This window comes from Bubalus bubalis, chromosome 16 (assembly GCF_019923935.1).
Source record: "Bubalus bubalis isolate 160015118507 breed Murrah chromosome 16, NDDB_SH_1, whole genome shotgun sequence".
In the NCBI taxonomy this organism is placed as follows: domain Eukaryota; kingdom Metazoa; phylum Chordata; class Mammalia; order Artiodactyla; family Bovidae; genus Bubalus; species Bubalus bubalis.
Window position 1 is genome coordinate 5,433,403 of NC_059172.1, and position 56,105 is coordinate 5,489,507.

The window sequence follows — 56,105 nt, forward strand, 5'->3', positions numbered from 1 at the left end:
TTTCCACTTGATATTTAAAATGTCTCTTTGAACCCCCCTCTTTTTTTTTTTTTTCTTTTGAAGTTCTAATTTACCCAAGGCTGAGAAGGAAATGGCAACCCACTCCAGTACTCTTTCCTGGCAAATCCCATGGACAGAGGAGCCTGGTAGGCTACAGTCTATGGGGTCGCTAAGAGTTGGATATGACTGAGCAACTTCACTTTCAATTTTCACTTCCATGCATTGGAGAAGGAAATGGCAACCCACCCCAGTGCTCTTGCCTGGAGAATCCCAGGGACGGGGAGCCTGGTGGGCTGCCACCTATGGTGTCGCACAGAGTCAGACACAACAGAAGTGACTTAGCAGCAGTAGCAGAGGTCTCAGGCAAAGTGGGCTGTGTATTTCATGGACATGGAATAGGTTAACTTCAAGCTTTCCCTTAGGCAGGCTTTTTAAAAAACTAGTTGTTTTTAATTGCATATGCAAAATGAACTGGTTTTGAAGCATAGAGGAGAGTTTTTGATCCCTAAGGCTTTTGAATATAGAAGAAAGACCTGGACCAAAGGGAACCTCAGAATCCTTTCCTAGAGATCATATGTATATGACAGATTGAGCTGGGGTAGTCTAGGTAATCTGATGGAGAGAGACAGAGGGCAAAAGGAGATAGGGAGGTTAACAGAAAGACACATGCGGCATGAGTCCATCAAAGCTGGGGATTCTGACTGAGGGTCATGAAGGACTGAATGGAAGGAAATTCTGAGTCCTTTCCCTGCTTTTGGCAAAAGCTAGCCTTTGACTGTGTGGATCACAATAAACTGGAAAATTCTGAAAGAAATGGGAATACCAGACCACCTGACCTGCCTCTTGAGAAACCTATATGCAGGTCAGGAAGCAGCAATTAGAACTGGACATGGAACAACAGACTGGTTCCAAATAGGAAAAGGAGTACCTCAAGGCTGTATATTGTCACCCTGCTTATTTAACTTCTGTGCAGAGTACATCGTGAGAAACGCTGGGCTGGAAGAAGCACAAGCTGGAATCAAGATTGCCGGGAGAAATATCAATAACCTCAGATATGCAGATGACACCACCCTTATGGCAGAAAGTGAAGAGGAACTAAAAGCCTCTTGATGAAAGTGAAAAAGGAGAGTGAAAAAGTTGGCTTAAAGCTCATCATTCAAAAACTAAGATCATGGCATCCAGTCCGGTCACTTCATGGCAAATAGATGGGGAAACAGTGTCAGACTTTATTTTTCTGGCCTCCAAAATCATTGCAGATGGTGATTGCAGCCATGAAATTAAAAGACGCTTACTCCTTGGAAGGAAAGTTACAACCAACTTAGATAGCATATTGAAAAGCAGAGATATCACCTTGCCAACAAAGTTCTGTCTAGTCAAGGCTATGGCTTTTCCAGTGGTCATATATGAATGTGAGAGTTGGACTGTGAAGAAAGCTGAGCACTGAAGAATTGATGCTTTTGAACTGTGGTGTTGGAGAAGACTCTTGAGAATCCCTTGGAATGCAAGGAGAGCCAACCAGTCCATCCTAAAGGAGATCAATCCTGGGTGTTCATGGTAAGGACTGATGATGAGGCTGAAACTCCAATACTTTGGCCACCTCATGAGAATAGTTGACTCATTGGAAGACCCTGATGCTGGGAAGGATTGGGGGCAGGAGGAGAAGGGGACGACAGAAGATCAGATGGCTGGATGGCATCACCCACTCAATGGACATGAGTTTGGGTGAACTCCGGGAGTTGGTGATGGACAGGGAGGCCTGGCGTTCTGCAATTCATGGGGTTGCAAAGATTTGAGTCGACTGAGCGACTGAACTGAACTGAATGTACCATTCAGAGGCCTTTTTTTTTTTTTTGGTCCCCCAGTTTGTACTGGGCCCAGGCCTTTTGCAGGGTCAAAATTTTCCAGTTTCTGAGAATATAGCCAAGGGGTGAGTCAGAGAGAGGCTCCTGGAACATACCAGAACACACTCTTAGCCTATGTACCGTGGAATGCGGGTACTGAGCGTCACCGGCTGACAAAAAGGCATTCCATTTGTCCCAGTGATCTCTGTGTGAGACTAATGGCACAAAAATGGCCAACCACACCAACAGTCGTGTCCACAGAGGTGACCCCTGAGAATGGTTGCAGCTAAGGCACTATGTGACCTGGGCAGAGAAAGACAGAGATTCCCAGGAGCAACCAGATGACTCACCGTTTGGCGATTTCCTGAAACTAGAAGGCACTCTTGGGATGGTTCAGAGGCTCCACCTGGGCTCCTGTAAATCAATCTCAACCAAAAGGGAAATAAGTGAAAGTGACAGGGAAGAAGGATGAAGAATCAGCCTTACAATCCTATTGGGAAGGTGGTGCCAGGGGACAATTATCTGTTTTGCTTCAACCACTATGTACCTGACATGGTGCATGGAAGCTGTCTTGGCTGGGGGTGGATGCCCTTGTGGCCTGATGGGTTCTGTGTCCCCCTCATCCTCGCACAGGCGTCTTCATGTGGCAGGCACCCTAATGGCTTTTAAGTGCCTGACCCATGCACACAATATTGGTTGGCCTAGTCCTCAATTGGAGAGAAGAAAAAGGAGAGACACTCACTCATTCAGGGGGCAGCTACCAGGGCTCTGTGAGCAGTGGGGCCTTTGGAACACACCAGAGGGAAACCATGGCCAGAGTTCCTCAGTTGCTTTCACAACACTCGCTTGCTCTCAGAGGGTCCCTATGAGAAAGGAGAACCGAGGAGGGGAAAAAGACCTAAAGTCCCCGTATGGGCCACAAAAACTGTCATGGTGTGGGTGCGAGTTGGAAAATAATTTCCAGACAGTAGACAGAGTGAGAGGGAAATAAAGTTTATTAGAGTGGGAGACGCTGTTAGAACAGCAGGCCAGTTCAAGGGAGAACCAACGCTGAACACGGGTCCTTAATCCACCTTTATTCCCAGGGTACAAGCAGCGGGATATGGGACTTGTGGATCATTTGCTGATTGGAATAGGCAGGTATACTGAGCGGGGGGAAGAGTAAGGCAAATGCCTTCTCCTCTCCTATGGGGTAGGAAGGGAGACAGGTTATTCTGCTAAGGAGGACCTGAAATCCATTAATAGTTACAACATGCGGGAGGAAAGGACGATAAGGGTCTGGTTTTTCTGTTTCTGCATTCCAGGACCCGCCTTGGTTTTATCTGCTCTTTCATCCTTGGTTCACCACAATGCAGTGTTTGATGAATATTTCTGGAGGAAAATTGGTCATGGAGTATCACTCAATGCATAATGCATGAAATTATGGGTTTTAGGAAAGGAAAGTATAATATTGGTCATAGTATATTGTGAAATTTTAGTTATAAAATGCAGATGGATACTAAATATACAGTATGATAAAAAGTATGCAAATCTGCTGCTGCTGCTGCTGCTAAGTTGCTTCAGTCCTGTCTGACTCTATGTGAGCCCATAGATGGAAGCCCACCAGGCTCCCCCATCCCTGGGATTCTCCAGGCAAGAATACTGGAGTGGGTTGCCATTTCCTTTTCCAAATCTAGAGGCACCCAAATAAGCATTTATGAACCAGAAAAATTGAGAAATCTTTATCAAATATTACAAGAGGTTGATTATTTTCATCTCATTTCTGAATTTTATTATATTCTCATTTTGTATCTTTATTTTTCCTGATATGTTTTAGCATGCAACAGTTATTTTAGAAAAATCAGTTGTTATCATAAATTATACATATGCAAAAAAGAACACAAGGACATTTTTGGAGATTTTTAGATAGGTTTAGAGCTTTGATTGTGGTGATGGCATCATGGATATATACAGAAGTCAAAACTTATTAATATGTACTAGTAAATGAGTGCCAATCTTTATGTTTCAATTATATTTCAATAAAACTTAAAAAAAATAGTTTTTACCTTGCCTAGAATTCCCTTCACATTTTCAGATTTCATTTTGTTTCTAATAAACATAATACCTCCTATAACAGTGTTACACATTTAAATATAAAAGTTTCATTGTGGAAAATGCATCATTTTGTCCCTAATGGTTCCAGTCATAAAGTAATCAAGCATATTTTTAGAAATAGCTTCTCTATCACCACATGCACAAATCTAGAGCATCACAAAGGAAGATTAAACCATCATGCTCTTAACTGTCTGACTCCTAAGGGAAAAGATAACTAGCTTTTGAAAACCTTAGCATAGCTACACTTAGTTTAAGAAATCTTGTCCTTGGAGACATACAAAATAATATTGCTTGAAACTAGTCCACAGGGATGATGAAATTTTGCATTAACATCAATCCCCAGTATGTGAGGTACCTTGAAATTATTAATATAAGAGGCAAGGCATACTCTGCTCTGTTTACTTACATGGTAGAGCCCTGATGTTCTTTTTAGACACAAATTCCAGACCAAATTTGCACATGATCAGCAGCTGAACAGAATTTTATGTTGATTAACTTTTCTCTCAGAATTAAAAAAGAAAAAAAAAAGTATGCACTAAGAAGTCAAAAGAACTTATCTCAAAGAAAACAAATATTATATTACAGAAATTTTTGGCTGAAAAGATCTTCATATTTCATTTGTGAGCAAAATTTGAGGTTGACATACATCTAGATAGATAATATTAGAAGAAAATGATTTTTCACTAACTTTGCCTCCTGGTAAATACTATTCTCAAAATTAGAAGACTTTTGTTAGGTTCAAATATAATAAGGAATTATCAGAAGTCTCTGCATACAGGTACCATTTTTTAAATGAAATCTGTATCATTTCTTACAGATACCATTTAAATTATTTCTATATCATTTCTTTTGAATGATTACTCTATCACTTCTTCTTACCCTAAGAAGTCCCAGGACTTATGGACCCCAAAATATAAAACTGATGTAATCAAGTTGTTCAAGGTAATTTTTAATTTTAGAAGAAATTTGATTTTGAATAGTCAAATTAGGAAAATGCATATTTTGGAAATTAATATGAATATGCAGCTATAATTTTAATACTCTTTACAACTAAAAAGTCAGGAGGTTGATATTTATTTTTCATTAGTATTAAAGAATATTTGAATACAGGGAACAGTATATGATAACATTAAAACAATTCTACCACTGTTCCTTTTATATCTAGCATTTATTTTCAGGTTTACTGAAATTAATTATAAATAGGGATAGAGTATCATGAGCATACTCTCTGGGATCAATCTATATTGGTAGAATTACAGAGAAAACATGAAATAGCCCTGACTGAAAAAATTACCTAAATTCTCTGTGCACTTTTTATCACCTAAAATATGTGAGGAATAGTAATACCTATAATGAAATCTTCTAATGAGAATTAAATATTTTAACAAAGGGAAATGGTGTTAGGGATATCCCAATTGTTTTTGGTATATTAGCATTTATTATATTATATTAAAATGTCAGTTTATACCTGTTTCTACATTTATATATTTGGCAATCAAATTAAGATGTTTCTCTTCACACTCTGTACACAATTATCACATCCTAGAAACTCTAAACTAACTTAAATCTGTCATGTCATTAATGAAAATGCAAACTTTTTGAAGAAATATTTCCTGAGTATCAACTTTGATCTCAACAGTTTGGAGCATTTGAACACTATGGGCAGAAGGAATATCACACAGGTGTCTGACTTCATCCTCATGGGACTGACAGACTCTGAAGAGATTCGGCTGGTCCTCTTCACCCTCTTTCTCCTGATATACCTGATCACTGTGCTGGGGAATGTGGGGATGATCCTGACAATCTCCTTGGATTCCCAGCTTCACACACCCATGTATTTTTTCCTCAGTCACTTGTCATTTCTTGACCTCAGTTACTCAAGTGTCATCACCCCTAAAACCTTAGACAATTTACTGACTTCCAACAAGTATGTTTCATACCTGAACTGCTTCATCCAGATGAATTGCTTTGTTTTCTTGGCCGTCACTGAATGTTTCCTTCTCTCCTCCATGGCCTATGATCGCTATGTAGCTGTCTGCAACCCTCTGCGTTACCTGGTTGTTATGTCCACCAGACACTGCTGCTCCCTACTTTTTGGATCTTATTTGATTGGTTTTATGGACTCCTTTGTCAATGTGCTTTGCATGAGCAGATTGCATTTCTGTGGCTCCAATGTAAGCTATCACTTTTTCTGCGAAGCACCCCCAATTTTAGCCCTGTCATGCACTGACATACATGACATTGAAATCATTATATCCATTTTTGCTGGCTCCACTCTACTGGTGTCTCTTATCATGGTGTCTGCATCCTATGTGGCCATCTTGTCTACAATCCTGAAAATTACTTCCACTTCAGGGAAGCAAAAAGCATTCTCTACTTGTGCCTCCCATCTCTTGGCGGTCACCATCTTTTATGGTACTACAATTTTTACTTATGTAAAACCAAGTAAGTCCTACTCTTTGGGGAAGGACCACGTGGCTTCTGTGTTTTATACTATTGTCATCCCCATGCTGAATCCACTCATATATAGTCTTCGAAACAAAGAAGTGAAAAACGCTCTCAAAAGAGTCATGCAGAAGAGAAAAGGCCCCAAACAATTAAAATAACAGTGATGATAAATTTTAAAGCTCATTTTTTCCCATCCCTATAGTGTATTTCCTTGATTTCTATACAAAAACAAATAGAATTATTTATATTTATTATTTACGTATTTATGTTGTTGAACCATCCTGCTTACTAAATATAATGCCAAATATTTCTAAGAATATGCCTTTAGAAATCTACACTGTAATTGGAAATCATGAACCATGTTAAATCATGGTCTATATATATTCATTTTTAAAGGCAACTTGTTTGCAAAATGAAAGATTATAGTTTTCATCTTTTAAATTATATCATACAAGTTCACATGCATAATACAAGTTCACATGCATAGTCCAACTTCCCAGAACTTTATGATGGAAAATAGCTCAGTTTTGGGAATAATAAATTATTTTTGAAATTATTTCCTTTGCCTTGTGGAGAATCAACATAGCAGACTGATTATGAGCACTTGCCCAGACCCAACCAACCATTCCAGAATTTAGATTCTAGATCTGCTTCACTTTTACTTATATAATCCTTTAAAGCATTGCTGAACATTTAAGTTTCAAGTTTCCTCAAGGAAAATAGTAATTTATCTTGCTCAATAATAATTCCAGGTCCATAAATATTCTGTAAAGATTAACTCAGATAATGATGGCATTTAAGGACATACTAATAAATGCTGGCCATTATTGTTTGAACACTCACAATCCTGCACTATTTTATATGTACAACAGCTTTTTCTTATTGAATATTCACTTTTTTATGAATTACTTTTGACTAATTTGGTTATTTTCTGAATTACAATGAACTGAATCAATTAGATATACACACATCCCCTCCCTCTTGGATTGAACCTCCCCCCAAAGAAAACATTTTAAAAGGCTTACTTCTGTGACATATTAATAAGCTGCAGTACACTGCTTCTTCATTGAAATTCTATATATTTTAAGACCTCATTGCTTTTCTGCTGATTTCTGTAGGTTTGGCATGATTATTAATTTTTTTTTACTTAAATGCTTGTCTAATTTGTATTAATATTTTTACCAAATACAAGTTGTAAAGCTACTAAATTACAATGAAATCAGACGTTGCAGCAACCTATTAGCTTAATCAGATAGAATGCTAAAATTTCCTTTATTTAAAAATTTTGTACATTACCTTTAATTTTTCTACATAAAGCATAAGAATATATTTTAAATTTTCCAAATATTTCATAATTTTCTATACTTTTGTAATTAAATAGATCATTGTATTCAAATAATAATGATTATAAACATTTTTTTAATTTATATTGGTTTCTATCTAAAATGGTGTTTTTTAATTTTTTTACAAAGTACTATTTAAATGTTAAAATTCAAACTCTCTTTTAGGAAAAGAAAGTTTAAATTATTTTTGCTAATTCAAAACTCTAGACAAATTTATTTGTCTTGCATTATTTTCCCCTACTTTATTTTAAAAATTCCCTTTCATATTTGATTACCATGAAATTATTGACTTATTTTTGTTCTGATATTCATGTTTTCTAGACTTTATATTTACAGCTATTGTTATTTGCTTTCACTTCCATTTGTTTAAGAATAACTTTTTGGCTCTTCTCTCCTCTTTCAAAGCATATTACCTCGTTTTATTTTTATGGACATTTTTTATTTTTCTAGTCTATTTGACAAACTATGACTTTACTTTGATATCAAGGTAAAGGGATGCATTTTTGCAGGGGTTGTTGTTCAGTTGCCAATTTGTGTCCAACTCTTTGAGACCTTATAGACTGCAGCACATCAGGCTCCTGTGGCCCTCACCATCTCCCAGAGTTTGTCCAAGTTATGCAGTGAGGTATAGCATAAAACAGCAAAATTTAATTTTTTAATCACTATAATGTGTCTCTCTAAGTTCAAAGAATTGATAACTTTTAAAGATTAGAAATAACCAGGGAGCATTTCATGCAAAATGGGCACAATAGACAGAAACAGCAAGGACCTAACAAAAGCAAAAGAGAGCAAGAAAAGGTGGTACACAGAAGAACTGTGCAAAAAAGGTCTTAAAGACCCAGATAACCACAATGGCATAGCTATTCACCTAGAGCCAGATATCCTGGAATGTGAAGTCAAGTGGGCCTTCAGAAGCATCACTATGAACAAAGCTATTAGAGGTGATGGAATTCCACCTGAGCCATTTAAAATCCTAAAAGATGATGCTGTTAAAGGGTTGCACTCAATATGTCAGCAAATTGGAAAACTCAGCAGTGGCCACAGGACTGGAAAAGGTCAGTTTTCATTTCAATGCCAAAGAAGGGCAATGCCAAAGAAAGTTCAAGCTACAGCACAGTTGCTCTCATTTCACATGCTAGCAAGGTAATACTCAGAATCCTTCGAGATAGGCTTCAACAACATGCGAGCTGAGAACTTCCAAATGTACCAGCTGGATTTAGAAAAGGCAAAGGAACTGGAGATCAAATTGCCTGTATCCATTGTATCAGAGAAAAAGCAAGAGAATTCCAAGGAAAAAATCTACTACTGCTTCATTGACTATGCTAAAAATTTTGTGTGGATCACAACAAACTGGAAAATTCTGAAAGAGATGGGAATACCAGACCACCTTACCTAGCTCCTGAAAAACCTGTATGCAGGTCAAGAAGCAACGGTTAGAACCAGTCATGGAACGACGGATTGCTTCAAACCTGGGAAAGGAGTATGTCAAGGTTTTATATTTTCACCCTGCTTATTAACATTTATGAAGAGGACATCATGTGAAATGCACAGCTGGATGAAGCACAAGCTGGAATCAAGATTGCCGGGAGAAGTATCAACAACTTCAGGTGTGCAGATGCTACTACCTTAAAAATAGAAAGTGAAAAATAACTTAAGACCCTCTTGATGAAGTTGAAAGAAGAGAGTGAAAAGCCTGGATTAAAACTCAACATTCAAAAAACTAAGATCATGGCATCTGGTCCCATCACTTCATGGCAAATAGATGGGGGGAAATTTAAACAGTAACAGATTTTATTCTCTTGGGCTCCAAAATCACTGTGGATGGTGACTGCAGCCATGAAATTAAAAGACACTTGCTCCATGGAAGAAAAGTTATGACATGGAAGAAAATCTATGACAAACATAGTCAGCATATTAGAAGGTGAAAGATTTATATGAACTGAAGGAAAACAAGAGTATAGACATCATATTAAAAAGCAGAGACATCACTTTGTGGACACAGGTTCATATAGTCAAATCTATGGCTTTTCCAGTAGTCATGCATGGATGTGAGAGTTGAACCATAAAGAATGATGAGCATTGAAGAAATTATGTTTTCAAACTGTGGTGCTGGAGAAAACTCTTGAGAGTCCCCTGGGCAGCAAGGAGATCAAACCAGTCACTCCTAAAGGAAACCAACTCTGAATATTTGTTGGAAGGACTGATGCTGAAGCTGAAGCTCCAACACTTTGGCCACCTGATGTGAAGAACCAACTTGTTAGAAAAGACCCTTATGCTGGGAAAGATGGAAGATGAGAAGGGGATGATAGAGGATGAGATGGTTGGATGGCACCACCAACTCAGTGGACTTGAGATAGTGAAGACAGGGAAGCTGCTTTATTACCATCCACACAGTCACAAAGCGTCAGACACGACTTAGCAACTGAACAACAACAACGATATGCATGTTTGTGTGTATGTGTATAATCATGAAGTACTAGGCATAAAATATCACTGCGACATTTGTGAAGTATATTTAGAGACTCATTTCTCCAGATTGGGCATAAAAATTTCATTAAATCTATAGTATTAAAAAGAGAAACTGGGTTTTCCTTTTATTTTTCCTTGACAAGAGACTTGAACATAAACTTTGTTTAATGTACTCTCCCCAGCATTGATACAAAATGGCCCCTGGAAAAGATGAAATCCTCAGTACTGCCTTCACTGTGCATGAATCACTGAGAAGTAATGAAAGTTGAGTAATCTTATTTTCTAATATAAATTTATTTATTTTAATTGGAGGTTAATTACTTTACAATAGTGTATTGGTTTTGCCATACATCGACATGAATCCACCACAGGTATACATGTGTTCCCCCTATTTAAATGTTTATTGAAAAGAACTGAAGATAATCCATAAAGTACTTTTAGGAGAAAATATGTCTGCTTATATTTCTATCTCTCAGACAAGATTCTAAGTTTTTGATAGAAGAGTCTATTTAGTCATAGTTTGACTATTGCTCTCCACAGCATGGAACAAACACATATATAATATTTATGATATTTACAATAAGTAAATGTTTCTTTTTTCTTTTTAAAATTATTTTTATTACTTTATTATTTTTTTACTTTACAATATTGTATTGGTTTTGCCATATATCAACATGCATCTGCCATGGGTGTACATGTGTTCCCCATCCTGAACCCCCCTCCCACTTCCCTCCCCATCCCATCCCTCTGGGTCATCCCAGGGCACCAGCCCCAAGCTTCCTGTATCCTGCATCCAACCTGGACTGGCGATTCGTTTCTTATATGATACTATACATGTTTTAATGTCATTCTACCAAATCATGCCCCCCTCCCTCTCCCACAGAGCCCAAAAGACTGTTATATACATCTGTGTCTCTTTACCTGTCTCGCATACAGGGTTGTCATTACCATCTTTCTAAATGCCACATATATATATATATATATATATATGTGTGTGTGTGTGTGTGTGTGTGTGTGTGTTAGTATACTGTATTGGTGTTTTTCTTTCTGGCTTACTTCACTCTGTATAATAGGCTCCAGTTTCATCCACTTTATTAGAACTGATTCAAATGTATTCTTTTTAATGGCTGAGTAATACTCCATTGTGTATATGTACCACAGCTTTCTTATCCATTCATCTGCTGATGGACATCTAGGTTGCTTCCATGTCCTGGCTATTATAAACAGTGCTGCGATGAACATTGGGGCACACGTGTCTCTTTCAATTCTGGTTTCCTCAGTGTGTATGCCCAGCAGTGGGATTTCTGGGTCATATGGCAGTTCTATTTCCAGTTTTTTAAGGAATCTCCACACTGTTCTCCATAGTGGCTGTACTAGTTTGCATTCCCACCAACAGTGTAAGAGGATTCCCTTTCTCCACATCCTCTCCAGCATTTATTGCTCATAGACTTTTGGATCACAGCCATTCTGACTGGCATGAAATGGTACTCATTGTGGTTTTAATTTGCATTTCTCTGATAATGAGTGATGTTGAGCATCTTTTCATGTGTTTGTGAGCCATCTGTATGTCTTCTTTGGAGAAATGTCTGTTTAGATCTTTGGCCCATTTTTTGATTGGGTCGTTTATTTTTCTGGAATTGAGCTATAGGAGTTGCTTGTATATTTTTGAGATTAGTTGTTTGTCAGTTGCTTCATTTGCTATTATTTTCTCCCATTCTGAAGGCTGTCTTTTCACCTTGCTTATAGTTTCTTTTGTTGTTCAGAAGCTTTTAATTTTAATTAGATCCCATTTGTTTATTTTTGCTTTTATTTCCAATATTCTGGGAGGTGGGTCATAGAGGATCCTGCTGTGATGTATGTCGGAGAGTGTTTTGCATATGTTCTCCTTTAAGAGTTTACAGTTTCTAGTCTTATGTTTAGATCTTTAATCCACTTTGAGTGTATTTTTGTGTATGGTGTTAGAAAGTGTTCTAGTTTCATTCTTTTACAAGTGGTTGACCAGTTTCCCCAGCACCACTTATTAAAGAGATGGTCTTTTCTCCATTGTATATTCTTGCCTCCTTTGTCAAAGATAAGGTGTCTATAGGTACCTGGGTTTATCTCTGGGCTTTCTATTTTGTTCCAATGATCTACATTTCTCTCTTTGTGCCAGTACCATACTGTCTTGATAACTGTGGCTTTGTAATAGAGCCTGAAGTCAGGCAGGTTGATGCCTCCAGTTCCATTCTTCTTTCTCAAGATTGCTTTGGCTATTCGAGGTTTTTTGTATTTCCATACAAATTGTGAAATTATTTGTTCTAGCTCTGTGAAAAATACGGTTGGTGGCTTGATAGGGATTGCATTGAATCTATAGATTGCTTTGGGTAGTATACTCATTTTCACTATATTGATTATTCCAATCCATGAACATGATATATTTCTCCATCTATTAGTGTCCTCTTTGATTTCTTTCACCAGTGTTTTATAGTTTTCTATATATAGGTCTTTAGTTTCTTTAGGTAGATATATTCCTAAGTATTTTATTCTTTTTCTTGCAATGTTGAACAGAATTGTTTCCTTAATTTCTCTTTCTATTTTCTCATTATTAGTGTATAGGAATGCAAGGGATTTCTGTGTGCTGATTTTATATCCTACAACTTTACTATAATCATTGATTAGTTCTAGTAATTTTCTGGTGGAGTCTTTAGGGTTTTCTATGTAGAGGATCATGTCATCTGCAAACAGTGAGAGTTTTACTTCTTCTTTTCCAATTTGGATTCCTTTTATTTCTTTTTCTGCTCTGATTGCTGTGGCCAAAACTTCCAAAGCTATGTTCAATAGTAGTGGTGAGAGTGGGCCCCTTGTCTTGTTCCTGACTTTAAGGGAAATGCTTTCAATTTTTCACCATTGAGGATAATGTTTGCTGTGAGTTTGTCATATATAGCTTTTATTATGTTGAGGTATGTTCCTTCTATTCCTGCTTTCTGGAGAGTTTTTATCATAAATGGATGTTGAATTTTGTCAAAGGCTTTCTCTGCATCTATTGAGATAATCATATGGCTTTTATTTTTCTATTTGTTAATGTGGTGTATTACACTGATTGATTCGTGGATATTGAAGAATTCTTGCATCCCTGGGGTAAAGCCCACTTGGTCATAGTGTATGATCTTTTTAATGTGTTGTTGGATTCTGATTGCTAGAATTTTATTAAGGATTTTGCATCTATGTTCATCAGTGATATTGGCCTGTATTCTTTTTTTTTGTGGCATCTTTGTCAGGTTTTGGTATTAGGGTGATGATGTCCTCATAGAATGAGTATGGAAGTTTATCTTCCTCTGCAACTTTCTGGAAGAGTTTGAGTAGGATAGGCATCAGCTCTTCTTTAAACATTTGGGAGAATTCAGATGTGAAGCCATCTGGACCTGGGCTTTTATTTGCTGGAAGATTTCTGATTACAGTTTCAGTTTCTGTGCTTGAGATGGGTCTGTTAAGATTTTCTATTTCTTCCTGGTTCAGTTTTGGAAAGTTGTACTTTTCTAAGAATTTGTCCATTTCTTCCACGTTGTCCATTTTATTGGCATATAATTGTTGATAGTAGTCTTTTATGATCCTTTGTATTTCTGTGTTGTCTGTTGTGATCTCTCCATTTTCATTTATAAAATTATTGATTTGATTTTTCTCCCTTTGTTTCTTGATGAGTCTGGCTAATGGTTTGTCAATTATATTTATCCTTTCAAAGAACCAGCTTTTGGCTTTGTTGATTTTTGCTATGGTCTCCTTTGTTTCTTTTGCATTTATTTCTGCCCTAATTTTTAAGATTTCTTTCCTTCTACTAACCCTGAGGTTCTTCATTTCTTCCTTGTCTAGTTGCTTTAGGTGTAGAGTCAGATAATTTATTTGACTTTTTTCTTGTTTCTTGAGGTATTCCTGTATTGCTATGAACTTTCCCCTTATTACTGCTTTTACAGTGTCCCATAGGTTTTGGGTTGTTGTGTTTTCATTTACATTCATTTCTATGCATATTTTGATTTCTTTTTTTTTTATTTCTTCTGTGATTTGTTGGTTATTCAGCAGCGTGTTGTTCAGCCTCCATATGTTGGAATTTTTAATAGCTTTTCTCCTGTAATTGAGATCTAATTTTACTGCATTGTGGTCAGAAAAGATGCTTGGAAAGATTTCAATTTTTTTGAATTTACCAAGGCTAGCTTTATGGCCCAGGATGTGATCTATCCTGGAGAAGGTTCCATGTGCCCTTGAGAAAAAAGGTGAAATTCATTGTTTTGGGGTGAAATGTCCTATAGATATCAATTAGGTCTAACTGGTCTATTGTATCATTTAAAGTTTGTGTGTCCTTGTTAATTTTCTGTTTAGTTGATCTAGCCATAGGTGTGAGTACGGTATTAAAGTCTCCCACTATTATTGTGTTATTGTTAATTTCTCCTTTCATACTTGTTAGCATTTTTCTTACATATTGTGGTGCTCCTATGTTGGGTGCATATATATTTATAATTGTTATATCTTCTTCTTGGATTGATCCTTTGATCATTATGTAGTGTCCTTCTTTGTCTCTTTTTACAGCCTTTGTTTTAAAGTCTATTTTATCTGATATGAGTATTGCTACTCCTGCTTTCTTTTGATCTCTATTTGCATGGAATATATTTTTCCAGCCCTTCACTTTCAGTCTGTATGTGTCCCCTGTTTTCAGGTGGGTCTCTTGTAGACAATATATATAGGGGCTTTGTTTTTGTATCCATTCAGCCAGTCTTTGTCTTTTGGTTGGGGCATTCAACCCATCTACGTTTAAGGTAATTATTGATAAGTATGACCCATTGCCGTTTAATTTATTGTTTTGGATTCGAGTTTATACACCATGTTTGTGTCTCCTGTCTAGATAATATCCTTTAGCATTTGTTGGAGAGCTGGTTTGGTGGTGCTGAATTCTCTCAGCTTTTGCTTGTCTGTAAAGCTTTTGATGTCTCCTTCATATTTGAATTAGATCCTTTCTGGGTACAGTAATCCGGACTGTACGTTATTTTCTTTCATCACTTTAAGTATGTCTTGCCATTCCCTCCTGGCCTGAACAGTTTCTATTGAAAGATCAGCTGTTATCCTTATGGGAATCCCCTTGTGTGTTATTTGTGGTTTTTCCCTTGCTGCTTTTAATATTTGTTCATTGTGTTTGATCTTAATTTGATTAATATCTGTCTTTGGGTGCTTTGCCTTGGGTTTATCCTGTTTGGGACTCTCTGGGTTTCTTGAACTTGGGTGATTATTTCCTTCCCCATTTTAGGGAAGTTTTCAACGATTATCTCCTCAAGTATTTTCTCATGGTCTTTCTTTTTGTCTTCTTCTTCTGGGACTCCTATGATTCAAATTTTGTGGCGTTTAATATTGTCCTGGAGGTCTGAGATTGTCCTCATTTCTTTTAATTCGTTTTTCTTTTGTCCTCTCTGATTCACTTATTTCTACCATTCTATCTTCTATTTAACTAATCCTATCTTCTGCCTCCATTATTCTACTAGTTGTTGCCTCCAGAGTGTTTTTGATCTCATTTATTGCATTATTCTTTATATACAGACTCTTTTTTATTTCTTCTAGGTCCTTGTTAAACCTTTCTTTTATTTTCTCAATCCTTGCCTCCAGGCTATTTATCTGTGATTCCATTTTTATTTCAATATTTTGGATCATTTTCATTATCATTATTTGGAATTATTTATCAGGTAGATTCCCTATCTCTTCCTCTTTTGTTTGGTTTGGTGGGCATTTATCCTGTTCCTTTACCCGCTGGGTATTCCTCTGTCTCTTCATCTTGTTTATATTGCTGAGTTTAGGGTGGCCTTTCTGTATTCTGGCAGTTTGTGGAGTTCTCTTTATTATGGAGTTTCCTTACTGTGGGTGGGGTTATATCTGTGGCTTGTCAAGGTTTCTTGGTTAGGGAAGCTTGTGTAATGTTCTGGTGGGTGGAGCTGGATTTCTTCTCTCTCGAGTGCAATGAAGTGTCTAGTAACGAGTTATGAGATGTCAATGGATTTGGAATAACTTTGGGCAGCCTGTATATTGAAGCTCAGGGCTGTGTTCCTGTGTTGCTGGAGAATTTGCGTGGTATGTCTTGCTCTGGAACTTGTTGGCCCTTGAGTGGTGCTTGGTTTCAGTGTAGGTATGGAGGCATTTGATGAGCTCCTATCTCTTAATGTTCCCTGGAGTCAGGTGTTCTATGATATGATGTGCTCAGGATTTGGACTTAAGCCTCCTGCTTCTGGTTGACAGTCTTATTTTTACAGTAGTCTCAAGACTTCTCCTTCTATACAGCACCATTGATAAAACATCTAGGTTAAAGATGAAAAGTTTCTCTACAGTGAGGGACACCCAGAGAGGTTCACAGAGTTACATGGAGAAGAGAAGAGGGAGGAAGGAGTTAGAGGTGACCGAATGAGATGAGGTGGAATCAAAAGAGGAGAGAGCAAGCTAGCCAGTAATCACTTCCTTATGTGCACTCCACAGTCTCGACCGCTCAGAGATGTTCATGGATTTATACAGAGAAGAGAAGAGGGAGGCAGGAGACAGAGGTGGCCAGGAGGATAAAAGGGAGGAATGAAAAGGAGAGAGACAGATCCATCCAGTAATCAGTTCCCTAAGTGTCCTTTACTGTCTGGAATACACAGAGATTCAGAGAGTTGGGTAGAGAAGAGAAGGGGGAGGGAGGAGACAGAGGCGACCTAGTGGAGACAAATGAGAGTCCAAAGAGGGAGAGAGCAGTTAAGCCAGTAATCTAGCTCCCAAGTAAAAGTAGGTACTGAAGATTGGGTTCATAAAGGTACAAAATTGATAACAAATGCCAAAAAGCAAAGATTAAAATTCTAGAGTAGAGGTTGGATTTTCAAAAATACAATATTAAAGAAAAGAAGAAGAAGGGGAAAAAAGTCACAAAAGTTATATATATATATGAAGTTTGCTTTAAAAATAGTCTTTTTTTTTAAGTAATAGTAGGTTATAAAAATGAAAATTAAAGGAGTAATAGAGGACTTAAAATTTTAAAAAAGTTTAAAAAAAGAAAAAGAAAAGAAAAAAAAAGAAGAAAAAAAGGAAAGAATGATCTTAAAAATAGTAAAAATATATCTAGGACTTTCTCTGATGTTGTTGTGGGCAGTGTGGGGTCAGTTCATTTTAAGAGAGTCAGTTCTTAGGCAGGTTGATAAGGAGTCTAGGGGTCCCCAAGGAGAGAGGGGTCTGGAGGAAGAAAAGCAAACTTTTTTTTTTTCTTTCTCTACATTCCTTAGGATTATATAACAATAATGTATCCTGCCTGGGGACAGTCTCTGGATTAAGGACAGTAGGAGAAGGCAATGGCACCCCACTCCAGTACTCTTGCCTGGAAAATCCCATGGATGGAGGAGCCTGGAAAACTGCAGTCCATGGGATTGCTAAGAGTTGGGCATGACAGAGCGACTTCTCTTTCACTTTTCACTTTCATGCATTGGAGAAAGAAATGGCAACCCACTCCAGTGTTCTTGCCTGGAGAATCCCAGAAACGGGGGAGCCTGATAGGCCGCCGTCTATGGGGTCGCACAGAGTCGGACACAACTGAAGCCACTTAGCAGCAGCAACAGCTGGATTAAACCTTCTGTTATCTTAAAATATAACTTATGGGAGTAGACCTGGTCTTTACAAGGATGTATCCTGCCTGAGGACAGTCTTTGGATTAAACCTTCTGGCTAATTCTGTTATCTTAAAATGTAAATTATGGGAGTAGGTCTGGTGAGGTCTTTACAACCTCCAGACATTCTTTGGATTCAATGGAGAGTATATAACTTCATTGTTAACACTAGCAAGCGGGTACTCTTTCTGCCCCCTTCTGATGCCTATGTCAGAAGCTTTCTCTATCTCCTTTATACTTTAATAAAACTTTATTACACAAAAGCTCTGAGCAATCAAGCCTCGTCTCTGGCCCCAGATTGAATTCTTCTCCTCTGGGGGCCAAGAATCCTGGTGTCTTCACGTGATTCAACAACAACCTTTCAATTTTTGGATAGTTTCTTGGTCCAGCTTATATTTCTCAAGATCTATAGGCCCCTTCCTATGTAGTCGGTACTAACTACAGGGTATTAATCTATTGCACCTGTCACTTCCAAGGCGGTTCCCTCGGTTTTAGCTTCTGTTTGCTGGTGTCTTCATTGTCTGATTTCCGCCCTGACACAAGGGGGCGGTGGTGGACACTTTTTTAGGCTCACTTGTTCAGTCGCGCTGTGGGGAGGGAGAGAGGCTGCAAACAAATAACGCTGGCATGTGCTGCAGTGCCTCAGCCACACTGGGCCTGCCCCCACTCACAGTGCGTGCACCCTCCTGCCCACACAGCTCAGGCTCTAGGTTGCTCCGCCGGGAACCGTCCAAGGCTGGCCCTGGGCTGCATGCACCTCCCAGGTCTAAGCCGCTCAGATTCAGGCACTCGGGTAGTCCTCAGAGGCACAGACTCCGTTGGGCCTGCGTTTTGCACCCTTCCCAGCTCTGAACAGCTCGGGTGATGAGTTGTTTGGCGAGCGCGGTCACTGAGACTTATGCCTCTCCCGTCCCTGCCACTTGGTTTTCTAGGTGTACAACTAGTGCACCTTCTCAGGCAGATGACTGCCCAGAACCCCAGGAAGTCTTAGTGAGCAAAGAAGCCTGCTTGCAGTTTGGCAGATAATGTCTCTCTGGGGCTGCGATTGCCCTCTTCCGGCTCTGGCTGCCTGTCACCGGAGGGGGATGGTCTGCAGCCAGCTAGTTTTGTTCTGCCTTTTGTTCTGTGAGAGGGCCTGGCAGTGTTTTAGGGCCTTTCACGTGGTAGCTATCCCACAGTCTGGTTTGCTAGCCCAAATTAGTTCGCTCTGATTACCCTCGGGGGCATTCTGGCCTGATCCTTACTCTAAGCAATGGAGCCCGCGCATCCCTGTCCAGCCCCCGCTTGCTAGTGGCAGGCACAGGCATCTGGCTGCTTCTCTGCTGGGGGAGTTATGGTTGGGCTCCTAATCTGTGGGTTTTAATTATTTACTTATTTTTCCTCCCTATTATGTTGCCCTCTATGCTTCCAAGGCTCAGCACAGACTCGGCAGTGAGAGTGTTTCCTGGTGTTTGGAAACGTCTCTCTTTTTAAGACTCCCTTCTTGGAATGGATCTCCATCCCTACCTCTTTTGTCTCTCTTTTTATCTTTTATATTTTTCCTACCTGCTTTTGAAGACAGTGGGCTGCTTTTCTAGGTGCCTGATGTCCTCAGCCGGCATTCAGAAGTTGTTTTGTGGATTTTACTTGGCTTTTAAATGTTCTTTTGATGAATTGGTGTGGGAAAAAGTGGTCTCCCCATCCTATTCCTCCGCCATCTTAGGACCACCTCCTAAGTAAATGTTTTCTTTGCTTTTTTGGCTTTTGGAAACAAAGTAATGGATTTATTAAGATCAGTGATTCTTCCTTAATCATGTTTATAACTTGCCTTGGAATTTGGACCATCCTCTGCATATTAGAACTCCAAAACATTAGTTTAGTTGAAAATTCTATCTAGTATCCTTTCAAAAACATTGCTTGCTGGTATATTAAACATGGCATAGGGAGTAATAGACTTTTTTAAACGATTTTTTCCTTTAGTGGTTAGGATATGGAAATGAATGTACATAGATCTGTATTTGTTCGTATGATTTTAAATCATTGGAGTCCAGTTTTTAGGACTTCTTTTGTATCATACATCAAAAAGAAACTTCCTGTAGTGATAATTGGTCTTCAGTTTTGGGATAACTGAAGACAATTCATGTGAAGGGATCTGTGAGTACACATATATATGTTTGGTTTAAATTTTTAATTTTCTTCTCAGATACGTATCACTGGTGCCTGATGCCAGCAAACTTCATGTTACAATAAAATATTTTACATTATAATGTATTGTAAGTGACAACTGATGAAACATACTATGCATTACTTTAGGGACTTATTGAGGATACTGTCTTAACTCATCACTCATTCCCTTTATTAATTTAACATCAATTTTTTTTCTTCTAAGCACAGTGTCTGAGTCAGATTAGTTGCCTTCAAGATATTTCATTATCATTATTGAAAATTAGTAAATTGATTATATTTCCCCTTCTTTCTTGACCAGGGATTTTCATCCATGCATCATAACTACAATGCTCAGATTTTGATAATTGTATGAAACATCCTCACTGTTGAAACTTCCTTACATTTGCTGTGGTTCTAATTGTATATATATTTTAATTTTCACTTGTATTGAATATATATTGTTCTGTAGATAATTTCAAGATTTTGTATTCATTTAATGCTAATAAAATCAGGTATCTAATTTTTATTTCTGTGCTTTAATATTGCCTTGCTATTCTCTTTCAGAGAAGACTCTATATATGGACAAAACAGATGGTCAACACTGAAATCAGATTGATTATATTCTTTACAGCCAAAGATGGAGAGCCTCTATAGAGTCAGCAAAAACAAGACCAGGGGCTGACTGTGGCTCAGACCATGAATTCCTTATTGCCAAATTCAGACTTAAATTGAAGAAAGTAGGGAAAACCATTAGACCATTCAGGTATGACCTAAATCAAATCCCTCATGATTATACAGTGGAAGTGAGAAATAGATATAAGGGCCGAGATCTGATAGATAGAGTGCCTGATGAACTATGGAATGAGTTTGTGACATTGTACAGGACACAGGGATCAAGACCATCCCCATGGAAAAGAAATGCGAAAAAGCAAAATAGCTGTTTGGGGAGGCCTTACTAAAAGCTGTGAAAAGAAGAGAAGCAAAAAGCAAAGGAGAAAAGGAAAGATATAAACAGCTGAATGCAGAATTCCAAAGAATAGCAAGAAGAGATAGGAAAGCCTTATTCAGTGATCAATGCAAAGAAATAGAGGAAACAACAGAATGGGAAAGACTAGGGATCTCTACAAGAAAATCAGAGATATCAAAGGAACATTTCATTCAAAGATGGGCTCGATAAAGACAGAAATGGTATGGACCTAACAGAAGCAGAAGATATTTAGAAGAGGTGGCAAGAATACACAGAAGAACTGTACAAAAAAGATGTTCACGACCCAGATAATCATGATGGTGTGATCATTGACCTAGAGCCAGACATCCTGGAATGTGAAGTCAAGTGGGCCTTAGAAAGCATCACTATGAACAAAGCTAGTGGAGCTGATGGAATTCCAGTTGGGCTATTCCAAATCCTGAAAGATGATGCTGTGAAAGTGCTGCACTCAATATGGCAGCAAATTTGGAAAACTCAGCAGTGGCCACAGGACTGGAAAAGGTCAGTTTTCATTCCAATCCCAAAGAAAGGCAATGCCAAAGAATGCTCAAACTACCACACAGTTGCACTCATCTCACACGCTAGTAAAGTAATGCTCAAATTTCTCCAAGCCAGGCTTCAGCAATATGTGAATCGAGAACTTCCTAATGTTCAAGCTGGTTTTAGAAAAGGCAGAGGAACCAGAGATCAAATTGCCAACATCTGCTGGATCATGGAAAAAGCAAGAGAGTTCCAGAAAAGCATCTATTTCTGCTTTATTTGGCTATGCCAAAGCCTTTGACTGTGTGGATCACAATAAACTGTAGAAAATCCTGAAAGAGATGGGAATACCAGACCACCTGATCTGCCTCTTGAGAAATTTGTATGCAGGTAAGGAAGAAACAGCTAGAACTGGACATGGAACAACATACTGGTTCCAAATAGGGAAAGGAGTATGTCAAGGCTGTATATTGTCACCCTGTTTATTTAACTTATATGCAGAGTACATCATGAGAAATGCTGGACTGGGAGAAACACAAGCTGGAAGCAAGATTGCCGGGAGAAATATCAATAACCTCAGATATGCAGATGACACCACCCTTATGGCAGAAAATGAAGAGAAACTAAAAAGCCTCTTGATGAAAGTGAAAGTGGAGAGTGAAAAAGTTGGCTTAAAGCTCAACATTCAGAAAACGAAGATCATGGCTTCCGGTCCCATCACTTCATGGGAAATAGATGAGGAAACAGTGAAAACAGTGTCAGACTTTATTTTTCTGGTCTCCAAAATCACTACAGATGGTGACTGCAGCCATGAAATTAAAAGACGCTTACTCCTTGGAAGGAAAGTTATGACCAACCTAGATAGCATATTCAAAAGCAGAGACAATACCTTGCCAACAAAGGTCTGTCTAGTCAAGGCTATGGTTTTTTCTGTGGTCATGTATGGATGTGAGATTTGGACTGTGAAGAAGGCTGAGCACTGAAGAATTGATGCTTTTGAACTGTGGTGTTGGAGAAGACTCTTGCGAGTTCCTTGGACTGCAAGGAAATCCAACCAGTCCATGCTGAAGGAGATCAGCCCTGGGATTTCTTTGGAAGGAATGATGCTAAAGCTGAAACTCCAGTACTTTGGCCACCTCATGCGAATAGTTGACTCTTTGGAAAAGACTCTGATGCTGGGAGGGATTGGGGGCAAGAGGAGAAGGGGACGACAGAGGATGAGATGGCTGGATGGCATCACTGATTCAATGGACATGAGTCTCAGTGAACTCAGGGAGTTGGCGATTGACAGGGAGGCCTGGCGTGCTGCGATTCATGGGGTCGCAAAGAGTCGGACACTACTGAGAGACTGATCTGGTCTCATCTGATTCCCTTTCTAAGAGAAAAACATGCCACGCTTTTCTTGTTAAGCATAAGAAGCAGAAATATATTTTATTTGTTCAGAGTTATGATTAAATGTCCATATATATATATATATATATTTTTTTTTTTTTCCAAATGTCCTTGTATTTATCCCTGGTGTACTTTCAATCTTTCTAGATTAAGGAAAAAGGAATATGTGTGTGTGTGTGTGTGTGTGTATATGTGTGTGTGTGATCTTTCTATCTATCCATATGTATATGGAAGTGACAGTGTTAGGCACTCAGTCATGTCTGACTTTTTGCAACACCATGAAATGTAGCCCTCCAGCCTCCCTGTCCATTGAATTCTCCAAGCAAGAAGGCTGGCGTGGATAACCATTCCCTTCTCCAGGGGATCTTCCCACCCCAGGAATCAAACCCTATTCTCCAGTTTTTCAGATAGATTCTTTACCCTCTGAGCCGCCAGGGAAGCCCATATGTATGTTTGTGTGTGTGTGTGTGTGTGTGTATATATATATATATATATATATATATAGCATAGTTAAAACTGTAATGAATTAGGGAATGAAGCTATACCATCATTAAATTAAGAGAGATTTAAAAAATCTCAGATCATGCTTTGGTTTCTGACATGACACAATGAACGGTATAAGAATAGTTTGAAATCAGGAAAAGCACTAAAATGAACAAAATGAGTTTCAGTGTTAGAAAATATTAAGTAAGAAAAACTTTCTCCTCATAGTTTTGCATTTATCATGGTTTTTGAGGTGGCTTTAGGGCTTCCCTGGTGGCTCAGAGGTTAAAGCATCTGCCTGCAATGCAGGAGACCTGTGTTCGATCCCTGGGTTGGGAAGATACCCTGGGGAAGGAAATGGGAACCCACTCCAGTATTCTTGCCTGGAGAATCCCATGGACGGAGGAGCCTGGTGGGCTACAGTCCAGGGGGTCGCAAAGAGTCGGATACGACTGAATGACTTTACTTTCACTTAGTTATAAAATGAGAGTGGATACTGACTATACATTATGATAGTGATTATGCAAATCTAGAGGCATACAGATAAGTACTCCATGATAAAAATAATTGGGAGCAATTCATTAAATTGTTACAACAGTGTTTTTTTGTTTTTTTTTTTCATATCATTCTTTGGATTTTGTTATATTCTAGTTTTCTTTTTAACAAACATATTTACTCCCTAAATAGTATTACATATTTAAATATAAAACTTTTATTGTCAAAAGTGTATCATTCTGCCCCTGATGATTTTAGTCATGGAGTAGATATTTCACTAGAAATAGTTTCTCTACCACCCTGGGCATAAATTTAGAGCATCACAAAGGTAGACCAAACCATTACACTCTTCATTTTGTGGCTCCTAAGGGAGAAGGCACTGGCAACCCACTCCAGTACTCTTGCCTGGAAACTCCCATGGACGGAGGAGCCTGGTGGGCTGCAGTCCATGGGGTCGCGAAGAGTCGAATGCGACTGAGCGACTTCACTTTCCCTTTTCACTTTCATGCACTGGAGAAGGAAATGGCAACCCACTCCAGTGTTCTTGCCTGGAGAATCCCAGGGACGGGGGAGCCTGGTGGGCTGCCGTCTATGGGGTCGCACAGAGTCGGACATGACTGATATGACTTAGCAGCAAGGGAAAGACAACTAAATTCTCAAATCCTATCATAGCTGCTTTTGGTCCTTGCACTTTTGTCCCTGGAGACAGGCAGAGCAATCTTTCTTGATAATTGTTCCACAGGGATGAGCAAACGTTTCATTATCAACAATTCCCAGTATACGAGCTACCCTGTAAATATTAGGATGAGATGAAAAGCACACTCTTCTCTGCTGATGTACCTATAGAGTGGAGCCCTGAAATTCTTTTCAGGCACAACTTCCTGGCGAATTTTACATTTACTCAGGAGCTGAATGAAATTTCTAGTTTGATTTATTTTTCCCTACTGAAGAAAACAAAATGACTGCATTAAAATTTAAAAATAATTTATCTCAAAAAAGAACCATGTTTATTACAGAAATTTTCAACTTACATGATCTTTGTGTTTTATTTGTGAGCAAAATTTGTGGCCAACATACTTCATAGACAGATAATATTGAAAGAAGTGTATTTTACCAACCTTGGCCTCCAGTAAGTATTATTCTCAAAGGTAGAAGGTTTTAGGTAGAATCAAATAAAATGGAGATATTTTCAGAATATGTACACTGATATCATTTAAAGCTTTCCCTAAGTAATGCCAAGATTTGTAGAACCAGAAATACAGAGTTGATGTAATCAGGGCCTGCAATCAATGTGCATATTTAGAAATATAATTTTGGAAGAAATTTAATTTTGAGTTATCAAGTTGTACAAGCATCCTATTGTTTGAAGATTAATACTAATATATGGTCTATAATTTAGCATATGCTGCTGAAGTTCACTAAAGATGAAATGAATATTTCATTAGTATAATAATGTATACTAATATTACTATTAGTATAATAGTAAATATATTGGGAAATAAAGAACAGTGCATGATCCATTAAACTATATATATCAAACTATTATCTATGTATCAATTTATATATATATATAAATAAAATTATCAATTATATATACCTCAAACAATTTTTGTTATTATATATCTAAAAATTTTGCAGGTGTGTTGAATCAATCATACATAACAATATAGTATTATGGGTATTCCTTTTGCGGTCAATCTACCTTGATAGAATATCAGATCCAATATTTAATAGCTCTGACTCTGGTTGGGTTAACTAAATTCACAGTGCTTTTTTTCTCATATGAAGAATGTGTCAAATGGTACTAACTATGGTATAATAATCTCATGGTAACTAAATGCATTAATAATGACAAGCCTTAAAACAGTATTAGTCATTCTATCTATTCAATTGTACTAGGTTTTGCTACATTATATCCCAATATAGTTACCCTTGTCTCTATATTTGATAGTTAAATTAAGAGTTTTCTTTTCATACTCTCTACAACCCTCTTCTCACTCTTTAGAAACATCAAACTATAACATCAAATATAAGTATATCATGTTGTTTATAAAACCCCAAGCTTTTTGAAGTAATTCATGTCAAGTATCAACTTTGATCTCAACCATTTGGAGCACTTGAACACTATGGGCAGAAGGAATATCACACAGGTGTCTGACTTCATCCTCATGGGACTGACAGATTCTGAAGAGATCCGGCTGGTCCTCTTCACCCTCTTTCTCCTGATATACCTGATCACTGTGCTGGGAAATGTGGGGATGATACTGATAATCCGCCTGGACCCCCAGCTTCACACCCCCATGTACTTTTTCCTCAGTCACTTGTCATTTCTTGACCTCAGTTACTCAAGTGTCATCACCCCTAAAACCTTAGACAACTTACTAACTTCCAAGAAGAATACTTCATACCTGAACTGCTTCACTCAGATGTATTTCTTTGTCTTCTTGGGCGCCACTGAATGTTTCCTTCTCTCCTCCATGGCCTATGATCGCTATGGAGCCATCTGCAACCCTCTGCATTACCAGGTGGTTATGTCCACCAGGCGATGCTGCTCTCTTGTCTTTGGATCCTATTTGATTGGCTTTATGGACACCTCTGTCAATGTTCTGTGCTTGAGTAAATTGCATTTCTGCAACTCAAAGATAATTTATCACTTTTTCTGTGATGGACCAGCAATTTTAGCGCTGTCCTGCACTGACACACATGACATTGAAATCATCATATTCATTTCTGCTGGCTCCACCCTACTGGTGTCTCTTATCACAATATCTGTGTCCTATGTGTCCATCCTGTCTACTATCCTGAAAATGACTTCCACTTCAGGGAAGCAGAAAGCCTTCTCTACCTGTGCCTCCCATCTCCTGGCAGTCACCATCTTTTATGGCACTATGATTTTCACTTACTTAAAACCAAGTAAGTCCTACTCCTTGGGAAAGGATCAAGTGGCTTCTGTTTTTTATACTATTGTCATCCCCATGCTGAATCCCCTTATATACAGTCTTAGAAACAAAGAAGTAAAAAATGCAGTCAATAGGGTCATGAAGAAGAGAAAGGACTCCAAATAATTAAAGTAACAGTGATGTTAAACTTCAAAGTCATTTTTCTTTTCATTCCTGTAGTGCATTTCCTTGCTGTCTCTTCAGACACAAATAGAATTATTTGTTTGTTTATTTATTTTGCTGAGCCGTCATTTGCCTAACTAGATATAATCTTGGGTATTTTTAAGAATATGCCTTTGGAAATCTACATTATAATTGGAAACCAGAACAGTGTTAAATCATGGTTTCGATACTGGATGCTTGGGGCTGGTGCACTGGGACGACCCAGAGGGATGGAATGGGGAGGGAGGAGGGAGGAGGGTTCAGGATGGGGAACACATGTATACCTGTGGCAGATTCATTTTGATATTTGGCAAAACTAATACAATTATGTAAAGTTTAAAAATAAAATAAAATTTAAAAAAATCATGGTCTAACAAAACACATTTTTTAAGTGAAACTGATTTCCTAAATGAGAAAGTATAGTTGTCAGCTTTTAAAATATGTCATATATATTCCAAAACATAATCAAACTTCAGAGAATGTTATGATGGAAAAGGGTCAGTTTTGGGAACAATGATACCAATTTCAGAAATCATTTCCTTTACTTTATAGAGAAGCGTTATAACAAAGTGATTATGAGCACTTGCTTGGGAACCAAACATTCCAAAATTTAGATTCTAGGACTGTTGCTCTAGTATTTATATAATCCATAAATCACTGAAAATTCAAGCCTCAAGTTTCCCCAACTTCACTAGATAAATAATAATTCCAGGGCCATAGAGTTACTATAAGGGGCTTCCCAGGGGCTCAGTGGTAAACAATCCATCTGTCAATGCAAGAGACATATGTTCGGTCCCTGGAGAAGGAAATGACAACCCACTCCAGTGTTCTAGAAAATTCCATGGACAGAGAAGCCTGGTGGGCTATAGTACATGGGTTTGCAAAGAGTCTGACAGGACTGAGTGACTCAGCATACGGCACTCACACACATAGTTACTATAAAGATTAAATCAATTCATGTATGCAAAGCATTTAAGTACTAATAAATGTTGGCCATTATCATAAGAATATTGATATCGCTCCAGTATTTTTAACACACAGTGACTTCTTTGTAATGAATATTTAGTTGTGTTTTTATAAGTTATTTTGGGTTGATTTAAAAGGCAAACACAAAAACAGCTAAGGAAACACTCACCACCTCACAATTTTTCATTTTGAGTGGGATATGTTAATATTGTAAAAATTTGGAAAATATTGAAAATTTAAGGAAATAGAATTATGCTAGAAGTTATTATGTGTTTAGTATGTGTTCTTCTAGATTGATAATTATGTAGGTTATGTGTGTGTATATTATGGACATGCGTGATATTTCTGACATTTCCTATATTTTTTGAGACTTTCTGCAACACTTACATGTATAAACTTGAATATTCTTTTTATCATTGAAATCTAAGATGACTGTGGTTGTATGTTGGAAAGCTGCTCATTTTGCCATTCTTTGGACATGAAGTGTTATTGAATTCATCAAGTTAACATTCTGCATGAAATGTTATAATTTTGATGACTCCTTGAAAATATTGATTTTATTTTTTAAATTTTTTATTTTTTATTTTGGAGTGTAAAAGCTTTACATCAGTGTGTTAGTTTCTGCTGTACAACAGAGTGAATCACTTATTAGACATATATTCCCTCACTCTGAGCCTCTCTCCACGCTTTCACTGTGCATGAAACACTGAGTGGTAATGAAAGAATTGGGGCAATCACATGTAAATGTTTATTGAAAGGAAGTGAAGATTAATTTGAAGAGGTATTTTTAAAAGAAAATGTATGTGTATAATATTTCTCTCTCACCAAATATATTGTAAGCTCTTTGAGAAAAGAATTTGGTTAGTCATAGTTTTACTCTCCACAACATGTAGCAAATGTATCACTTATTCAATATACAAGTAAATATTTTCTTTCATTTTTGCTTGCTGGTGAAGGCACAGTAATGAATTCATTAAAATGAAAGATTTTACTTCATTCAAGTTTATATTATGCTTTGGTATTTGCACTTCTTCCTTTGGCTTCCCTGGTGGCATTGTGGTAAAGTACCTGCCTGCCAATGCAAGAGACATAAGAGATGTGGCTTGATCCCTGGGTTGGGAAGATCCCTGGAGGAGAGCATGGCAACCTACTCCAGTCCTCTTGCCTCAAGAATCATGTGGACAAAAGAGCTTGGCAGGCTACAGTCCATGGAGTCACACAGAGTCAGACATTCCTGAAGCTACATAGCAGGCACAAAGGTGAATATTAACACTCAAAAAATATTATTTTAATTGAAAATTCTGATTATCAAAAAAAAAAAACACAAAACTCTAATACATGTGCAAAATATGGCCTAGTGATTAACCAATAGATTTCATTTCCAATTACTTTTTCCTTTGCAGTTCAGCTCAGTTCAGTTCAGTCACTCAGTAGTGCCCGACTCTTTGTGAAGTAATTCCTGCTGAATATCAACTTTGATTTCTCAACAGTTTGGAGCATTTGAACACTATGGGCAGAAGGAATATCTGTGTCTGACTTCATCCTCATGGGACTGACAGACTCTGAAGAGATCCGGCTGGTCCTCTTCACCTTCTTTCTCCTGATATACCTGATCACTGTGCTGGGGAATGTGGGGAAGATCCTGCTAATCTACCTGGATTCCCAGCTTCACACCCCCATGTATTTTTTTCCTCAGTCACTTGTCATTTCTTGACCTCAGTTACTCAAGTGTCATCACCCCTAAAACCTTAGACAATTTACTGAATTCCACCAAGAACATTTCGTACCCGAACTGCTTCATCCAGATGAGTTGCTTTATATTCTTGGGTGCCACTGAATGTTTCCTTCTCTCCTCCATGGCCTATGATCACTATGTAGCTATCTGCAACCCTCTGCATTACCCGATTATCATGTACACCAGACGCTGCTGGTCCCTAGTCTTTGGACGTTATTTGATTGGCTTTATGGACTCTTTTGTTAATGGACTTTGCATGAGCAGATTGCATTTCTGCAAATCCAATATAATCTTTCACTTTTTCTGTGATCTATCCCCAATTTTAACCTTGTCCTGCACTGACACACATGACATAGAAATCATCATATCCACTTTTGCTGGCTCTAGCCTAGTGCTGTCTCTTCTTACAATAGCAGTGTCCTATGTCTCTATCCTGTCTACTATCCTCAAAATTACTTCCACTTCTAGTAAGCAAAAAGTTTTCTCTACCTGTGCATCACATCTTCTGGGGGTCACCGTCTTTTATGGCACTATGATTTTCACTTACTTAAAACCAAGTAAATCCTACTCCTTGGGAAAGGATCAGATAGCTTCTGTTTTTATACTATTGTCATCCCCATGCTGAATCTACCCATATACAGTCTTCGAAACAAGGAAGTAAAAAATGCTCTCAGTAGAGTCATGCAGAAGATGAAATGAAAGTCGCTCAGTCGTGTCCAATTCTTTGTGACCCCATGGACTATACAGTCCATGGAATCCTCCAGGCCTGAAGTGGGGAGCCTTTCCCATCTCCAGGGAATCTTCCTAATCCAGAGATCGAATTTGGGTCTCCTGCATTTCAGGAAGATTCTTTACCAGCTAAGCCACAAAGGAAGCCCAAGAATACCGGAGTGGGTAACCTGTCCCTTCTCCAGGGGATCTTCCAGACCCTGGAATCAAACCAGAGTCTTCTGCATTGCAGGCTTATTCTTACCAACTGAGCTATGAGGGAAGCCCAGGTAAAATGTTCTGAACAATTAAAATAGCATTGAAGGTAAGTGTTCATGCTCACCAGTTTATTTTTTTTTTCTTATCTGTATTTTATTCCCCTTTTTTCTCTTTCCAGAAACAAACTGAACTATTTATTTATTTGCTTTCTTTTTGAGTAATTATTTGCTTCATCTAATATGATCTTGGGCATTTCCTGGAACTTTGGTCATGCTCAGTCGTGTTTGACTCTTTGTGACCCCACGGACCATAGCCCACCATGCTCCTCTGTCCACAGAATATTCCAGGCAAGAATATGGAAATGGGTTGCCATTTTCTACTCCAAGGGATCTTCCCAACCCAGGGATTGAACCATGCATCCTCTAAATCTCTTGCATTGGCAACAAATTTTAACCTTGAGCCATGGGAAGCCCTTTTCCTGGAATATGCCTTAAGAAAATAATTTTAAATATTGAAACATGCTAAATTCATGGTGTTCTTTTAAGGACAACTGATTTGCAGAATGATGACTTATGGTTATTAGCTTTTAAACAGTATCATACAAATTTAGATAATTTTATTATGAAAAGAGGCCCATTTTAGGAACAGTAAAAACACTTTTAGAAATTATTTCATGTACTTTGTGGAGAAGCAATACAACAGAGTGATTAGTAGCACTTGCTTTGGAACTATCCATTACAGGATTTCCGCTCTTGATTGCAACCCTTGTGGCTCTGTAACATTTGAAAAAATCACTGAAACTTTTGGACTCGTTTCCTCAACCTCACCAAGTAAGTAATAATTCCAGATCTATAGTGTTATTGTAGGTATTATACCACACAATTGACGTAAAGCATTTAAGGCCTTACAAAGAAATGCTATTATCACTAGAATGTTGACATCCTTGCTTATTTTTAACTTATAATGTTTTATTTTTTTTCTTAAAGAATATTATTCTAATTTATAAATTACCTTTAGTTTATTTAAAAGACAAATACACAAAAACTAAGTAAATGCTCAACGCTTCAATATTTCTTCAAAAAACTTGGAAAATATAAAATTGGAAGAAAAAAAAAAGAAGTTTTTTTATGTATGTTCTTCTGGGCATTCCTGTTGGCTTAGTGGTAAAAAATTGGCCTGCCAATGAAGGAGACACAGGCTCAATCCCTGATTTAGGAAAATCCTCCAGAGAAGGAAATGGCAACCCACTCCACTATTCATGCCTGGCAATCCCCACAGACAGAGGAGGCTGATGGGCAACAGTCCATGTGGTCACACAGAGTCAGACACAACAGAGCAACTGAACAGCAGCAATAATATATTCTTCTAGGGGGCTTCCCTGGTGGCTCAGTGGAAAAGAATCCACCTGTCAATGCAGGAGATACCAGTTTGAGCCCTGGTCCCAGAAGATTCCCTGGAGAAGGAAATCACACTCACTCCATGGACACACCATGAAAACGCACTCCATGAAAATGCCCATGGACAGAAGAACCCAGTGGGCTAGAGTCCATGCAGTCGCAAAGAGTTGGACACCATTTAGGGACTAACAACTACGACATATGCTCTAGATGGATAGTTATGTATGTACATGGTATTACATTATATATGTCATATTTCTCTCATTTCCTATGAAGTTTTCAGCAGCTTTCTTTGTACTCTTACAAGTTTACCATTAGTTATTCTTCTGTCATTGAAATCCAGAGTGAATGTGTTTTTGGCAAATGGGAAAAATCCAGACTCATTTTGCAATGCTTTGGACATGAAATGTGTGCAAATTCATCAAGTTAAAAATCTGCATGCAGTGATATTTCTTCAGTAGCTATCTGAAAATATTTAAAACCCATAAATGTGTGTGATGTGTCAAAAGCTTCCAAAAACTGCTTTTGTTGTTGTTGTTGTTGAAATTCTGTGCATTTTACAATAGCATTGCCTTTCTCCTAATTCCTATGTTTGTTATGATTATTAAAAATAAATTCTTGAATTAAAAGTTTCACTCTGTTAATAGACATATAGCTTGTTTCTATGTTCTGGCCTCTGTAAATAGTGTTGCAATGAACACTATCAGAACTAATACTGAGAGTTCTTGGAATTTTTCCATTTTCCCTTTCATTCAGAAATGAACTCACTTTTTGAATTACAGTTTTTTCTAGGCATATGCCTAGGAGTGGGGTTTCTTTGTCATGTGGTTGTTCTTTTTGTGTTATAATCTTCATAATAGCCCACTGCTCCACAGTGACCTTGTCCCCACTCCTTACCTCCATTAACTCATTCTTTATTATTCTATTAATCATTCTTTGATTTGACGACTGACACCCTAACTGTTCTGTCCACACTAATACTGACAGTTCTTGGAATTTTTCCATTTTCCCTTTCATTCAGAAATTTCCTATTCGCAGAGAAATGCATGCTTTCCTTCCTATTTTATTCTTGATAAAAACATTCAAAAGTGTACCTATTCCCCTCCCCCTTGTGTGTTTCATTTATTTTCCATAGCAGTTATCTACATTTTACCTTTTATAATATTTTACTAGTGTATTTTGCTTCTTGTCTGCTGCACCTCACACACTATCATGTAAGTTTAATGAATGAGGATTCTTGTTTAGTTTGTTCAACATCATCTCCCCAGCACCTAGATCTAAACCTCAATGAATGTATCTGACGTTTGCAATTTATAGAGGATGAAACTAAAGAACACAGTAAACAACTGGCCCATAATCACTCACTAGTGAAAGAACAAGCTCAGGTTTGAACACTGATAGTCTGACTCCACTGTTAACATTTCTTATCACCACTGATTGGGCATTTTCAACAAAATTGTATTATGATTACCAGAACTGAGGAAATAAAATTCACTACTATATTAAAGAAAGTATTACATAAAATACCAGGGGCTGTTGAAGGGCTTATACCACTGGCAGACATTCTCTAAAACATGCTAATACCAGCCAACATGATTTGGAATATACTAGCTAAGTCTTTTCAAACATCCAGGCCCAGTCCTATTAACTGAGGAAAATTCCATTAAGCAAAGAACAGTTTGCCTAAAGATGACATTGTTCTAGGAAGAGAATCTATAATAGTCAGGGTACAGGCTAGCTTGATGTAAAAATGGGATTCAGAAAGACTGGCTCAGCAAAGTAAAAAGTATCCTCGGTTATAAGCTTCCAGATTTTAGCTGACTAGGGTATGTGGATGAGTCTTTTTCAGAACATAATTTTAGAAACTGGGCTTCCTTGGTGAATCAGTGGTAAAGAAATACTGCTGCCAATGCAGGAGCAACAGATATGGGCCCTGGTCAGTATGATCCCCCGGAGAAGGCCCAGGCTAGCATTCTTTCCTGGAAAAGCCCATGGACAGAGGAACCTGGTGGGCTACAGTACATGTGACCAAAAAGAGTCTGACATGATTTAGTGAATAAATGACACCAATCCTGCAAACTAAGTTTCTTCTATGTTGCTGATCATTAACCTCCCGAATGCTGTCCTCTTCTGCAGTGTTAAATGATTGATTTTTTTAAAAAATAATATTTGGTACATTTCATCACAGAGCCATCTGGTTTTGGTCTAATATTCAGTATCTAAAGTTAACTGAAAGCATAAATTCACTTAAATGCATGGATGAAAATGTTCATAAGCACTATGAATGAAAGCCAAAGAACAGAAACAACTCAAATGACCATCAAGTGATTCATTGGAAGGACAGATGTTGAAGTGTTGCAGCTGAAGCTCTATTACTTTGGCCACCAAATGGGAAGAGCTGACACACTGGAAAAGATTCTGATGCTGGGAAAGAGTGAAGGAAGGAGGAGAAGGGGACGACAGGATGAGATGGTTGGATGGCATCACGGACTCAATGGACATGAGTTTGAATAAACTCCAGAAGTTAATGGAGGACAGAAAAGCCTGGCATGCTGCAGTCCATGGTGTCACAAAGAGTTGAACATGACTTTGTGACTGAGGAACAACAAAATATTATTTACATGAGATGAAGGAAAAGAGATCATGGGAATTTTTATAATATAAATTTATTTATTCTAATTTGAAGCTAATTACTTTATAATATTGCATTGGTTTTGCCATTCATCAACATGAATCCACCACGGGTGTACATGTGTCCCCCATCCTGAACCTCCTTCCCACTTCCCTTCCTATACCATCCCTCTGGGTCATCCCAGTGCACCAGCCCCAAAGCTTCCTGTATCATGCATCGAACTTGGACTGGCAAATTGTTTCACATATGATATTATACATATTTCAATGCCATTCTCCCAAATCATCCCACCCTCTCCCTCTCCCACAGAGTCCAAAAGACTGTTCTATATATCTGTGTCTCTTTACCTGTCTCACATACAGGGTTATCATTACCATCTTTCTACATTTCATATATATGCGTTGGTATACTGTATTGGTGTTTTTCTTTCTGGCTTACTTCACTCTGTATAATAGGCTCCAGTTTCATCCACCTCATTAGAACTGATTCAAATGTGTTCTTTTTAATGGCTGAGTAATACTCCATTGTGTATATGTACCACAGCTTTCTTATCCATTCATCTGCTAATGGACATCTAGGTTCATTCCATGTCCTGGCTATTGTAAACAGTGCTGCAATGAACATTGGGGTACATGTGTCTCTTTCAATTCTGGTTTCCTCAGTGTGTATGCCCAGCAAGGGATTGCTGGGTCGTATGACAGTTCTATTTCCAGTTTTTTAAGGAAAAAATAAATAAATTTTATTAAATTAAAGTCAGGAAAATAGAACAAGGGAAAAATATATAGACAAAGAAAGCAAGACATGCTTCAAAGATGTTCAAAGATGAACACCAAGCCAAATTAACAGAACATATCACAAGGTACAAATAAGGTTTTTTTTTTTTTCCCCTGAAAAGAAAAAAAAAATGTTCTAAACTTCCTAATGAATGGATATAATGTATTCTAAGTCAATGAAAAATGATCAGTACTAAAATATTTATTAAAGTCATTTTTGTTATTTATTAAATTAATTTTTATACAATTAAAAAATAAATTCCTTTAAAATTTCTTTACATTTTTCTTATCTAGCCATAAATATGATTTTTATTTCACACTTGTCTTAGTAAGACAAACATTTCATGATTGCACTCATCTCACATGCTAGTAAGGTAACGCTCAAAATTCTCCAAGCCAGGCTTTAACAAGAAGCCTCTAAATTTCCAGATATTCAAGCTTGTTTTAGAAAAGGCAGAGGAACCAGAGATCAAGTTGCCAACATCAGTTGGATTGTCAAAAAAGCCAGAGATTTCCAGACATACATGTATTTCTGATTTATTGACTGTTCCAAAGGCTTTGATTGTATGGATCACCACCACAAACTCTGGAAACTTCTGTAAGAGATGGGAATACTAGACCACCTGACCTGCCTCTTGAGAAACCTGTATGCAGGTGAGGAAGCAACAGAACTGGACATGGAACAACAGAGTGGTTCCAAATAGGAAAAGGAGTACGTCAAGGCTGTGTATTGTCACCTTGCTTATTTGACTTATATGCAGAGTACATCATGAGAAATTCTGGACTGAATGAAGCACAAGCTGGAATCAAGATTGCCAAGAGAAATATCAATAACCTCAGATATGCTGATGACACTACCCTTATGGGAGAAAGTGAAGAAGAACTAAAGAGCCTCTTAATGAAAGTGAGAGAGGAAAGTGAAAAAGTTGGCTTAAATCTTAACATTCAGAAAACGAAGATCATGGCATTGATCCCATCACTTCATGGCCAATAGATGGGGAAACAATGAAAAGAGTGTCAGACTTTCTTTTTCTGGTCTCCAAAATCACTGAAAATCGTGACTGGAGCCATGAAATTAAAAGATGATTGCTCTTTGGAAGAAAAGTTATGACCAACCTAGACAGCATATTAAAAAGCAGCGACATTACTTTGTCAACAAAGGTCCAGCTAGTCAAAGCTATGGATTTTCCAGTAGTCATGTATGGATGTGAGAGTTGGACTATAAAGAAAGCTGAGCAACAAAGAACTGAAGCTTTTGGACTGTGGTGTTGGAGAAGACTCTTGAGAGCCCCTCGGACAGCATGGAGATCCAACCAGTCCATTCTAAAGGAGATCAGTCCTGAATGTTCACTGGAAGAACTGATGTTGAAGCTGAAACTCCAATTCTTTGGCCACCTGATGGGAAGAGCTGATTCATTGGAAAAGACCCTGATGCTGGGAAAAATTGAGGGCAGGAGGAGAAGGGGACGACAGGATGAGATGGTTGGATGGCATAACTGACTCAATGGACATGGGTTTGCATAAATTCCGGGAGTTGGTGATGGATAGGGAGGCCTGGCATGCTGCGGTTCATGGGGTCACAAAGAGTCGGATACAACTGAGCAACTGAACTGAACTGACTTAACCTTAAGCATATTCTCAATAAATATTACCATCTACCTTCAGTATAATTTTTGGAGTTTCAAAATGGACCTAATCTATTTCTATGATTTGACAGTAATCAGAAAATACTTTATAATGGAATAAAGATATATGATGTTGAGCCAAACTGGAAAAGTCATGCCCGTATACCTGGATGGAACATATTGTGTGAGCTCACATGGAGGTTCTTCACAGGGGCTCCAGAATGGAGAAGTAACTTCATGATGTGTGTTGAAGAATTCCTATAATTAATGTGAGCTAATATCAATCTCAGAGAAGGCAATGGCACCCCACTCCAGTACCCTAGCCTGGAAAACCCCATGGACAGAGGAGCCTGGTAGGCTGCAGTCCATGGGGTCTCTAAGAGTCGGACACGACTGAGCGACTTCACTTTCACTTTTCTCTTTCATGCATTGGAGAAGGAAATGGCAACCCACTCCAGTGTTCTTGCCTGGAGAATCCTAGGGACGGCAGAGCCTAGTTGGCTGCTGTCTATGGGGTCGCACAGAGTGGGACACGACTGAAGTGACTTAGCTTAATATCAATCTACCAAATCCCAAGATTATAGCTATAACAATAGTGTGAAACAAATCATAGAATGAATGACAACTGCAGTATACTTACATCAGTCAATATTTAATATGGGTCAGTTTAAATGTAATAATCAGCAGATAAATGATAGGAACTATATTTGTAAAGTGTTACATTGATGGACTCAGTTCAGTTCAGTTCAGTCGCTCAGTCGTGTCTGACTCTTTGCAACCCCATGAACTGCAGTACGCCAGGCCTCCCTGTCTATCACCAACTAGTGGAGTTTACTCAAATCCATGTCCATTGAATTGGTTATGCCATCAAACCATCTCATCCTCTGTCGTCCCCTTCTCCTCCTGCCCTCAATCTTTCCCAGCATAACGGTCTTTCCAAATGACTCATCTTTTCCCATCAGGTGGCCAAAGTATTGGAGTTTCATCTTCAGCATCAGTCCTTCCAATGAATACCCAGGACTGATCTCCTTTAGGATGGACTGGTTGGATCTCCTTGCAGTCCAAGGGACTCTCAAGAGTCTTCTCCAATGCCACAGTTCAAAAGCTTAAATTCTTCAGTGCTCAGCTTTCTTAATAGTACAACTCTCACATACAACTCTCACATGAGAGTAGTCATGACTACTGGAAAAACCATAGCCTTTACTAGACAGACCTTTGTTGACAAAGTAATGGCTCTGCTTTTTAATATGCTGTCTAGGTTGGTCTTAACTTTCCTTCCAAGGAGTAAGTGTCTTTTAATTTCATGGCTGCAATCACCATCTGCAATGATTTTGGAGACCAGAAAAATAAAGTCTGACACTGTTTCTACTGTTTCCCCATCTATTTCCCATGAAGTGATGATGGGACCTTTTGCCATGATCGTTTTCTAAATGCTGAGATTTAGGGCAACATTTTCACTCTCCTCTTTCACTTTCATGAATAGGCTCTTTAGTTCTTCTTCACTTTCTGCCATAAGGGTGGTGTCATCTGCATATCTGAGGTTATTGATATTTCTCTTGGCAATCTTGATGCCAGCTTGTGCTTCTTCCAGCCCACCGTTTCTCATGATATACTCTGCATATAAGTTAAATAGGCAGGGTGACGATACACAGCTTTGATGTACTCCTTTTCTTATTTGGAACACGTCTGTTCCATGTTCTGTTCTAACTGTTGCTTCCTGACCTGCATACAGGTTTCTCAACAGGTAGGTCAGTTGGTCTGCTATTCCCATCTCTTTCAGAATTTTCCACAGTTTATTCTGATCCACACAGTCAAAGTCTTGGGCATAGTCAGTAAAGCAGAAATAGATGTTTTTCTGGAACTCTTACTTTTTGCAAGATCCAGCGGATGTCGGCAATTTGATCTCTGGTTCCTCTGACTTTTCTAGCACCAGGTTAAACATCAGGAAGTTCACTGTTCATGTATTGTTGAATCCTGGCTTTGAGATTCTTGGGCATTACTTTACTAGAGTATGAGATGAGTGCAATTGTGTGGTAGTTTGAGCATTCTTTGGCATTGCCTTTCTTTGGGATTGGAATGAAAACTGACCTTTTCCAGTCCTATGGCCACTGCTGAGTTTTCCAAATTTGCTGGCATATTGAGTGCAGCACTTTCACAGCATCATCTTTCAGGATTTGAAATAGCTAACTGGAATTCCATCACCTCCACTGGCTTTGTTCTTAGTGGTGCTTCCTAAGGCCCACTTGACTTCACATTCCAGAATGTGTGGCTCTAGGTCAGTGATCACACCATCATGATTATCTGGGTCATGAAGATCTTTTTTGTACAATTCTTCTGTGTATTCTTGCTACTTTTTCTTAATATTTTATGCTCTTGTTAGGTCTATACCATTTCTGTCCTTTATTGAGCCCATCTGTGCATGAAATGTTCCCTTGGTATCTGTAATTTTCTTGAAGAGATCTCTAGTCTTTCCCTTTATATCGTTTTCCTCTATCTCTTTGCATTGATGGCCGAGGAAGGTTTTGTTATCTTTCTTGCTATTATTTGGAACTCTGCATTCAGATGGGTGTATCTTTCCTTTTCTCCTTTGCTTTTCGTTTCTCTTCTTTTCACAATTATTTGTAAGACCTCCTCCGACAGCCATTTTGCTTTTTCTTTGGGATCGTCTTAATCCCTGTCTCCTGTACGATGTCATGAACTTCTGTTTATAGTTCATCAGGCACTCTGTCTATCAGATCTAGTCCCTTAAATCTATTTGTTCTTCCACTGTATAGTCATAAGGGATTTGATTTAGGTCATACCTGAATGGTCTAGTGGTTTTCCCCACTTTCTTCAATTTAAGTCTGAATTGGGCAATATGGAGTTTATGATCTGAGCCACAGTCAGCTCCCAGTCTTATTTTTGATGGACTGGTAATGTTTTATTCTAGGTTACACAAACGTTAGTAACTGAAATGGAGCATTTCTTCTCTAGTTACTTAGCATCAAGATATCAACATTTAAGTTCTTTGCAGCTTTATCCAGTACTAAAAATACACTATGGTTATAAACCAACTTCTCTGAATATTTTTTTTATTGCCTCTTTTACATCTTTATTCCTTAAACTGTAGATGATAGGATTCAGCATGGGAATGATAATGGTGTAAAATGTTGACACGATCATGTTTGAGTCATAGCTGGAAGTTGGTCTCATATATGTGAAGAGGATGGTTCCATGATAAATAGTCACTCCAGTTAGGTGAGATCCACATGTAGAAAAGACTTTACTTCTCCCTTCAGCAGAACACATCCTCAGAACGGCCAACAGAATGAAACCACAGGAGATCAGGACAATCAGGACAGTGACTATCTCAATAGAGCCCACAAAATAGAAAAGTAGAAGCTGGTCTGTGTGAGTGTCAGAGCAAGAAATAGCGAGGAGGGGAGGGATGTCACAGAACACGTGTCTGATTTCATTGGAGGCACAGAAGGAGAGGCTGAAAGTAGCCACTGTGTGTACAGTAGCATGCATGATGCCAGCAACATAGGAAGCAATGATGAGTCTCCCACGTAGACTCTAGGAGCCATGCTGGCTGAATACAGGAGGGGGTCGTAGATGGCCACGTAGTGATCGTATGCCATTGCAGCCAGAAGAAAGCATTCTGTGGTCCCAAAAGTAACAAAGAGAAGCATTTGTGCTGCACATCCAAGATAGGAAATGGTTTTATTCTCTGACAGGAAATTAATCAACATTTTTGGAGTGACCACTGAAGAATAGTAGGCATCCAGGAATGATAAGACACTCAGAAAATAGTACATTGGGTTTTGGATTCGAGAATCCACAATGACCATCATAACCAGTCCCAAATTTCCTACCAGTGTAAAAAGATAGATTGCCAGAAAAAGTAAAAATAGGTAGAGTTGCACCTCTAAATCATCTGTAAAGCCCATCAGTATAAACATGTTTACTTCAGTCACATTTTTCATCTGGATCTGGTATGAATCTAAATCTGATGAGAGCTGCACCATTTTAGTTTTTCTGTATAGGTTCTAAAGGCAGTATTTTGTGAAAATAGAATCCACCCAACTACATCTTCCTATTTGTTTCTTAGCAGGATCTAATGATTTCCTTTGTAGTCATGGAATGGTCAGTGATGAAGATGTTGGATTCAAATGGATGCATTTTGCTGTTAATAAAAGAAGTTATTATGTTCAATTGTTGACTAGATTCATCATGTTAAAATATCATGTCAATTTAAGTGATTTATTTTCCAGTTTATTTTTTGTTATATTCTTTACCATTTGTTTTCATACTACATAGCTTTAAAATCAACAAATATGAATAACTAAAGGACTGTTACAACCATGAAATATTATAGTGGAAAGTACACAATTAACTGCTAGCTTTGCTATAAGGTGCACAAAGTGTCTTTTTATGTTCACAACTGTAAAAAATGAAAGTAATCACACATCACAAGATTGAGTTTGATTTAAATAAGAAAACAATATAAAATTATTTAATATTAAATGTTTCCAGATAAGTAAGGAATGACATAAATGAAACCTATATTTCAAACTTTTGTGCAGAGCTGTTTGTTTAAACAAAATCATTTTATATCCATTTTGTTGGCAATTATATTGTCCCATTAAATTCCATTCAAGAACAGTGATACACTGAACAGCAGACAGTATTTTAGAGATTATGTACCCATTTTGCAAAGAATAACAATATTAATGTTATTTTTTTTCTAAAAATAGGTGTCATTAAGGTGTTCGTGTTGGCCTCTGCAGCTTATCATACTGCTACTGATTTTCAAATTTTATTTTAGTAGCAATGTGAGGTGTTACTATCAAATCAGATCAGTCGCTCAGTGGTGTCCAACTCTTTGCGACACCATGAATCGCAGCACTCCAGACGTCCCTGTCCATCACCAACTCCCGGAGTTCACTCAGACTCACGTCCATCGAGTCAGTGATGCCATCCAGCCATCTCATCCTCTGTCGTCCCCTTCTCCTCCTGCCCCCAATCCCTCCCAGCATCAGAGTCTTTTCCAATGAGTCAACTCTTCGCATGAGGTGGCCAAAGTACTGGAGTTTCAGCTTTAGCATCATTTCTTCTGAAGAAATCCCAGGCCTGATCTCCTTTAGGATGGACTGGTTGGATATCCTTGCAGTCCAAGGGACTCTCAAGAGTCTTCTCTAATACCACAGTTCAAAAGCATCAATTCTTTGGCGCTCAGCCTTCTTCACAGTCCAACTCTCACATCCATACATGACCACAGGAAAAACCATAGCCTTGACTAGACGAAACTTTGTTGGCAAAGTAATGTCTCTGCTTTTGAATATGCTATCTAGGTTGGTCATAACTTTCCTTCCAAGGACTAAGTGTCTTTTAATCTCATGGCTGCAGTCACCATCTTCAGTGATTTTGGAGCCCCCCAAAATAAAGTCTGACACTGTTTCCACTGTTTCCACATCTATTTCCCATGAAGTGGTGGGACCAGATGCCATGATCTTCATTTTCTGAATGTTGAGCTTTAAGCCAACTTTTTCACTCTCCACTTTCACTTTCATCCAGAGATTTTTTAGTTCTTCTTCACTTTCTGCCATAAGGGTGGTGTCATCTGCATATCTGAGGTTATTGATATTTCTCCCGGCAATCTTGATTCCAGCTTGTGCTTCTTCCAGTCCAGCATTTCTCATGCTATACTCTGCATATAAGTTAAATAAGCAGGGTGGCAATATACAGCCTTAACATACTCCTTTTCCTACTGGGAACCAGTCTGTTGTTATATGTTCTGTTCTAACTGTTGCTTTCTGACCTGCATACAGATTTCTCAAGAGGCAGGTCAGGTGGTCTGGTATTCCCATCTCTTGAAGAATTGTCCACAGTTTATTGTGATCCACACAGTCAAAGCCTTTGGCATAGTCAATAAAGCAGAAATAGATGATTTTCTTGAACTCTCTTGCTTTTTCTATGACTCAGCGGATGTTGGAAATTTGACTTCTGGCTTCTTTGCCTTTTCTAAAACCAGCTTGAACATCTGGAAATTCATGGTTCACATATTGTTGAAGCCTAGCTTGGAGAATTTTGAGCATTACTTTACTAGCATGTGAGATGAGTGCAATTGTGTGGTAGTTTGAGCATTCTTTGGTATTGCCTTTCTTTGGGATTGAAATGAAAACGGACCTTTTCCAGTCCTGTGGCCACTGCTGAGTTTTCCAAATTTGCTGGCATATTGAATGCAGCACTTTCACTGCATCATCTTTCAGGATTTGAAAGAGCTCAACCGGAATTCCATCACCTCCACTAGCTTTGTTCGTAGTGATGCTTTCTAAGGTCCACTTGACTTCACATTCCAGGATGTCTGGCTCTAGGTGAGTGATCACACCATCATGATTATCTGGGTCATGAAGATCTTTTTTGTACAGTTTTTCTGTGTATTCTTGCCACCTCTTCTTAATATCTTCTGCTTCTGTTAGATCCATACCATTTCTGACCTTTATTGAGCCCTTCTTTACATGAAATGTTCCCTTGGTATCTCTAATTTTCTTGAAGAGATCTCTAGTCTTTCCCATTCTGTTGTTTTCCTCTATTTCTTTGCATTGATCGTTGAGGAAGGCTTTCTTATCTCTTCTTGCTATTCTTTGGAACTCTGTATTCAGATGCTTATATCTTTCCTTTTCTCCTTTGCTTTTCACTTCTCTTCTTTTCACAGCTATTTGTAAGGCCTCCCCAGACAGCCATTTTGCTTTTTTGAATTTCTTTTCCATGGGGATGGTCTTGATCCCTGTCTCCTGTACAATGTCACAAACCTCATTCCATAGTTCATCAGGCACTCTATCTATCAGATCTAGGCCCTTAAATCTATTTCTCACTTCCACTGTATAATCATAAGGGATTTGGTTTAGGTCATACCTGAATGGTCTAGTGGTTTTCCCTACATCCTTCAATTTAAGTCTGAATTTGGTAATCAGGAGTTCATGTGGGCCATTAATTATTCCAGGACCATTTTCTTTTTTATTAAGTGAGTCACCAGGTTGCTATTTTGAACTAGATCATAATTGGAGCATATTTCCCTTGGGACCTCTCCTGTGGTTTCATCAACAGTTGAGTATGTAGATATAAGCAGCTTGAGTTAATTGTATTTATAGGACATCAAAATCTGCTTTGGCTGAGGTAAGAGAGAACTTCAGGACATTTGCTGAATGTTTTAGGAATTTGGACCTAACAAGACCAGATATGCTATGTAATCCTTTTATTAATAGTTCTTTCATATCACATAGGTGAATAAATATAGCAAAGAAAATACAAAGGATTAAATTTATGTTTATATTTGTTTATTATTGTCATAATTTAGTTACAATTTTTATAAGTGACTTTAATTGTGACTCGGATTATCTAGTTGATAATTCACTGGAACCACAGTAAACAATGTCTATGAGAAGGCAATTGCACCCCACTCCAGTACTCTTGCCTGGAAAATTCCATGGATGGAGGAGCCTGGTGGGCTGCAGTCCACGGGGTCGCTAAGAGTCCAACACGACTGAGCGACTTCACTTTCAGTTTTCACTTTCATGTATTGAAGAAGGAAATGACACCCCACTCCAGTGTTCTTGCCTGGAGAATCCCAGGGACGGGGGAGCCTGGTGGGCTGCCGTCTATGGGGTCGCACAGAGTCAGACATGACTGAAGCAACTTAGCAGCAGACAAGTATAATAATTTAAAAAATTGATTTGTTTTCAGAAAAATTCACCTTTTCACCACAGGTCTTGAGACCATTGAAAATCAAAGACTTTAGATATCTGAAAATAATAAATATGATTATTAGTAAATGAAAAAACAATATAATGCTAAATATCTCAGAAATACATTTAAATGAACTATAAGTTCCAATACAATTTTTAAATTCAATCATGTCCCATCATCTTGAAAATCTTGATTATTTCCTTTGGATGCACCTAATAAGGGCTATAGAATTAGAAAGAATTTGGGAATACCACATAAAATGTTCCTGTCTGAGAGGTTATTCTGCAAGACCAATCTAATTTAGCATTATCTATTTAACAATATTTTGAAGGTTCAGCTATATGAATGTATTTAATAGTACAGTATTTGCTCCACCTTGTATAATCAATATTAATGTTTCATTCTATAGATAAGCAAATTATAAGAAAACATTTTACACAGTTACTGAATATAACTAGATTGCTGATATCCTATTAAAGTTATCTGCACACTGATACAGTAGGCCATGTTATTGTATGGGAGAAGGAAATTGATTTTAACCAATGATTTGGTGTTTTAAGCTAATTTAATATGGAAACAGGAGAAGGCAATGGCACCCCACTCCAGTGCTCTGGCCTGGAGAATCCCATGGATGGAGGAGCCTGGTAGGCTGCAGTCCATGGGGTCGCAAAGAGTCGGACACGACTGAACGACTTTGCTTTTGCATTTCACTTTCATGCATTGGAGAAGGAAATGGCAACCCACTCCAGTGTTCTTGCCTGGAGAATCCCAGGGAAGGGGAGCCTGGTGGGCTGCCGTCTCTGGGGTCACACAGAGTCGGACATGACTGAAGCGACTTAGCAGCAGCAGCAGCAGCAATATGGAAACAACTAAGAGAATTCAGTGGTAAATTAACTGGTTTATCTAATGGATTTAGATGGCACGAATTCAGCCCGTGAGTGAATGAATACACATATTTTCCCATTTGTGTCTTCAGTGTGTGGCATAAATGCTTGAAACCACTGTCTTGTCACCATGTTCTGAACAACTGGGAAATTATACTCTGGCAAAATATAAATAGGACACAAATCACATTCCATTGAATCACAATGTTATTCATTCTTTTGGTAGGAAATGAATTGCAATTTTTTGAAAATCTTCTTCAAGTTTGTTCCATGAGGTATCAAGATGAAGAATGTCACTGAAGTAGCATCCTTTTTACTGAAAGGCTTCACAGACAATCTTGAACTGCAAATCATCTTATTCTTCTTGTTTCTAGCAGTTTACCTCTTCACACTGATTGGAAATTTAGGACTGGTTGTATTGGTCATTGGGGATCCCCGGCTCCACAGCCCCATGTACTATTTTCTGAGTGTGCTTTCATCTGTGGATGCCTGCTATTCCTCAGTAATTACCCCCAAAATGTTAGCAGACTTTATGTCAAAGAACAAAGCCATTTCCTTTCTTGAATGTGCAACACAGATGTTTCTTGCTGTTACTTTTGGGACCACAGAATGCTTTCTTCTGGCTGCAATGGCATATGATCGTTACGTGGCCATCTACAACCCCCTCCTGTATTCAGTCAGCATGGCACCCAGAGTCTACGTGCCACTCATCATTGCTTCCTATGTTGGTGGCATCGTGCATGCTTCTGTACACACAGTGGCTACTTTTAGGTTATCCTTCTGTGAATCCAATGAAATCAGACATGTCTTCTGTGACAGCCCTCCCCTCCTCGCTATTTCTTGCTCTGACACTCACACAAACCAGCTTCTGCTCTTCTACTTTGCAGGCTCTATTGAGATAGTCACTGTCCTGATTGTCCTGATCTCCTATGGTTTCATTCTGCTGACCATTCTGAGGATGCCATCTGCTGTAGGGAGAAGGAAAGTGTTTTCTACATGTGGTTCTCACCTAACTGGAGTGTCCATTTTTCATGGTACTGTTCTCTTCATGTATGTGAGACCAAGTTCCAGCTATGCCTCAGATCATGATATGATTGTGTCTATATTTTATACCATTGTAATTCCCATGCTGAATCCCATCATTTATAGTTTAAGGAACAAAGATGTAAAAGAGGCAATGAAAAAAGTGTTTAGGAAAAATTGGCTTATCAATAAAGTATATTTTCACAGTAAATATTAAAAAATTGAGAGTGAGTTTCTGTACATAATATCAAGAAGACATGATGAAAATGCTTTTTTTAGTTTATTGATATATTTCTCTTCTTCTTGGATATTTTAATATAAAGATCATACTTAAATTTCAATCTGTTATTTTATATGCAGAAAAAATTGTATCATCCATCTGTGACTTAATATTTTCCTACTGATGGATGTATCCACACACATACTCACACATACACTTACACACACATATAAATGCTTGTATGTAAAAGGCATGTTGATTGATACAACAAAAACACACACAGGCATATGTATATGTAACTTTTCTTTAGCATATTATGTACTCTTTTCTTTTTTAATCTTGATATAACTAGAATGTATAGTCCCCAATATTCACAACGTTATTAACATTATATCTGACTAACTTGATTAAATAAATACCAGCTAATCAATACCAAAACCATAGTTCATATGGTTCCATACCATGGAGTCATTGGTATCTGAATTCCTTTCAAAGCATTCTGATCTGTCCTTAGATTTATTCATTGGCAGCTATCTAATCCCAGTCTGTGGTTTGGGGACCATAGATAACATGTTCAAATGTTCAAATTCCTGGTGTTAACTACCGTGCTGATTTGTAAGGATGTATTTCTTCCATTTTTGTTATTTCATTCAGAGCTTGAGTGCTAAACAAATCTTTAATTTCTCACAGAAAATAAAGTCCAGGCATTGACATCTATCAAGATCACACATTAAAAAAAGACAAACACAATTCAGAGATTAATGTATAAGTGGCCTGTGTATTCGGTTCTTTCCACAGCTCAGCCCCAATCCACCTTTATGGATTTGATTACAGGTCTGGTGCTGACTCAGATTTTAGCTCTCTGTTCCTTGGATCCTTTCAACTCTGATATGCCCCTGCAGAAACCCCCACTCCTCATGTTCAGGCCCAAGAACCTCATTACAGAAGGGTCCCTCCTACATGCATGTTTAAGCCTTGTTTCCAATAGACCTCATTTTCATTGCGAGGACATGTGTTCTTCAGAGATAACTTTATTTTTTATTTTTATTTTTGTACTTTTTATTTTATTTTTTAACTTTACAATATTGTATTGGTTTTGCCATATATCAACATGAATCTGCCACAGGTATACATGTGTTCCCCATCCTAGGCCTCCTCCCTCCTCCCTCCCTGTACCATCCCTCTGGGTCGTCCCAGTGCACCAGCCCCAAGCATCCAGTATCGTGCATCGAACCTGGACTGGCGACTCGTTTCATATATGATATTATACATGTTTCAATGCCATTCTCCCAAATCATTCCATCTTCTCCCTCTCCCACAGTCCAAAAGACTGTTCTATACATCAGTGTCTCTTTTGCTGTCTCATATACAGGGTTATTGTTACCATCTTTCTAAATTCCATATATATGTGTTAGTATACTGTATTGGTGTTTTTCTTTCTGGCTTACTTCACTCTGTATAATAAGTTCCAGTTTCATCCACCTCATTAGAACTGATTCAAATGTATTCTTTTTAATGGCTGAGTAATACTCCATTGTCTATATGTACCACTGCTTTCTTATCCATTCATCTGCTGATGGACATCTAGGTTGCTTCCATGTCCTGGCTATTATAAAGTGTTGCAATGAACATTGGGGTACATGTGTCTCTTTCAATTCTGGTTTCCTTGGTGTGTATGCCCAGCAGTCGTATTGCTGAATCCTGTGGCAGTTCTATTTCCAGTTTTTAAAGAAAAATCTCCACACTGTTCTCCACAGTGGCTGTACTAGTTTCCATTCCCACCAACAGTGTAAGAGGCTTCCCTTTTCTGCACATCCTCTCCAGCATTTATTGCTTGTAGACTTTTGGATTGCAGCCTTTCTTACTGGCATGAAATGGTACCTCATAGTGGTTTTCATTTGCTTTTCTCTGATAATGAGTGATGTTGAGAATCTTTTCATGTGTTTGTTAGCCATCTTTATGTCTTCCTTGGAGAAATGTCTATTTAGTTCTTTGGCCCATTTTTTGATTGGGTCATTTATTTTTCTGGAATTGAGCTGTAGGTGTTGCTTGTATATTTTTGAGATTAGTTGTTTGTTAGTTGCTTCATTTGCTATTATTTTTTCCCATTCTGAAGGCTGTCTTTTCACCTAGCTTATAGTTTCCTTTGTTGTGCAGAAGCTTTTAAGTTTAATTATGTCCCATTTGTTTATTTTTTCTTTTATTTCCAATATTCTGGGAGGTGGATCATAGAGGATCCTGCTGTGATGTATGTCGGAGACTGATTTTCCTATGTTCCCCTCTAGGAGTTTTATAGTTTCTGGTCTTACATTTAGATCTTTAATCCATTTTGAGTTTATTTCTGTGTCTGGTGTTAGAAACTGCTCTAGTTACATTCTTTTACATGTGGTTGACCAGTTTTCCCAGCACCACTTGTTAAAAAGATTGTCTTTTCTCCGTTGTATATTCTTGCCTCCTTTGTCAAAGATAAGGTGTCCATAGGTGCGTGGATTTATCTCTGGGCTTTCTATTTTGTTCCATTGATCCATATTTCTGTCTTTGTGCAAGTGCCATACTGTCTTGATGACTGTGGCTTTTTAGTAGAGCCTGAAGTCAGGTAGGTTGACTTCTCCAGTTCCATCCTTCTTTCTCAAGATTGCTTTGGCTATTCTAGGTTTTTTGTATTTCCATACAAATAACTTTAAGATGTAGTGTTCTCCTTACCTGCTTTCGCCCATTTGTATTAACTTTTAATTACAATTTTGTAAAAACTCATTTTCTTCTTAAAGGAGCATCCTTATTTTTAAATTCAAGACAATTTTCTAAGATTTAGGGTCCAACCTAATAATACTTTTCTGAATTGGTATTAAGTTTAAATTATAATTCAACAGTTCTTGTGCAGAACTCTCTCACCTATATTACCTGTATTTGAAAGTGCTTGTAGCTCAGTTGTCTCCATCTCTTTGCAACCCATGGACTATAGTCCGCCAGGCTCCTCTGTCCATGGAATTCTCCAAGCAAGAATACTGGAGTGGGTTGCCATTTCCTACTTTAAGGCATCTTCCTGACCCAGGGATCAAACCTGGGTCTCCTGCATTGCAGGAAGATTCTTCTTCACTGCTTGAGCCATCAGGGAAGCCCTTATTGTATTTATTCCTATGCAATATCTCTGGTCTTATTTTTCCTGTTTGGGATACTCTCCTTGCTGCTCTTCATATGGTTTCCTCTACTAAATATCAAAACTAAACCATGTTCACTGATATTAGTTATAGTTGCAAATCCAAACTATGCAAATGTGTTGTTGAATAGTGTGTGTGTATGCATGTGTGTGTGTGTGTATCATTCGGCATTGAAGAGATTCTTAAACATAATTCAATATCACAAGAATAAATTTTATGCTTTAAAGAAAAATAAGCACAAATATAGGGAAAAAACTAGCCATAAACAAGAGAAAATAGATACAGTTATGCATCTGTTAAATATATAAATCATAGGCTACATACAGAAGTATGTACATAGTATGTACATACAGAAGAAGTACCTAGAATTATGGTTTCTCAGATGGTGCTGTGGTAAAGAATTAGCCTGCCAATGCAGGAGACACTAGAGATGTGGCTTCAATCCCTGGGTCAAGAAGATTCCCTGGAGAAGGAAATGGCAACACACTCCAGTATTCTTGCCTGGGAAAGCCCATGGACAGAGAAGTATGGTCTACAGTCAATGGTGTCCATCAAGCTCCTCTGTTCACGGGGTTGCAACAGAGTCAGAAGTGATTTAGTGATTTAGCAACAACAACTAAAGACTTGAAGTTAATTATCTCCATGAAAATCCTATTGCTATAACAGTTACATTCTGAAGTACAGAGGGTTAGGATTTCAATTTATGTATATTGGTATATATCCTACGTATATTTACACACACACAGTCCCATAGGCATGAAATCTTTACCTTAAAATATGTAGTATCAACTTTCTTCTCATATAATCCAAAATAGCTATGTTACTGTAGTTGCAATTACTAGTAATTTGATAATTATATATCTGACTAGCTTAAGCAAACATAATCTAATCAATAGGAAAACTACAGCTCATTTACTCCCATATCATGTTCCATGGAATCATTGATTTGGACTCCAGTTCTAATCACTCTGCTCCAGCCTCAGATCTCTGCATTGGCAGCAGTCTATTCCCAGTCTGTGGTTCACACGTGTGTTCAAATGCCTGTTGCTATTTTTATGCTCTTTGTGTCAGTGCATTTCTCTCCCTCTTATCATTTCATCCAGAGTATGAGTGGAGAAGGGGACGACAGAGGATGAGACGGTTGGATGGCATCACTGTCTCAATGGACATGAGTTTGGGTAAACGCTGGGATTGGTGATGGACAGGGAAGCCTGGCGTGCTGCAGTCCAGGGGGTCACAAAGAGTTGGACACCACTGAGTGACTAAACTGAACTGAACTTATGGACAGTAAATTCATTCAATAATTCATCACAGAATACGGAGACTAGGCATTAGCATTTACCAAGATTACACTTAATTCTCAAGGATGACAAAAGACAAGCACAATTCAGAGAGTTAGGTAGGACTGACTGGCATATGGAGCTTGTCCCAAGCTAAGCTCCACCACATCTTCCTGGCTTTCCCTGCAGGCCTGGTCCTGACTCAGCTTTGTCTGTTTTCTTTCGACTCTTTCCACTCTGTGAACCCTGGTAGATGTCACCGTTCCTTGGTGTTGGGGACAATGAACAAGGTACAAAAAACATCCCTACTGTGCAAATATTAAACCCTGCTTCCAACAGACTTCCTTTTCATTGCAAGGGCATGTCTTTCAAAGTTAATTGTATCAATATTATATTTTTCCTTCCTTCTATCAATCCTTCCATTATCATTAATATTTTGCGGGTGTAAAATTGTTTTAATTTTAATAGGGCTACCTCCTTAAATAGTGAGTCTAAGCTGAAAATGTTTCCCTAAAATGGGATTACAAGTTATTACATTTAGTTGTTGGCTAAATTAATCATGTTAACATACCATGTCAATTAAAGTGGTTTATTTTACAGCTTATTTTTTGTTACATTGTTTATCATGTTTTCATATTTTAAAGTCCACAGATATGAATAAATGTAGTTCTTTCAATATTGAAATGTTATTGTGGAAAGTATACAACTACATACTAGCTTTGCTATGAGGTGCTTGAAGTGCCTTTTTACATTCACAATTGTAAAAATGGAAGTAAGTAAGCACACGTAGCAAGATTTTGATTTGCTTTAAATAAGAAAATAATACAAAAATATTTAAGTGCTTCCAGATAAGTAGAAAATGGCATAAATTAAACTTATGTCAAGTTATTGTGCAGAGCTGCCTGTTTAAGTAAAATCATTTGATATCATTATCCGATTCCATTAGCTTCCAGTTGTTTAATTGAAGAGCATACAGTATTTTGGAGATGTATTCTTTTTTCAAAAAATAACAATATGATTTTTTTTCTTATTTTCTAAGAATACATGTTACTAAGTTGTTCATTTTGACATCTGCAGCTTATCATATGGGTACTGATTTTCAAGTTTTTTCTCAATGACATGTGAGGTGCTTCTCAATTCATGGTTTTCTTATCTCTGCAAAGTCCTTGGAAATATTTTTGAAATATATTTAAGTCAATAACAAATTGTGGATGTTCTTTTATTATATTATAGTTGTTTATGAAGTTTCTATTTTTTACCCCAATGTCATTACACTATTTCTTAATTGGTGGTATAGGAACAAAGGGAAGTATATGACTTTTTTTTAAGTTAAAGACATTCTTGTATCTGAACTGAAATCTTAGTTATTGAAACAAAATTAAAACCTGGATTCATGACATTAAGGGGCAGACTTTTGGCATGTTAACTTTTGTTTTTCCTTCAGCTTGCCAAAATTAAAAAAGTATTTAAAAGTAGTGAGAAATCTGCCATATACAGGGTCAGGCTGAATTTAATAGTTTATGATGTTAAACATACTACATTTTTACTGAATTTAATTGTCCATACCTCAGGAAGAATAAAGCTTCAGCTTGCTGTTGGAAGAAAGTCACATCTTTATTTTCCCAGAAATGTTTCCATAAATCCATGTAGAAGACATTTCTAATGCATAAAATAAATAGATTGATAAGTATGAGTTTAAGGGCTTCTCTGGTTGGTCAGTGGTAAAGAATCTGCCTGCCAATTCAGGAGACCTGGGTTCAATTCCTGGCTTGGGAAGATCCCCTGGAGAAGGAAATGGCAACTCACTCCAGTATTCTTGCCTGGGAAATCCCAAGGATAGAGGAGCCTGGCAGGCTATAGTCCACGGAGTCACAGAGAGTCAGATACGGCTTAGGGATTAAAAACCAACAATTCAGGCATAAGTTTACCAGTGTAAAAAAAAATACGATTAAATTTTGATTTCTGTATGAATCCATACAACTTACATAATAATCATGAGAACACACAGAGACAAAAATAATAAGGTATCATTAGGTTTGAATTGTTATATTAATAAAATACTCTATAAAGCATCAATTAATAGTATAAATATGTATTAATAAATTTGGAGTATCATAAAAATTACCTTAATCTTTAAAAATTCTATTTTCTTTTTCTCTCCAAACCTCTCTCCTACTTTCCTTCTCTTCCTGTTGCTTTCTCTTTCTCTCTCAAATCCATGGAACATACACAAAGATGTTTACTATAAAGAGTAAGATGAAAAACAGGAATTAGGTACAGAAAATAAATACAAATATGCAAATGAATTTTGAAAAATGGACTAGTAGGTAGTCTAGCAAGGAATCCATCACAAAATATAAATTAACTGATAGTTTATGAATGAAAGTGTGTTTTATTCCAATTTATGTCCCATTAGAAAATTTATCTATTTCACTATAGGGCACTGGGTTCATGATAGAGAAAAGTATGAGATTTAGCTATTGTACAACCCTACTGACTGTAGCCAACAAGGCTTCTCTGTCCATGGAACTCTCCAGGCAAAAATACCATTCGCTTCTCCAGGGGATCTTCCTGACCCAAGGATACTAACCTGCACATCCTACATTGCAGGCAGATTCATTACCACTGAGCCACCAGGGAAGCCTACCATTGAGGTATAACATATGTAAACTTATATGCATATTTAATGCATTCCTCTTGAAGATTTGGGGGAAGAGTACATCCATGAAAGCATGACCACTATCAAGGCCATAAAGATATCCTTATTTCTGAAAGTTTCCTCTGCCTCTTTTATTTTTATTATAATTTTATAATAAAAACATTTAACATAAGATCTACCTTATTAGCAACTTTGAGTATACAAAACAGAATTATTAACTATAGGGACTACACTGTATAGAAGATCTCCTGAACTTAATTTAACTTGAAACTGAAACTTCGTATGTTCCGATGATCACTTTTCCATTTCTCCCATCCCCAGTCCCTAGAAACCACCATTCTTCTCTCTTTGCTTCTATGACTTTGACTGTTACAGATAACTCATATAAGTGAGGTCATCCAGTATTTACTTTCTGTGTCTGAATTATTTCACTTAACACATGGCCTCCAAATCCTTCTATATTATTGCAATGTCAGGATTTCCTCCTTTATTAAAGTTGAGTAATGTTTCACTGTTTGTATATGTCAGTTTTTTTAATACATATTTCCATAAATAGACATTTAAGTGGTTTTAATATCTTAGTTATTGTGAATAATGCTGCAGTGAACATGGGAATGCAATATCTCTCCAAGATTCTAATTTCAATTTCTTTGTATAAATATCCAGAAAAGACTGGCAAATGACATAGTAGATTTAATTTTTTTGACAAAACTCTGTAACATTTTCTACAGGGGCTGTTCCAATGTCCTTTATATCATCCATGCTTATGGGGTTCTTTCTCCGTATCTTTGCCAACACTTGCTGATTTTTTCTTCTTCAATAATAGCTATCTTAATCCTGAAAGATGATGCTGTGAAAGTGCTGCACTCAATATGCCAGCAAATTTGGAAAACTCAGAAGTGGCCACAAGACTGGAAAAGATCAGTTTTCAATCCAATCCCAAAGAAAGGCAATGCCAAAGAATGCTCAAACTACCACACAATTGCACTCATCTCACACGCGAGTAAAACAATGCTCAAAATTCTCCAAGCCCGGCTTCAGCAATATGTGAATCGTGAACTTCCAGGTGCTCAAGCTGGTTTTAGAAAAGGTAGAGGAACCAGAGATCAAACTGCCAACATCTGATGGATCATCGAAAAAGCAAGAGAGTTCCAGAAAAACATCTATTTCTGCTTTATTGACTATGCCAAAGCCTCTGACTGTGTGGATCACAATAAACTGTGGAAAATTCTGAAAGAGATGGGAATACCAGACCACCTGACCTGCCTCTTGAGAAACCTCTATGCAGGTCAGGAAGCAACAGTTAGAACTGGACGTGGTACAACAGAATGGTTACAAATAGGAAAGGAGTACATCAAGGCTGTATATTGTCACCCTGCTTATTTAACTTATATGCAGAGTACATCATGAGAAACGCTGGGCTGGAAGAAGCACAAGCTGGAATCAAGATTGCCAGGAGAAATATCAATAACCTCAGATATGCAGATGACACCACCCTTATGGCAGAAAGTGAAGAGGAACTAAAAAGCTTTTTGATGAAAGTGAAAGAGGAGAGTCAAAAAGTTGGCTTAAGCTCAACATTCAGAAAACGAAGATCATGGCATCTGGTCCCATCACTTCATGGGAAATAGATGGGGAAACAGTGGAAACAGTGTCAGAATTTATTTTGTTGGGCTCCAAAATCACTGCAGATGGTGATTGCAGCCATGAAATTGAATGATGCTTACTCCTTGGAAGGAAAGATATGACCAACCTAGACAGCATATTCAAAAGCAGAGACATTACTTTGCCAACAAAGGTTTGTCTAGTAAAGGCTATGGTTTTTCCAGTAGTCATGTATGGATGTGAGAGTTGGACTATGAAGAAAGCTGAGCACCAAAGAACTGATGCTTTTGAACTGTGGTGTTGGAGAAGACTCTTGAGAGTCCCTTGGACTGCAAGGAGATCCAACCAGTCCATTCTAAAGGAGATCAGTCCTGGGTGTTCATTGGAAGGAATGATGCTGAAGTTAAAACTCCAATACTTTGGCCACCTCATGCGAAGAGTTGACTCATTGGAAAAGATTCTGATGCTGGGAGGGGTTGAGGGCAGGAGGAGAAGGGGACGACAGAGGATGAGATGGGCTGGATGGCATCACCGACTCGATGGACGTGAGTTTGAGTGAACTCCTGGAGTTGGTTATGGAC

General features: G+C 38.0%; 4 protein-coding genes and 1 pseudogene across 4 annotated transcripts; 4 read left to right on the plus strand and 1 right to left on the minus strand.

Moving 5' to 3' along the window:
* Nucleotides 1-5,560: 5,560 nt before the first annotated feature.
* Nucleotides 5,561-6,541, plus strand: LOC112579422 (olfactory receptor 8H1-like). The gene has a single exon (XM_025265864.3). It carries the CDS (start codon nt 5,594-5,596, stop codon nt 6,539-6,541), a length of 948 nt encoding a protein of 315 aa, XP_025121649.2. The 5' UTR covers nt 5,561-5,593.
* Nucleotides 6,542-25,912: 19,371 nt separating this feature from the next.
* Nucleotides 25,913-26,876, plus strand: LOC102391880 (olfactory receptor 8H1-like). Its single transcript, XM_025265863.3, has one exon. It carries the CDS (start codon nt 25,938-25,940, stop codon nt 26,874-26,876), a length of 939 nt encoding a protein of 312 aa, XP_025121648.3. The 5' UTR covers nt 25,913-25,937.
* Nucleotides 26,877-29,387: 2,511 nt separating this feature from the next.
* Nucleotides 29,388-30,312, plus strand: LOC112579624 (annotated as a pseudogene).
* Nucleotides 30,313-40,009: 9,697 nt separating this feature from the next.
* On the minus strand, nt 40,010-40,974 carry LOC102412701 (olfactory receptor 5T3-like). The gene is given in 2 exon segments (XM_025265862.1): nt 40,010-40,510; nt 40,513-40,974. Coding segments are annotated over 2 exon segments (963 nt in total).
* Nucleotides 40,975-45,847: 4,873 nt separating this feature from the next.
* LOC102414007 (olfactory receptor 5T2-like) lies at nt 45,848-46,819 on the plus strand. Its single transcript, XM_025266368.3, has one exon. The coding sequence runs from the start codon at nt 45,863-45,865 to the stop codon at nt 46,817-46,819; it is 957 nt and encodes a 318-aa protein (XP_025122153.1). The 5' UTR covers nt 45,848-45,862.
* The last annotated feature ends 9,286 nt before the right edge of the window (nt 46,820-56,105 follow it).

Excerpts from the sequence above, each read along its gene's own strand:
- LOC112579422 (XM_025265864.3), top strand. The coding sequence starts at position 5,594 with ATGGGCAGAAGGAATATCACACAGGTGTCTGACTTCATCCTCATGGGA.
- LOC102391880 (XM_025265863.3), top strand. The coding sequence starts at position 25,938 with ATGGGCAGAAGGAATATCACACAGGTGTCTGACTTCATCCTCATGGGA.
- LOC102414007 (XM_025266368.3), top strand. The coding sequence starts at position 45,863 with ATGAAGAATGTCACTGAAGTAGCATCCTTTTTACTGAAAGGCTTCACA.